The following is a 63,837-nucleotide window of genomic DNA, read 5'->3' as shown; positions in this document are numbered from 1 at the left end:
CCATAAGAATCCTTATTGTCATAGCAGCTTGGTATGACTAAGAGATATGGAAAATGGATGTGAAGACTGCATTTCTGAATGGAAACATTAAGGAAGAGATTTATATGATGCAGCCTGAGGGATTCACATCCATGGGAAGCGAGCATAAGATATGCAAGCTTCAGAGATCAATTTATGGTTTCAAACAGGCATCAAGAAGTTGGAACCAGAAATTTGATGAAACAATAAAGGACTTTGGTTTCATCAAGAACCCGGAGGAACCATGCGTGTACAAGAAAGTAGTTAAGGATGCTGTGACATTCTTAGTGCTTTATGTTGATGACATCTACTCATTGGGAATGATGTAGGGATGTTGCAGTCAACAAAGATATGGTTATCAGGTAGATTTTCAATGAAGGACTTAGGTGAGGCGTCCTATATTCTAGGAATACAGATCTATAGAGATAGATCTAAGAGAATGATAGGACTCACTCAAGCTACCTACATCGACACTATATTGAAGAGGTTCTCTATGGATGACTCCAAGAGAGGACATCTACCTATGTGTCATGGGGTTTCTCTATCCAAATCTATGTCTCCCAAGACTGACAAAGAGATAGAGAAAATGACACACATACCATATGCGTCAGCCATAGGTAGTATCATGTATGGGATGATATCTACCAGATCGGATGTGGCCTATGCTCTGAGTGTCACGAGCAGATACCAAGCTAATCCCCGTCAAATGCATTGGAAAACTGTGAAGGATATTCTTAAGTACTTAAGAAGGACTAAGAATGTATTCATGGTTTATGGAGGAAGAGAATTGAAATTGGAAGGCTATACCGACTCTATCTTCCAAAGCGACGTGGATGACTCAAAATCAACCTCTGGATTTGTATTCATGCTCAATAGCGGTACTGTCTCTTGGAAAAGTTCCAAGCAGGACACCACAGCGGATTCCACCACTGAGGCAGAATACATTGCAGCATCAGCTGCTGCTAAAGATGCCGTTTGGATGAGGAATTTCGTCCAAGAGTTGGGTGTAATTTCTGAAGCTGTTGGTCCAGTCCTGGTGTACTGTGACAACACTGGTGCCGTTGCTCAGGCAAAGGAACCAAGGTCTCATCAAAGATCCAAACACGTACTGAGAAAATACCACATCATCCGGGAGATCGTGGAAAGAGGAGACATCACTGTCGAGAGAGTGGCCTCTACAGACAATATCGCTGATCCACTTACTAAGCCCTTACCAGGACCATTGTTTGACAAACATCGCGAAACAATGAGACTACGTAGTATGACTAGTTGGCTATAGGGCAAGTGGGAGATTGAAAGATTTGATGCCCCGCTAGCCAAGTTGTGGCTAAGGGCTTTGAGAGTCTCTTATTGTAAACAATTTTTGTTTAATATAATTTATATTCATTAATGGCATTTTCTTTATCTTTCTTCATAATTTTATATTGTGATATACTATTGTCGTTTTGATAAAGACCTTGAATATACTATAGTGTAAGTAAGATGAGATAGTAAATAAGAGAGATCACTATCATGAAACACATCTTATAGTCACTGTATATTCTAAACAGTTCCTAGTCAATTGAGTCATCCGCAAATAAGGATAAGGATCGCTCGAGATTGAGACTAGCATTTACGATGCCAAGTACCACGTTTCATTGGTATGGAACATAGAGATGTTCAAAGCATGCAAATGGATATTCATATGATGAATGATCGAACTACCCTATTCGGACTTTCCAAGTGGTTATTATTAATTGAGTGGATAAGTCCGCGGTTTTGGTTGTACACCATTAGTCCTTACTACTTGAAACATCATGGAGACTCTATATGCTAGTACTATACTTTGACTCGTTTACCGACTCTATGAGGGTCATCAGGTGTCGGGATTGGGTATAGTTACGACACATATAGGAGTCGATGCTTTGTTGTCAAGGATTCACCACACGCTTGAGAGTGTGGATATCATATACGATCTGAGGAAATATTAGTGTGACAAATCTCTGACCAGAGTACTCGATGTGATTTAGGTTACTTGGTTTTCTAGTAACACATGCAATGTCACTATTTGATATTCAAGATGCATTGCATAGTTATCGAATCTCGAACGACTCTCGATGTACCAATGGTTGTTGATTCAATCGGGATATATGGATGAAGGGACCGTACTATACGCTAACCAAAACCTACTGGTTCTTGCAGGCACTATCAGTGATACCTAGGAAATCATGGGGCGATGTTGCTAGGCGCTCTTACCATGATTCGATGGGTAAGTCGGAAATTGTTGTTCCGAGTCACAAGGAGTTGTGAGCCCACGGCTAGCTGTATCCCTGAACCATTGAGGGTCACACAAGTAATGGATTACTAATCCCCCGTTGAGATAGTTAAATTTAAAGAGTTAAATTTAGTGAAAGAGAAGTTGGACTTCTTAACTAAAGGGAGTGAAATTTCCTAAAATGACATAGGGATGGGCATTTTTGAAAATCATTGAATTCGAATTCAGAAAAATTATCTTGACTTTAAAGGTGCAGAAATGGTTTCTGTGAACATTGGTGAAATCGGTTTATCAGTCGGAGTCAAGATGAATTGTATATTAATTTCTATAATAACAGGCTTGGCTTGTTGGGCTTAAGTTATGGATAATGGGCCCTAAGGAGTTAGTGTCCTATTAGACATATAACATAATCCAGTACATAAATTATATATAGTAGATGGTGCAGTTTTCGAAAATGACTAATTGATTGTCTTGCAATTTTCGAAAATACTGCAACACACACATCTACAGTTTTCGAAATATCCTAGAACAGTTCTAAGGAGATTTTCGAATTTTGTCTCCTTTTTGAGAGAAAATTCAGTTTGTGATTTTTGGAAAATTACATTCTGAATTGACAGATCAAATCTGTAAATCTCTTCGATAAACATCTGATTGATTTCTAGTGCAATCAATCAGAGGGTTTTAGTTTTCTGTTCATGGACCTAATTCAGGAGATTGATCGAGCGAGTCATCAGTTCCTGGGATTTACAACAAGAGCAGATTAATCTGTTGGTTTTCATAATCAAGACATAGCTTGAAGAGGTAAAATATTAATTGTTATTATTATTTTACATGTTGATTTTAATCGTTACGATTTGATACCCATGATATGGAATCGTTTCATATAAGAAAATAAAAATTTTAAACTTCTGCTGCACCGGGTATCACATCTTTGATCCGAGAACGAGTGTTCCAACAATTAGAGCACACATCCCGACTTGTACTGATAGAATTACTACCTCTCAACTCATTTATCAAAAACATTTCAATATTATACTCAAAACACTCGTAAAAATACGTTCTAACACCTCGTTCATAGGTTAGTCTCATTCTGTGAGTCCAGAATCAACTCGACCTGAAATAATTTACTTAATCAAAATGGTTAAACGTAAAATAAACATAATCATGAAATCATAATCATTAAATCATAACTTAAATAATTAAGGACATAAAATCACTAAAAATTATTTTAAAATCATCGTAAGCGAGTTTAGTGGATTCGGACCTTACAACTCTACCCTCCTTAAAAGAATTTCGTCCTCGAAATTCAACTCACAAAATAATTATGGGTATCGGCTACGCATATCTTGTTCGGTCTCCCAAGTAGCCTCTTCCACTAATTGATTGCGCCATAAGACCTTTACCATCTTGATCTCTTTGTTTCTTAGCTTCCGGACTTGTGTATCCAAAATTTGGATAGGTATTTCTTCATAAGACAAGTCTGGTGTCCATAGAACTGGCTCGTGGCGAATGACGTGGGAAGGATTTGAGATATACTTTCTCAACATCGAGACATGGAATACGTTGTGTACACCTTCCAAGTTTGGAGGCAATGCTACTCGGTAAGCTCTTGTTCCAACCTTGTCTAGGATCTCGAAAGGTCCTATATATCTTGGGCTCAGTTTTCCTTTCTTCCCAAATCTTAAGACTCCCTTCCAAGAGGACACCTTCAAAAACACGTGATCACCTACCTGAAACTCCAAATCTCTACGCCTTTGATCGGCATAGCTTTTCTGTCGACTCTGAGCCGTCAACATTTTGTCCTTGACTTTTGCTATCATGTCGACTGTCTGCTGCACTATTTCTGGCCCTAATACAGCTCTTTCTCCCACTTCATCCCAATGTAATGGAGTCCTACACTTTCTCCCATACAAAGCCTCATAAGGAGTCATTCCAATAGTAGCTTGATAACTATTGTTATATGTGAACTCCACTAAAGGCAACTTCGATTCCCAATTACTTCCGAAGTCAATCGTGTAAGCCCTGAGTAAATCCTCCAATATCTGAATCACCCGCTCAGATTGTCCATCTGTCTGTGGATGAAAAGTTATACTAAAAGCTAGCTTTGTTCCCAATCCATGATGTAAACTCTTCCAAAAATTTGAAGTGAACCTGGGATCCCTATCAGAGACTATCCTTGTTGGAATTCCATGCAATCATACTACCTCTCGAATATACAACTCTGCATATTGATTCATCGAGAAGTTGTTTCTGACTAGTAGGAAGTGAGCTGACTTTGTCAATCTGTCAACTATCACCCATATTGAATTCATTCTTCGTGGTGTAATTGGCAATCCAACCACGAAGTCCATGGTGACATATTCCCATTTCCATGTGGGAATGGGTAATGGTTTCAGAAGTCCTGCTGGCCTTTGATGTTTCACTTTCACCTGTTGACATGTCAAACATTCGTTAACAAACTTAACGATGTCTTTCTTCATACCTGGCCACAAGTATAGCATCTGTAAATCCTTGAACATCTTTGTACTCCCTGGGTGAATAGAATATGGTACAGTGTGGGCCTCAGTCATCACATCTTCTCTCAGTGAATCTACTGCTGGTACCCACATTCACCCTTTGTGATGCACGATCCCATCCTTCACTGTATACAATGCACCCCCTTTGGCTTCATCTTTAAGTTTCCAAGTTAATAATTGCTGGTCTGAAGCCTGACCCGTTCGGATCTTGTCGAGCAAACTTGGAACGATTTTTAAGGCTGATAAGGCAAAAACTTCCATTGGCCCAACTACTTCCAATCCTAGTTGTTCAAAATCTGCAATCAACTCCTGTTGAGTTGTCATTCTATTCAAAGTCGCAGAATTATGACTCAAAGCATCAACTACTACATTAGCTTTACCCGGGTGGTAGCTAATATCACAATCATAATTTTTCACCAATTCGAGCCATCTTCTGTTTCTTGTTCAACTCCTTCTGGGTGAAGAAGTATTTCAAACTCTTATGATCAGTGAAAATCTGACACTTTTCACCATAAAGGTAATGTCTCCACAGTTTGAGCGCGAAGACAACTGCTGCCAATTCGAGGTCATGGGTAGGGTATTTCTTTTCATGAATCTTCAACTGTCGTGAAGAATATGCTATTACCTTTCCATCTTGCATCAATACAGCCCCTAATCCACTCTTGGAAGCATCTGTATAAATTACGAATCGACCTGTGCCTTCTGGTATGGCGAGTATTGGTGCTATCATCAACTTTTCTTTCAACTCCAGAAAGCTTTTCTCACACTGATTAGACCATTCAAACTTCACACTTTTGCGAGTTAATGACGTTAGTGGACGCGCTATTTTGGAGAAATCCTGAATAAATCTCCTATAGTAACCCGCTAATCCCAAGAAACTCCATATCTCTGTAGCATTCTTTGGAGTAGCCCAATTTTTTAATTGCTTCTATCTTTGCTGGATCAACCTCTATTCCCTTTGCCGAAACTATGTGACCCAAAAATGCAATCTGTTCTAGCCAAAATTAACACTTACTGAACTTAGCAAACAATTGTTTTTCTTTCAGAATCTGCAAGACTGTAGTTAGATGCTGACGATGTTCATCCAAACTACGAGAGTAAATCAGTATGTCATCTATGAATACTATGACAAACTGATCTAAGAAAGTCTGGAACACTCTATTCATAAGATCCATAAATACTTCCGGTGCATTTGTAACTCCAAACGGCATGACTAATAACTTGTAGTGGCCATAACGAGTCCTGAAAGCCGTTTTATGAATATCTTCATCTTTCACCTTCAATTGGTGGTAACCTGATCTCAAATCAATCTTGGAGAACACTACTGCCCCTTGTAACTGGTCAAACAAATCATCTATCCTAGGCAGTGGGTATTTGTTTTTCACTGTTACTCGGTTCAGCTTTCTATAATCAATGCACAGTCTCATAGACCCATCTTTCTTTTTGAAAAACAATACCGGTGCACCCCAAGGCGATACACTCGGTCTAATGAAGCCTTTATTGAGTAGCTCTTGTAGCTGCTCCTTCAATTCCTTCATTTCAGTCGGTGCTAACCTGTATGGTGCTTTGGAAACTGGTTGAGTTTTGGGCATTAATTCAATCCCAAATTCTACCTCCTTAACTGGAGGTAATCCTGCAATATCATCAGGAAATACTTTTGAGAAATCTCTCACTACCTCGACGTCTTCAAGTTTCGGTCGAGGTAATTCTTGGTTGCAAGTAACACTTGCAAGGAAACCTGCACATCCTTTATTCAATAGTTGCCATGCCTTACCCACTGAAATTAAAAGAGATGAATTATTTTTTCGGTGTGGCATGGAATAGAAACGATTCTCCATCCTTAGTTTTCAAGGAAACCGTCCTTCGTTTACAGTTTATGGTAGCCTCGTATCGAGACAACCAATCCATCCCAAATATCACGTCGAAGTCAGACATATTTAGGATAATAAGATCAGCGAGCAACTCATGACCCTGCATCCTCTGATAATCAAATCACTACTCAATTCTTCACCTGAAGGCAAGGATATACTAAATCCCGATATTGACTTATCCGGTACCAAACCCGAAAAATTCAACATATATGAATGAATGTGTAGCTCCAGTATCAATTAAGACACGAGCGGGATTACTGGAAACATTAATCATACATGTAACGATGGTTGTATTCGGATCCACTTGATCACGTGCCGTTGCAAAAACTCGTCCTCTTACCGGTTCTTTGGATTGAGGGCAATCTTTTCAATAGTGCCCTGGATTTTTGCAAAGAAAACATACTCCAGTCCCTGCCATGCATTGACTTGAGTGAAGTTTTCCACATTTTTGACAAGATGTTGGTGCAGTTGCCGGTTTTGGTGATGGTAGAGCCAACTGTTTCTGCCTCTGAGGTCGAGGTTGCTGCTGTTGGTACGGTCGGTGTTGGGGTGGGGCTTGGTATGGCCTATTTCTTCTAAAACTTCCTTGCTGGTCTCGACCCTGATAACTAGACCTCTTTGCCTGTGACTCTCTGATAATGTCATTTCTGTTCTTTTCGGACAACATGGCCTGATCCACCGCATCTTTGTAAGTGAGCGCTCCACTTAGTATAACATTTTTTTTAATGGAGGCATTCAACCCCTCCTTAAAGTGTTTCAACTCTTCAGCAGGATCACCAGCAATCATCGGTACAAAGTATCTTCCCCTTTCAAACTTTTTCACATACTCTGCAATCGACATGTTTCCTTGGCGGATTTCCAAAAACTCTCTGGCCAAATGGGTTCGGGTGCTCACTGTGAAATATTTGCCATAGAACACATCCTTGAATCCATTCCAAGTAAGGGTAGTTAGGTTCAACGATACCTTGGCTCAATTCCAACAAATACGAGCATCATCGCGGAACATATAGGTAGCACATCTCAATCTATCTGCATCCGTGATCTGCATGAATTCAAAAGCAGTCTCCATAGCTTGGAACCATTGTTTCGCTATCAAAGGATCAGTCTCTCCTTTGAACTCAGGTGGTCCCAACTCTAAGAACCTCTTGTAGATAGGGTTCTGATTAGGTGCAGTATGGTTATTTCCAACATTAGTCGTCTGGGCTTGAAGCAACTTTTGGATCTGAGCTCCCTGAACACGACTTTGTTCTTGGAGTAAGACAGTTAATCCCACCAAAAACTGGTTGTTCTGATTGTTTTGATTATTCGGTTCACAGTCGTCATTGTTATTGGCGTTGTTTCCCCTACGAGATGCCATAGTCCTAAAGTCCAACATTATCCACACCGCTCAGTCATGATTTACAACATAGATAAACTTAATATACATGTCGTATACATATAACTCATCTCATTATCATTCACATAATCACATAAAACTCATAACTTACAGACATGAAGACGGAGCGTTGGAGTCGTGGCGAGTATGCATGAGCGTTTCAAGAAGACCCAGAGCGAACTGCTCTGATACCAAACTGTAACGCCCTCAACCGATGAAGATGTTACAAAACTAACATGACCTTAGAACTGACGGGGAAAAGAAAATTTTTGAAAGATGTATGCATACATCAAACCTTACTTAAAACATTTCAGAATAGTTTACAAACCAAATCCAAACCTTAAAATTTATAAAACTTGCTTACAACCTTAAAATACATCATAAAGTTGCAAATAACTCAAGACATAGCATAGCACACTTAACACATAACACACTCATCACAGAGCACACTCATGCATCGCCCGCCGGTCCGACTCCTTTCACTTATTCATGCCTGGTCGTCGACATATGCATAAATGTCATCCTCATTACCTGCACCATTAAAGTATAGTGAGTCTAAAGACTTAGCAAGTTTATGCAGTAAAAATCATGAGATTTCAATTATCATTTAAACGTAACATAACATAACATAACATAACATAATATAACATAACATAAACTTATCATTTGGTGACGAATTATGCGAAATTGTGGCAACCATCATAATGGGCACATTCATCTTTTCTTGTTGATCAACAATCATATGGCATTACGCTTCGTAACATTTGTTCATTCATTTTCGTAGGCCCATCCGAAGCTCATCCCGGAGTACCTAACCCGTACATTGAGCCATATTTGGGAGGGCCCCTCCGGAGCCCAAACCGGAGTACCGTTCCCGTATTGCCACCACAAAGACACATAAGACATCAAAATATTTTCATGCATCAACATATCATTCATTTTTCATATCATATCATTATCATTTCATCATAACATTCCATATTTGTATGACTTGTATGCCATAAAACATTCATCAAAACATCATGATTCCTTTCATAAACTTTTATGTCGTGATCTTAAAAAGTTACTCGATAACTTCATGCATTGAAAGTGTGGGTGCCCTGTCAGCCAACTTGTGGCTAAGGGTCTTTATGACTCTATTTGTAAACAATATTTGTTTAATATAATTTATACTTTTTATTGGCATTTACTTTATCTTTTATCATATTATTATGTTGTGATGTACTATACGATATTTAGATAAAAACCTTGAATATACTAGAGTGCACGTAAGATGTGATAGTGAATATGGATGACTATCATGAAACACATCTTATAAGCACTGTATATTCTAAACCAGTTCTTAGTCAATTGAGTCGTCCGCAATAATGATAAGGATCGCTCGAGATTGAGACTGGCATTTGCGATGTCGAGTACCACGTTTTATTGGTATGGAACATAGAGATGTTCGAAGCATGCAAATGGATATTCATTGGATGGATGATCGAACTACCCTACTCGGACTTTCCAAGTGGTTTTCACTAATTGAGTGGATAATTCCGTGGTTTTGGTTGTACACCATTAGTCCTTACTACTTGAAACATCATGGAGACTATATATGCAAGTACTGTACTTTGACTCGTTTATCGACTCCATGAGGGTCATCAGATGTCGAGATTGGGTACAGTTACGACACATATAGGAGTCAATGCTTTGTTGTCAAGGATTCACCACACGCTTGCGAGTATGGATATCCTATGCGATCTGAGGAGATATTAGTGTGACAAATCTCTGGCCAGAGTACATGATTTTCTTTAGGTTACTTGGTTTTCTAGTTGTACATGCGATGTCACTATTTGATCTTCAAGATGCATTGCATAGTTATCAAATCTCGAACGACTCTCGATATACCAATGATTGTTGATTCGATCAGGATATATGGATGAAGGGACCGTACTGTACGCTAACCAAAACCCACTGGTTCTTGCAGGCACTATCAGTGATACCTAGGGAATCATGGGGCGATGTTGCTAGGCGCTCTTACCATGATTCGATGGGCAAGTTAGAAATTGTTGTTTCGAGTCACAAGGAGTTGTGGGCCCACGGCTAGTTGTATCCCTGAACCATTGAGGGTTACACAAGTAATAGATTTCTAATCCCTGTTGAGATAATTTAATTTAATGAGTTAAATTTAGCGAATGAGAAGTAGGACTTCTTATTGATGAGTAGAGGGAGTGAGATTTCCTAAAATGACATAGGGATGCCATTTTTGGAAACCACTGAATTTGAATTCAAAAAATTTATCTTGACTTTAAAATATGCAGAAAAGATTTCTATACACATTGGTAAAATTGATTTATCAATTTGAGTCACGATGAATTTTATATTAATTTCTGAACATGCGGGTTTTGCTTGTCAGGCTTGAACTTATGACTAATGAGCCCTAAGCTGTTAGCAGCCCATGTTATAAATAAGTTATTGCAGTACAAAAATTACACACAAGGAGCTCATAATTTTCGAAACCTAGAGAGCACTCTCCCTAGGTTTGGCCGCCCCTCCCCTCTCCTGTTCGAAAATTCCAGTCTGCAATTTTCAAAAATTGCAGTTTGGTTTAGCAGATCAGATCTGTTAAATCTCTTCACAGAAACTTCTGATAGAATTTCTAGTGCAGTCTGTCTTAGGGTTTAGATTTCTGTTCGTGGACCTGATTCAGGAGTTGATCGATCGAGTCATCAGTTTCTGGGATATACAAGAAGAGCAGATTTATCTGTTGGAGTCCATAACCTCAAGTTGAGACTTGAGAGGTAAAATTTAATCTTGTTTTATTTTACTTATTTATTTTAGTCGTAAGGTTTTGATACTCATGATTTGGAATCGTTCCAGATCCAAAAATAAAAATTTAAAACCTTTCGCTGCTACGGGTATCAAATCTGACAGATCTGAGAATGTGTTCCAACAGTGGTATCAGAGCCAGGTTGCTCTCAGATCTTACGATTAAAATTTTATCAAAAATTGTACCAAGCCTCGGTTTTCAAAGAAAACGAAGAAAAAAAAAATTTTGGGACTGCCCGCTGCTCGAAAGGGCATCGGACAACCGCCGCCTGGCGCGCAGCTAGGGAATCATAAGGCGAGTTTAATTTTCTGAATTACTCTCCCATTATTTTAACGATTTCACCACCCTCTAGTGAAAATGAGAAAACCATTTTCTTTAGTAGGAACATGAAGCCCAATTTACAAATTATAGTTCCAAATAAAATCAGCCAATTATAATTTTAAAAAGGTAGAGTTCAATTGCTGCTAGAGCAACCTCCATGGTTTTTTACCTCATATCCAATAAAGGGCCCAATAATATGACGCCGTTTAAAGTGATATGTCAAGTTGACCCATCAATATTAAGTTGTGATGGACGATCGCCATGTGGACCCCCAATAATATGAGGTGATCCCATGGGAGTTCCCTCAACTTTCAACAATTGTCTACCCAATGTACAGCTTTCCGGCGAACGGGCTTTCCCAATAATATGAGATGGACCACGGTCGCGGTTAGCATCTATCATGCATTGATAGTTGATGGAAGGTAGGAAAATATAAACTATATTTAATTTCTCTTTTATTAAACTTGATATTAATTTTAAATCATATTTAAAATGAGGGATTTTAATTTTGAAAATTTGTCTCATCATTTAATAAATTTGTATGCTTGCGGGATTCATGCAATTTAGTCTAAACATACATACAACAATAATATCAAATATTAAATAAAGGATGATCGATGCCTAGATTTAATCGACCCGTGGTTGCCAATTACGAGTCTAAGTCCAATCCTAGGTGATATGCAAGTATGCATTGCAATCCTATTACATTGTGCTTCCAATTTACATTTTTTCGGTCCTTATCGTCTGCTGGGCCCACCATTGTCTTCAAATGTTTATCTCCCACTAAGTCTAATAAATTTACAATAAATTTCAATGACAAGTAGGGGATACATATTTAAGGGTGGGAACGGGCCATAAACCAGGCCCACTTTTATTATAAATGACAAATCAAATTGGGCCATAATACAAGCCCATTAATAAAACCCAACAACAATAATAAAAACCAAATGTAAACAACTTAACATACACCTAAAAATTGGTCATGACAATCGATCATCCTTTTATCCAATTATTTAATTCAAATAAATGATTGGATAACATGCAATTCTAAATGGCAATATATTTAAACAGATAAAATCATATTTTATCTAATTTATCCATAAATCATATTTTATACATAAAACCTAATTTTATATATAAAATCATATTTTATTATCAATTGTACCAAAATAATTAATTTTCATGAAATTTAATTTATTGGACTAAATATATAAATTTTCCAAAAATTCAAATTTATCCAAAAATTAATTTTCTTAAAAATCCGGGTTCAGGGATACAGCTAGCCGTGGGATTAAATTTAGCGAATGAGAAGTTTTACTTCTCATTCGCTAAATTTAACTCATTAAATTTAATTATCTCAACGGGGATTAGAAATCTATTACTTGTGTAACCCTCAATGGTTGAGGGATACAGCTAGCCGTGGGCCCACAAATCCTTGTGACTCGGAACAACAATTTCCGACTTGCCCATCGAATTATGATAAGAGAGCCTAGCAACATCGCCCCATGATTCCCTAGGTATCACTGATAGTGCCTGCAAGAACCAGTGGGTTTTGGTTAGCGTACAGTACGGTCCCTTGCAACTGCAGCTTTCGGTGCTCGCCACTCTCATCCATCTACATGTTAAAGTTTTTGATAGCTCAATAGGCTCTATGCTCCAATTCTACTGGAAGATGGCATGGTTTTCCAAAAATCAGTCGATATGGGGACATTCCAATCGGCGTCTTGAACGCGGTTCTATAAGCCCACAAGGCATCATCCAAGCGCAAGCTCCAGTCCTTTCTTGTAGGATTCACGGTCTTTTCTAGGATGGACTTGATTTCTCTGTTTGAAACTTTAGCCTGACCATTGGATTGTGGATGGTATGCAGAGGAGATCCTGTGCGTCATATGCTACTTTTTTAGCAAACTGGCCATAGTTTGGTTGCAGAAGTGCGTTCCTCTATCACTGATGATGGCTCGTGGAATCCCAAACCTAGAAAAAAGATTGTGCTGGATAAACTCTACAACAACTTTAGAATCATCAGTACGGGTGGTCTTTTCTTCCACCCATTTTGAGACATAGTCAACAACAAGTAATATATATATATATATATATATATATATATATATATATCCATATGAACTTGGAAAAGGCCCCATGAAGTCGATGCCCCAAACATCAAAGATTTCACAAACTAGAATAGGTTGCTGGGGCATCTCCTGGCGCTGGGATATATTAACTGTCTTCTGGCATTGAGCGCACGACTTACAGAAAATGTAAGCGTCTCGAAATAAGGATGGCCAGAAAAATCCGCAGTTCAACACCTTTCTCGCTGTCCTTTTTTCTCCAAAATGGCCACCACACGCATAGGAATGACAAAACGTGAGAATAGAGATTACCTCACTCGCAGGTACACATCGTCGTATGACATGATCAGCGCAGTGCTTCCACAAGTATGGATCATCCCACACATAATACTTAGCATCGCTTCTCACTTTGTCCCTTTGCGCCTTTGAAAATTCAGAAGGAAACCCTTTAGTAACTAAAGAATTGACAATATTTGGGTACCAGGGTAATTCTGCGCTTGCTGAAAATAGTTGCTCATCAAGGAATTCTTCACGCAAGCTCAGCTCCTCATCTATATGAACTAGACAGCTCAGGTGGTCTGCGCCTCGATTCTCTGTTCCTCTCTTGTCCTTGATCTCCACATCGAATTCTCTCAAAAGCAGTATCCATCTTATTAGCCTTGGTTTTGCCTCCTTCTTCGCCATCAGAAAGCGAAGAGCTACATGGTCAGAATAAACAATAACTTTAGCACCAAGTAAATAAGAGCGAAATTTTTCTAATGTAAAAACAACAGCCAAGAGCTCCTTTTCAGTGGTGGAGTAGTTCCGTTGGGCATCATTCAGAATACGCAAAGCGTAGTAGATAGCATGCGATGTTTTCCCAAATTTTTGGCCCAAAACTGCGCCCACAGCATAGTCGCTGGCATCACACATGATCTCAAATGGTTTGCTCCAGCCCGGTGGTTGGATTATTGGTGCAGATGTCAATGAGTCTTTGAGTTTGTCAAAAGATGTTTTGAAAGGTTCATCAAACTCAAACGGGACATCTTTTTGCAACAGTTTGCAAATGGGAGATGCGATCTTGGCAAAGTCCTGAATATATCTCCTGTAGAAACCTGCATGGCCAAGAAAAAAATGCACTTTCTGCACACATGTGGGATAAGATAGAGATTGAATAATATCAATTTTTGCTTTGTCTACCTCTATTCCCTTAGATGAGAAGACATGTCCCAACACAACACCTTGTCTAACCATAAAATAACACTTTTTAGAATTTAGGACTAGGTTGGTTTCGACACATCTCTTTAGGACAAGAGCAAGGTTAGACAGACAGTTTTTGAATGAATCACCATAGACAGTGAAATCATCCATAAAAATTTCTAAGATATGCCCAATGAAATCTGAAAAGATACTAACCATACATTATTGGAAAGTGGCCGTTGCATTGCAAAGTCCAAAGGGCATCCGTCGATATGCAAAGGTGTCAAACGGGCAAGTAAACGTCGTCTTCTCTTGATCTTCTGGTGCAATAGCAATCTGAAAATAACCAAAATATCCATCAAGAAAACAGTAATAAGGATGACATGCTAGACGTTCAACCATTTGATCAATAAAAGGTAAAGGGAAGTGGTCCTTTCGAGTTCCAGTATTTAATTTTCTATAATCTATACAAACCCTCCACCCGTTTTGGATTCGGGTGGGAACCAATTCATCATCCTTATTCTTCACCACAGTTATCCCGGTTTTCTTTGGTACCACTTGGACTGGACTGACCCACTGACTGTCAGAAATCGGTTAGATGACTCCAACTTCAAGGAGTTTCAGAATTTCAGCCTTCACCACCTCCATCATAGGTGGATTTAACTTCCTTTGCGGCTGACGTGAGGAATTCGCTCCTTCCTTCATCAAAATCCTGTGCATGCATGTAGAAGGGCTAATTCCCTTTGTCTGCTATGGTCCACCTAATAGTAGTCTTGTGCTCCTGTAGTACTTTGACTAATTGTTCCTCTTGGCCGGCTTCCAAACTATTGGAGATTATTACTGGTAATGTTTCTCCTTCTCCAAGGAAAACATACTTGAGATGTTTTGAAAGCGTCTTCAGTTCAACCACTGGCGCCTACAAAACAGATGGAAAGCGCCGAGTATTAGAGATTGGTAAAGATAGATAAGAGACATTACCGGTCTGAGGTAACTCAGGAGCACTATTCAGAATTTTCTCAATCTCGATCACTTCTTCACTGAATCCAATTCCATCATCCTGCTGAATAGGTGCAACAATGGCCACCTCTAGCTCATTTTTTCCTGCATGCTCACAATAATCTTGGGCCAAGTAATCCACAATATCAACAAAATATACACAATCATCACTATCAGGAAATTTCATGGCATCATAAATATTAAATTTCACAACCTCTCCATCAAATTTCATAGTGAGTGTGTCACTGTGAACATCAATTTTAGTCATGGAAGTTTTCAAGAATGGTCTGCCTAATAGAATAGGACTATTGTGATCACCGTTTTCCATGTCGAGCACATAAAATTCTGCAGGAAATACCAAGTTATTTACTTGCACTAGCACATCTTCCACTATCCTCCTAGGGTATGCATTAAACCTATCAGCTAACTGAATAACAATTCCAGTTTTATTCAAGGGACCAAGTTTCAAGGATGCGTAGATAGAATATGGCATAACATTGATTGATGCTCCTAGATCCAACATGGCCTTTTCAAGTCTAACATTCCCTATAGTGCATGAGATAGAAAACATACCTAAATCCTTGCATTTTGCAAGTAATTTTCGTTGGATCACAACAGATACATTCTCACGTAGCTCTACCTTCTGGAAACCTTTCAGTGTCTATTTCCTCTTTGCTGTGCACAATTCCTTTAAAACCTTCGCGTATTGAGGTACCTGCTTAATAGCATTTAGCAACGGAATATTCACCTCACATCTACGAAAAGTCTCATAAAGTTCCTTTATCCCTTCATCTTTTCTAGACTCCTTAAGTGCCAAGGAAAAAGGGGCAACATGCTTATATTTAGAAAGGAGAGGAAACTTACCTCTTGGCGCTTCTTCCTTGGTGGCTTCGCCATCATTCACCTTTGGCTCTTCTTGCAGATTTTCCTTGGGCGAAGCCTCCACTTCTTTCTCCTTAATCTTCAACTCCTTCCCATTCCTTAGAGTAATAGCACTTGCGTTCTCTCTTGGGTTCGGAATTGTTTGGGATGGTAAAATGTTGGAATGGTGTGCTTCCAACTTGTTGATTGCGGTGGCGAGCTGTCCCATTTGAGTATTCAAGTTTTGGATACTTGCTCGTGTTTTCTGTTGGAAAGACAGAGTATTAGTTGCAAGATCCTTAACTATGTTTAAAAGAAACTCACCTGGTGATGGGATCTATGGACGCTGCTGTGGTAGAAGATATGGTGGCCTATACGCTTGATTGTGCGGTGGTGCTTGAGGCCCAGATTGATTTGCTTGAGGGTTCCCATATCTCAAATTTGGATGATCCTTCCAACCAGTATTGTATGTGTTGGAATAAGGATCATATTTCCGCTGTGGTGGTCCAGGGAATCCTCCAGTAGCATTTACCTATTCAAACGATTATTCTTGAAGTGTGGGACACATATCAGTGGAGTGTCCCATTGCAGTGCATATACCGCATGCCTTTGAGGTCTGACCATTCCCTACATCCATCTGACGCACAAGAGACATCAATTCAATTAATTGTTGCTCAAGGGAAGAGACATTTACCTACTGTTCTTCTTTGGTACATGATCATTCCTGATGGTGCCAAATTGTTGAGAATTGGCAGCCATGTTCTCGATTAAATTCCTCGCTTGTACCGGAGTTTTATCCACAAAAACTCCTCCACTGGATGCATCTAGAATACTTCTGTCATGGGGCAACAAACCTTCATAACAAAATTGAATCAATTGATTTTCATTTATCTAGTGTTGCGAACAGCTAGCACACAACTTTTTGAACCGCTTCCAGTATTCATGCAATGATTCCCCTGAGTATTGCTTGATTCCATAGATTTCTTTCCGGATGTTCGCGGCTCTAGAGGCTGGGAAATATTTTTCCAGAAAGATTTTTTTCATCTCCATCCAAGTCGTGATAGAACCAGAGGGTAAGTAATAGAGTCAATCCTTAGCAGCACTCTTCAAAGAGAACGGAAAGGCTCTTAGTTGAATCTGCTCCTCTGTCACTCCATGGGGTTTCATACTCGTGCAAACAACGTGAAATTTCATCAAGTGTTTATTCGGATCCTCACCTGCAAGACCATGAAAGGAAGGCAATAAGTGAATCAATCCAGATTTAAGCTCGAAAGTTGCATTATTTTCTAAAGTAGGAAAAGTAATGCATAAAGGTTGTTGATTGGGATCAGGAGTGCCCAATTGTCTAAGGCTCAGATTCGCATTAGCAGTCATCTCTTCTTCTAGAATTTCAGTACGAATCTCTTCCTCTTCTTGTTGCCTACGAAGTTCTCTCCTTCGCCTGTACAAAGTCCTTTCGATTTTCGGGTCGTAGAGAAAGTTTTCTTCAGCAAAATCACCTGAAAGCATGAACGAGAGAGAAAAACAAAAAAAAGAGAGAAGAGTGAGATTAAACAAAATAAAAGAAAAAGAAAAAGAACACAAAAAATTAACACCGTTCCCCGGCAACGGCGCCAAAATTTGGTAGCGGAAAGTCGCGTCACGCCCAAATTACCCAACTCAATCAGATAAACAAGAATATGTAGTAGTGTGAGTAGGGATCGTTCCCACGAGGAAAAAAAAATTTAATGTGTTCTAAATAAAATAAGGGGGATTTTTGAGTTTTGGAATTAACTACTAAAAATTTAAGCAATTAAAAATAAATATTATCACTATCATGCAAGATTAAGAATTAAACTGAAGAGATCAATAAGAAACAAGTCTTGGTATCGGTCGACTACACCCTTGATATTTATTCATTCAATCATCGATTACCTAAAAATAATTAATCCTATCAAATATTCATTATTGAAAATCAAATTCCTGTTTCACCTTAATTTTAGTTACTTAGAAACCAGCGTTCTAGATTAACTCTTACCAATAAATTAACCCAAATTCCAGCGATCTAGATTTAAATCTAAGGTAGCATTCATATGAGTGAAACTGATGAATCTAGATAATACATGCACCAGCAGATGTATTTAATCTAGTCAAAAGTTGTTCCTACGATTTAACAAATTCAACAGCAGAAAATATTAAACGCAGTCGCTTCGCAAATTAGTTGATTCAAACAATTACGGATTTGAATTCTAATTTAGCTGTAGTTTGCATAGCAAAATCCTAAGATGGCCAATCCAAAATTTTCACATACAAGCATGAAATAAAACAGATCAACTATTGATACTCAATAAGGATTAAAGCATGAAAATCGAATCTCATGAATAAACAAAATCAAGGGTTTGTCTTCCTCAACCAAGTATTAAGATTTAGCTACAACGATTCATGAAAAACTCAAGAGAAATTCAAAAGAAAAGAAGAAATCTTGAGAGAAAATTGTAATACAAAACCTAGCCGCCAAAGAGAGATGCAAAAGTCTGATAATAATCTCCCAAAAACGGAATAATAGCCTAATAAAAAACTAGAGTCCAAAATAAAAGAGTTTCTAAAAATAAGAACTCTTCCCGAACAGACTCGCTCGTTCGATCGGTTAAAGTCTGCCGATCGAGCGAGCGAAAATATGGCATCTTACTATTTTGTAAATTCCGCGCGCCGCTCGATCGGTAACATCTTGCGGATCGATCGGCCAAAAATAGCCAAGCCTACTGTCTTCACATTTACATGCTCCGCTCGATCGGTTAAATATCGCAGATCGATCGAGCGTTTTTCTTCAAAATAATTCCAATCTTTCCATTGCTCCAAAGCTCCATCCATGTATTCGCCAAAACATACAACCTAACCACAAAACCGAAAAACATATCATGCAAACACAGAATATGAAATACGAACAAAATACATAATTAAAACACATAAACGAATGCAAAACAACAACAAAATGACATTAACAAATGCAACAAAAACACAACTATCAGTGCGCCCTGTGCTGCTTTTTTTTTTCTTTCTCTCGGTTCTTGTTCACTTATCGGCGTTCTGATCTTGATGCTTTCTTTGTCATTTTTCATTTTATTTCACCTATTTTCATCAATTAAAAATGGTTTTTACCTAAATTTTTGCAAACGACACAAATAAAAACAAAAACGCATAATATCGTTCGAAAAACAACAAAAATTCAAGTTAAATTCTATAAATATAAGTGCAAAACTTTCACTTATTAATTAATATATATATATATATATATATATATATATATATATATATATATATATATATATATATACTCACTATCCTTACATATATTATCCGTACATAATACAAAAAAAAAGTTCAGACAATAATTATAACGTATAGGGTTTTTATAATTAATTTTAAAATAAAATTTTAAAATAATTTAATTTGTGGCGTTTTACGAAAATGCCGTAAAACACCATCACTGACGGAAGACGCTGCCGAATCCGCCAAGGCCAACAATTTAATTTGCACGGTCCCATATAGGGGTGCAAACGAACCGAATATGTTCGTGAGCTTTATGAGCCCGCTCGATAAATATTTGATTCGTATTCGAGCTTATCGAACTCGAGTCGAATTCGAACATGTTCGAACTTTTTTTCGAGCCGAGCTCGAGCCGAAATTACTCTGTTCGATAGTTCGCGAATAGTTCGTGAACCTTAATATTTAATTAATATAATATAATTATATAATAAATATATATACATTTCGAACTTTTTCGAACTTTTCGAGCTTTTCGAACCATAATATCCGAATAGTTCACGAATAGGTTCGAATATTTCGAACTGAACTCGAACTCGAACTTCATTTCGAGCCGAGCTCGAGCCAAAATATTTGAAATTATCGAACTTCGAATCGAGCTCGAACTCGAATATACTCTTATCGAGCCGAATTCGAGCCTTAAAATTTTGTCATAATTTGTCTCGATTCAGTTCGTTTGCACCCCTAACTCCCACGTGCTCAATTTTTTTAAAAATTAATTATATAATTAGTAAATAATTTTGTAATATCTAGTTTCAAAAAAATTTTGTAATATCTATTTGATATCAACATTTGTAATTTTTCTCTAAAAAACTGAATTTGTATTTTAATTTTCGACTTGATAATCTAATAAAATATTATTAGGTAACAAAAATAAAAAAAATCTAACATAATTATTTTTGAAAAAAATATAATTACAAAAAAATATTAATTTTTATATGTTGAATATATATATTTTAAATAAAATTCATGAATTATCAATTATATTCCAACAGGTTATTACACTCAACGGCGTGAATAAACTTATATAATGATGAAACGATCATTACTAAAATATTTTATAGTTAAAAAATCTTATTCAATTTCAATTAATTTAAATAGTCCTACTCGATTTTTTAATTAGATCGATTTGTGTTTATCCATATATATAACTGAGGGTCTCCACTAGCTCCACATACCCGACGAATTAAAAGTCTCCACTATCTCCACATACCCGACGAATTAAAATAAGTTGGTAACTCACTAACGAAATTTTTAACAAAAAAATCGAATTTGTATTATATAATTTAAATTTAAATTTTAGATATTTAAAATTATTAAAAAATTTACTTAAAAAACATTTTCAAAATAAAATACTTTTGTTCCAAATGCCACTTAACAAGATATATTTGTTGGATAATAATTGATAATGCATGCATTTGATTTAGAATACGTTCAAGTAATAATAATAATTTTTCCTTTTTGTGTCAATTTAGTTATATATATTTTTAAAAAATTATATTAGATTTTTTTTTATCTTCCTAAAATATTTTTTAGCTAATCATCGAGTCAAAAATTAAAATAACAAATTGTAAGTTTGTAGAGAAAAAAATTATAAAAGTTGATAACAAAAAATAATAAATAGTATAATATTATTTGTAAATTATATAATTAACAAAAACAAAAACAAAAAATCCTGGGCACATGGAGACCATGATACATGCATGGCACGGTTTGTCACGCCCCGTTTTCGGGGTCGGATGACATCGGCGTTGCTTACAAATAAAATTTGAAAACAACCAGCCTCTTAGTACATAATTTAACTAAAACAAGTCTATTTCATAAATAAACTTCAGAATAAATCGTTTGTACTACTCAAAATTCTAAAAAAAGAATAAAATTGTGGAAGCTTCTTGCAGCTTAAAAATTGAAATAATAATTATAAATGCTCAAAAACTATCTTCATCATCATCTCTAAAACATATCTTGTTTTCGGTTTCTTCGGCTTGATATATATATATTCATTTGAGAAAACTCATACTTGGATTTTGAGCATGTCATATTTCAAAACATATCATCTCATAGCATATCTCACATAGCATAGCATAAACATCATAAAAATATCGACATGACATAACATGATTTGGTCAGACATTGAAATTCATCTCCTTATTCGTGGCTAACTGATCAGTCCCCTATATGTAATCCCTCTAAGGGGTGAGGTCATGAAATAATTATTATTATCCACCGCATCAGGACCATAAAATAACATGGTTTGAAAATTTTCTTTCCACCTAATTCAAGTCATAACAATGTCAAAACATACTTTTAACAAGATTTCTTCCAGAATAAGAACTATGTAACAAAATTTCAACAATTAACATGAACGATCGAGATTTTGCAAACATACATAAGGTTTTAAAACAAAAGCCCACTTACTCGATTCACACGAAAAGAAGAGGATTCAATTGAATGTTCTTTGGCCGAAACCTTGTTTGAAATCGGGCAGCACTTCCATGCTCGATTCTTGGGCAGACCTTGGCTCTAAAAGTAGACGAAATTCCTATCACCCCAACCCTTATTTGCTCCAATTTCTAGAGGCCATAAAGTATTATGTTTGGTGTGCTCATGTCTTCACATTGGTGTGATATTTAAAAGGGGAAAAAGTAGATGGAAGGTTCCCACTTAATTGGCATTGATGGTCACATTCTATGGTCCTTAAAAAGAGTCATTAATCTTGGTTTATGGTCTTTTAATATCCTCATAATGGCTGATGATAATGATAAATATGGAGATTACAAATGGTTTACATTCCTATTTAAAATCAGCTTTAAATCGAATTGAATTGACTTGATTGGTGCCAATTGTCATCAAAGTCTCTTAATTTTAGGAAGAGTGGTGGTTACAACACTAAAGAATGGAAACAACGTGGCTAATTAATCATGATTGATTTCCTTTCCAAAATTCTGATTTTCTTGGGATGCAAGTTTCGAAAATAAGGCTGCAACAATTAAGTCTATATGGGCCGAATTTGTCCCAATTCTTGGGTTGCATTATTCCAATTTCTATGGGCTTTTCTTAAAAATCATGTTCTCACATGGTTCCCCATGTACAAATTATTTTGTTGGCAAGCAGTGATTTTCGTAAAACTCAATCACTTAAATTAAATTATTTTTAAAATTATATTTATTTTTAAATTGATTTTAACGAAAATCCCTAATATATATTATCCATACATATATCTATTTTATATGAGCGATTAAAATTTGAGTATTCTAGCTAGCTAGATAAAAATTTCATTGATAGCAGAATATATATCCTTAGCCCAAAACTACGTACAAAAATCTCTATTGGCCATTGCTACACATGTTTGTGTGCGGTATTTTCCAAAAGTTCTGAAATATTTTTAAAATTTATTTCATGAAGGGATAAAAAATTAAATACCAACTTTACTAAAAATGACTAAGGCCTAAGGAATTATGAATAAAATTTAGATACAATCGTGTAATTTAAGTGAAAGTTTATATTGATCATGAGTCATAAATCTGCTATTTTTTTTCCTAGTTTCTATTAAAAAACGAAAGGTCAAAGTGTTAATTACAATTAAAAATAGTGTAGGAGGTTCTCGCGAAATATATATTTTTAAAGGAAACACCGCCTGTTATGATGAGGGGTTGGCGGACCCCTACCTGTTTATTCGAATAAGTGATATTGTAAGCAGAGGTGGATCTAGGATTTCAGTCATGAGGACCGCCTACAAGCTAGATAAAAGATTAAAAGAGAAAGAACAAATTACAATACTAGTTATATTCAACTAATTAAGCATCAACTGTATGTTTCGAACAAAATATTTATAAATTATAACATCAATACAAAGATTTTTAGCAATTTTTCTATACATATAATCAATGCATTCAAAAGAAAATTAAAACATCCTCCATTTTTGTAACGCCCAGAAATTCGTCACGTAAATCCGCATGCATAACTAGGGGATTTTATAATTTTATAATAATGTGAAAATGTGTTAAATTGTTTTTATGAGTGATTATTTAAATTAAATGATTTATTTGCATGTTTTAAATATTATTTCGGCATTTAAATCTGTATGATGTGATTTATGAATTTATTTGAGAAAGTTTATTTTATGATCGCGTAGGCGGGACCGTGGACGGACGAGATGTTAGTTTTCACCCAAAATATTTTATGAGATTTTTAGGAGCCTTAAAATATTATTTTAAGGTAAGATTTTAAGAAAATTATGGTATTTATATATATGTATATTTATATGTCCGTTTTTACCCAAAATAAGTCATTTTAATGACTTTTATTAAGCTTTAAAAATCCAATTATTTATAATTTCGGGATTTACTTAGTTTTAGCAAATTAGAATGTATTTTTTTAAAAGTTTAAAATTTGAGTATTTAATTATCCTAATTATCTATTTATTTATTAAACCTAGATTATCTTAAAAATCTACCCTAATCCTCCTACCTCCATTCACGTTTTCTTGCTAGCCGCCTCCTCAATCTTCTCCCACTCCCTTCATTGTTCCTTCAACAGAAAACCCACCCCATAGCCCATCGTTAAAAGTTTTTGGAGTTTTTGGAAGATCCGTTCGTCCCGGCGAGCCCGATACGTGTCGTTTACGTCGTTTCGTCTAAATAATTCTCAAGGCACGTTTGATTCCATTCTTGAACACCATTTAGATCACATTACAATGTTTTTAAGTATGAATGATCTGGGTTTAGCATGTGTTTTCGGTTTTGTTTGTTATTCATCATGATTCTCACGTTTTCATTCACATGGCATGGTTGATGATGAGTTTCTGGTCTAGGCTGGGTTCGAGCTTGCTACCCACTGGTTTGGGGTCCTAACTAGGGTCCATAGGGTCGGTTTTGGCTCGGTGGTTCAGGGCAGGAACCATGCGGGAATGAGCCATGACAGCAGCTAGGCGTGCAGAATTTTCTGTCGGGTTTGGGGCCTTTGGCCGAGCCATGCAGGGCTTGGCTCGGGCCAGGCCTGTGTCGAGGGATGCATCTGGACCTTGGGGTGGTCCAGGTGTCGGAGCTCCGGCCGGTAGTGGCCGGAGCTGGTCAGAAAGTCCGTGGCTTGGGGACTACGCAGACTGCGCAGCAAGGGAGAAAGGAGAGGGGGTCGGCTGCACCATGCAAGGCTGGGGCTGGGCCAGGGCTGGTCTGTTGGAACCGGCAGGACCCTGGGGTGTTCCTGCCGGCGGAGCTCCGGCCAGGGTGGCCGGAGCTGGGCTGTAGCAAGGGGAAAAAGGGGTGCTGCCGTGAGGGTTAAGAAAAGAGGGGCTAGAAGCTTGTCTTGAGTTTAAGCGGGCCGGGCTCGGGTTTTTTGGTCCGGGTCGGGTCTAAAATTTAATGAGTCAAATTATTTTGGTCCGGGTCTAGATAATATTAATTGGACTCGGGTTTATTTTTATTGTTAATTACTTAAGAGTTTAAGTTATTAATTATTGGATTTGGGCTTGATTAATTAATTTAATTGGACTAGTTTAATGGGCTTAAATAATTAATGAAGTGAGCCCACTAATTTGTCATGGTCTGTGTGATCCATGAGAATTATTGGGCCAAGTTGTGTCGGGTTAGTAATTTAACGGGCAAATTTTTAGGTTAATGGACTAGTTAATAATTTATTTGATTAATTTTGAGTTAATTAATTTAAATGGAATTAATTAATGTTTTAGTGAGCCCATTAGTTTTACATGGGCCTGGGGGCCCATGAAACTTAATGGGCCAGGTCAGGTTGGGCTTTTGGGTTTTTGAGCCAGTCTAGGAATTTTTGAGTTTAAGTCTAGTGGTCAGCAGCTCGAACAAGTCCTTGGAAAATAAAAGGTTCGTAAATATATATTTAATTCATGCATGTATTTTATTAGTTATATAAGTAAGATTTTTAATAAAATAAATTAAATATATATTTACGGGCAAATTTTCATGAAGTAAAGGAATAATGAGAATTTTAAGTTCATGCATCATTAAGAATTTTTATGATAAGTTTAATTGCATATTAGGAAAAAAATAATATTTTTATGGAAGTTGAAGTGAAGGTGGAAAGTGATGTGGTTGAAGGCCGGGATACCTGGGCCCGGTGACCTTCCTAATAATGTTTATGTTATGATGAGCTTATGGATCTGGCTGAGAGGGCTGGTGAAGTGGCATAAGAGGTGGAGATCCCACCGCCACGTACGTTGGTTTATAGATTGATCAATCGCTCAGTATGATGCCACCGACATGGATACGACCTGTTGAGAACTAAGAGATTATGATAAGACATTTTATGAGATTTATTAAATGTGATGTTTATGTTTAGCATGATGATGAAGCATTATAATTATTTATTCATGTCTATATGCATATATTTTTAAGATCATGCACGTATATTTATATTCACGTATTTTATATGATGTGTGCTTGTGTGTGGTTTCATTTTGTTATATAAGGATAGAACGTGCTGAGCCTCTAGGCTCACTAAATTTAAATGGTGCAGGTGAGCAGAATATTAATGAAGTTAATGTGTTCCCGACTGGCGGCGAGGGCGTATGAGTATCCAGCGGCTAGAACCCGTGACCATTGCTCTAAGATGAATTTTATGTTGAGACTAGAACATTTATTTCCGCATATGTTTTATTATTATAGATTTTCCGTACATGCATGGATTTTAGATTTAAGTATTTATTTTCTAAGTTTTCATTAATCTTGGTGAAAGAAATATTATTTAGGAATTTTATTATGGCAATCTTATGAATGATTATTTAGTAATTAATTTTAAGTATTTAATTGCATGCGAGTACTTTTATTGTAATTATTGTGTATTTGTATTTTAAATTAAGTAAGGTATTTTTTTAAAGTACAATATATATATGTATGGGCATATATATATATATATTTATTATTTTATAGTTAGAGAGTTATTTAAAAAAAAAAAAAATTCACTAGAAGTTCTAGGATATTTCAATTTTGCTCTGACGTCTAGTTTTGTTAATATTCATGGTTGAGAATGACTTTTTTCTATAGTAGTTGTAGAAACTGAAAGAGCAACCACATCTCTATTGTTTCATATCCCCTAATACTTATTTTAAATATATTTTTATTTACTGTTAAAATATATATTTCTATCTTCAAATATATATATATATAAATATATATGTCATTTTATTTTATAGTCAATTCGTGCAACATATTTATACAGTTATACTTACTTTTTTTTTCACACATATTAATAATTTTGAAAATGTCGATTGAAAAATAATTTTTTAAGTTTACTTTTATTTAATGAGTACTTATATGGTGTAAAAAATTATTAAAATAATCAATATATTTAATGACAAGTCTAATTAAATATGAGCATATTTGTAATGAAGTAGAAAAAATATTACTTATTATCGTACAAATCTATATATTTTGGACCAAAAATAAAAATAAAAAATGATTTATATATGAGACAGAGAGAGTATAATTTTAGAGAATAAATTTTAAAAATCTCAATAAACATATAAATATTTTAAATATTTGGAGTTGTTTCTTCGATTAATATTTTATCTTCTTCTATTTTATTTGTTATTATAATTTTATTTAATTTTATATAGTTTTAGAGAATAATTTTAAAAATTTCAGTAAATAAATAATTTATCGTTAATCTTTACTATTTTATAAAGAATCTGGCCCATATAAAAACTGATTTCGTCCGCCTAAATGACACCATCATCAAATTACATGTGTAACCCATGAAATTATCATTTTCTTTTAATTGTTCATGAGCAAAATGGTCCAAAAAAAACCATGCACACAATGAGGTTTTTCTTTCCTTTAACTTCCCTTGAATCCTCTCTTCATGTTCCACGTGCAGTTTATAATTTCAAAACTAGAGAAAACGAAAGCTTCAAATTCAAAATCAGAGAAACCGACACCATTTTTCACTCTATTCTTTTTTTTTATCTCTTCGCATTTCGATTCTAGAATGAATACAGAAATTAGCACTCTTTCGTGTTTCGATTCTGGAATGAATAAAAGAAAATTAGCACTCTTTCGTGTAATCTATATATGTTTATTCATGTCAATAATGCTAGTATTATTTTACACACACATCGTGTGTGCAAATTTCGCTAGTTAAAATAAAACGAGAGAGAGAATAAGAGGGGAAATTAAAATAAAATTCTAAAGAGAGAAACGAACCTATGAATTAAAGAATCTTTTACCACCAAGCAACACACTCTTTACGCTACTTTCTAAAACAATTTATGTATATATTTAATTTAATTTTATAAAAATATTACTTACATACTACTATTTTTTTGGGGTGGAGGGAGGGCTATGGTGGGTCCGCCCCTGAATTTGTAAGTAATAATGATCGATATTGGTGCATGGCCTATGACACTGTTCTGTTCATGGTATTATTAATATATGTATAACTCATCTCATCTCATCCTACGTTTTTCTCATTATATTATTTATCTATATATTAACTATTTATTTACATCAATCAAATCATTAATTATTTATCTCACATCAATCAAATGATTGAATTCAAATTACTATATTACCTCTTATAAATAATATAATTTTTATTTTATTTATTGTTAAAAAGACAAAATAGTCATTTAACATTTTTATATAAAATTTAATCAATCAAATCAAATAAACCATAATCTATCAATCAAATCCAATACAATTTTAACTATCATTTCTTATTTATTTTTTATTACATTATACTACTTATTTATATATTACTTATATCATACCTCAAACCAAACGATGCCTATAACTCTTAAATAACAAATTATGAGCATTAATCCCAATCGACACAGGTAATTTATGCTGCACGTACATGAAATATCTTATTCTTTTGGATTAATGCAATATGAAACATGCATGCATCAATATCAGAAGAATTCTAAGGGATATATATGATCGTCGGTGCCATTCAAGCCATTAATAATTAATGACGGTCCAACCACGCCACACGTGACACGACCCCATGTTAGGTTTACACGAGTTCATTAATTTTTATTTTTTTTTAAAATAAAAGTTGCGTATTCAATTGCTAGACATTTAGTGGAAACACAACATATGAAAGTGACAGTCAACTAAATAAAGTTCTTATTCAATCAATTTTTGAAGAAAAAGATGGCAGCTTTTGTCTTAGGAATATTCCGTCATCGGCATCAAAATATCTAAACTTAATTGATATTCTAATTTCGACTATAAGAAATTGATATTGACATAATCACCTACTTTACTACTTTGTCACATTTCGGATAGGACACATCAATTTTCCGATCCACCTTAATAACAACATTTGTCGATTCTATCTCATTCGAAGACTATTCGAATAAATATCCAACGATTCAATTTTTACGAAAAATCGTCAAATTTAGCATAACTTTAATAATGATATATTGACATAGAAGCTTGGCACGTGGTTCCACATTTGGTCATACAACTCACACCTGGCGTTAAAGAAATGTTGTATTGACCTAAAGCTAAATATCTCGATTGAGAAAATTAGGAGAAACGATTCAAAATATATATTAAAACAAAAACCCTTTATCGTTATATAAACGAAAACGAAAAAAACAAAACAAAAGAAATAAATCACATATGACATGAGTAAATCCAAGTAACTTTACTTGTGCTTCGGTTAAAGGCTTTTTCTTGTTACATGATCAAAGTTGATCAGGACTGAACAACACAACACAACACAACACAACACAACACATTATTACTCATAGAGTGAGACCAACCCCAAATATGCATACATGTAATATATATATATATATATATATATATGCTAGCGTGTCTATGCACATTTGCGTTCATATACACACATACAAGATTTTGCGTGATTTTTTAAAAATAAAAATAAAAATTATGAATACATATGAGCATGTTGATTATTTTGATCTTTAGAGGTTAAAAAAAAAGGAATTCAAAAGAGGTACAGGTTATCATGAGAGATGATATCAGATAATGTAAACGAAAATTTGAGTTAATTAATATTAATATAGTGTAAATGATGGAGGGCAGACTCTCAAAAATTATATATTTGGACTTTAGAATAATCTATTCGTGCTTTTCATATTTTTTTTCATATTATACATGGATATCACAGAGGTAACAGACTCTCTCTCTCAAATATCATAGGAATTTTTCCAACAATGTTATCTAACGTGTAAGATGTAAATGTTATCAAGTTATTCTTGGATATATGAGAATCGCACAAAAAAAAAAAAAAAGCAAGTCAAAATGGTAAATACATTGCCTTTTTGGTTCACAAATTAATTAATTGCCTTAATTCCCAGATAAATTTTCCTATAAAAAAGAATATTACTAATGATTCTTGTAACTGATAATCAAATTATATTTTGAATGAAGAACAAAAGTACACAGAGTCCACCATATGGTCCACAAGCAATTAAACAAAGTTTCAAAGTAGAATTTGAGCTGAAAAGGAAAGAAATTTAAAATTTAAATTTAAATTTTTTTAAAAAAAGAATGCAGAATCCTAAAGCTGATTCCGCATTGGTTGCACAGAGAGAATGAAGGGTCATTCTGTTAAAGCTAATTGATCCTTATCTTCTCCAAATTTGAAACCTTAAGAATCTTATCCACTATTATAAATGTTATGTTGTAGAGCATAAAATTCACACCCCCAAATTCTTGTTGTGATACTTTTCTTTTACGCGTAGTTTAATAATATAATAATAATAGTAATAATATACGAATGGAGGCATCATTTCTTGCAGTGTCAACAATTTGGTTGTTGATGATCATTGCTGCTACCACTGCCACTTATGATGCAGAAATCAACAACAGAAGGAACCTTCTTGCAAATGGGCTTGGATCAAAGCCTCCAATGGGGTAAACTGCTGTCTTTTTGGCAGACTTTTTTTCTTGATTCTTGCTTTTTCTTGGTGGGAAGCTCTAAAAATTAGAGCTTTTCTTTTTTTTTTTTTTTTCTTTTTATTGATGAATCACTATGTTTTTTTATATAGTACTGGTGAATGAAGGTATGATTTGTGTGGAGAATTTTGTGTATAATTAGTTCTCTTTGCTACTTCTTTTTGAGTTTTCTTTTTCTATATACGGAGTGAAACGCTATGCCAAGTGTTAAATGTTGATGCTTTGCTTTATTATTATGTGACTTTTAGTTTGCCATATTTTTTGGGAACAACAAAAACAGTAGTAGTTTTTAGTGATTGAATGATTTGTAATGATTAATGTAATTCTACTAATTTTTTTGCCAGGTGGAATAGTTGGAATCATTTCAGCTGCATGATTGATGAAAAGATGATTAGAGAAACTGGTTATGAACTATTTCTTAATTAGTCCCATTACAATTTCAGTTTCTCTCTGTTTTGTTCAAAAATATTTAAATTTGAGCTCTTTCTTTTCCAGCTGATGCTCTAGTCTCGACTGGTCTTGCAAAGCTGGGATACGAATATGTCAATATTGGTACATTTCAATTCTCTAATAAAGTTTCTTGATTTCTTTTTTTAATGAACCATACAATATAAATGTTGCAATTGGTTTATCTAACTCAAGAAACTTGGTGACTTCTGTTAGATGACTGCTGGGCCGAAATTTCCCGCGACGAAAAGGTTCACATTTCACAGCATTTCATGCTAAGATTGGTTCTATATCATGCATTTTTATTAATTTTCTTGGAAATCATATTTCAGGGTTATCTGGTGCCTAAGAAATCCACATTTCCTTCTGGGATGAAGGCTTTGGCTGACTATGTTCATAGAAAGGGACTTAAGTTGGGAATATACTCGGATGCTGGGTAACTTTGGCTGCTTACATACATGCATTGTTTTGATGCACTGAATTATAAATAATGTTGTGATTGTGGTGTACACTGGTTTGCAGCTATTTCACTTGCAGCAAACAAATGCCCGGTTCACTCGGCCACGAGGAGCAAGATGCCAAAACTTTTGCTTCATGGGTAATGCTACTTTTCTCAGTTGGGAATCACTTGTTAGAATTGCATTGACAAACTCCCACCAAGCATGCTCCTAGGCTCGAGCTTAGCAAGAAACGAAGCCTGCGCCTTAGCCGTGAATCCCAATTTATAGGCTAGACGTCTCTTTAATTGTGTCTATAATGTGGAGATGATAAATATAAGATGAGATTTATATTTAGTCTATCTTGCTTCTAAATTTTAATTGCTGCGATTCATATGGTAATATTTGACTGAGATTTCTCCATTCAGATTCAAAAAGTAATCGAAAATACGATGAATCTTGAGTAGCCTTGTTGATTAATCATCTCTGGTTCTTGTTTTTCACTACATAAAAGTCTTGGTTTATTATATTCTGCAGGGCATTGATTATTTGAAGTATGACAATTGCAACAATGGTGGATCAAAGCCATTAGTTCGGTAATAAGAGTTAATATTTCAATTCGACGTCGTCTTTCACATTCTTTTGCATCTTCCCAATTCAGGACTTTGTTTCTTTTCTACTCTTATACAGATATCCAGTGATGACCCAAGCTCTGATGAATGCAGGACGCCCTATCTTCTTTTCCCTCTGCGAATGGTGACATAAAAACATTACTTATATCACACAAGTTGTCATTTTTGTCGATTTTTGACGAATTTAGTACTTAAATTGACCAGGGGAGATATGCACCCGGCCACATGGGGTTACAAGATAGGAAACAGCTGGAGAACTACAAATGATATATCTGATAACTGGGATAGGTACATCTTTTGTCTAGTTTTCAAGTGTTCAAGATTGTGTTTGTATCTAAAAATCCTGACTTCGAATCTTTTCGATTATCATACAGCATGGTTTCGAGAGCAGATCAGAATGAGGTTTATGCAGAGTATGCTAGGCCTGGTGGCTGGAATGGTTAGTATAATACTTACATGGGTGAAACTAAATTAAAGCTCACAACTTTGTTTCCGAATTTAGGCCCTGACCCGTGTTGTGGATCATCGTTTGTGTCAAATGCGTGCAGATCCTGACATGCTTGAGATTGGGAATGGAGGAATGACCAAAGATGAATACATAGTTCATTTCAGTTTGTGGGCAATCTCCAAGGTCTCCCCTCCCATTACTTGCAAAGTATAATATATACTGATGTTTAATAGAAATGCTTCAGAAAAGTGAAGGGCCATTTTGTTTCTCTTTTTTCTTGATTTGTTATTGTTTTCAGGCACCTCTTCTTATCGGTTGTGATGTGAGAAATACAACCAAAGACATAATGGACATTATAGCCAATAAAGAGGCCATTGCCATTAACCAAGGTGTGTATATAACCAAATCATCGAAACTTGCGAAAAATACGCAAATCATCAGAGAACGAGGGGATTTCAGCAGCATACTTAGACTTTTATTATCTTCTTCCGAATGTCACATGGATGATAGATGCATTTTATTCATACTATATCAAATATTTACGTTTTTTGAACATAACATAAAGTTCTTGTAACAGATAAACTAGGAATTCAAGCTAAGAAGGTTCGAATGGAAGGAGATTGGGAGGTACTACTACTCAATCCTCCTTCCTCTGTTCACCTATATCAGACAGTCACTTGCGATTTCATGCGATGTGTGTGTACATGTATGTATAGGTTTGGGCTGGACCGCTTTCGAAGTACAGAGTGGCAGTGGTGATATTGAACCGAGGGGCGTGGCGAACGGCCATAACCGCGCACTGGGATGACGTTGGGATTCCTGTTGGTAGCACTGTGGTTGCAAGAGATGTGTGGGAGCACAAGACCTTAAAGACAAGATTTGTAGGGAATTTAACAGCAACAATTGATCCACATGCATGCAAACTGTATGTATTGAAGCCAGTTTCTTGAATGAAATCATTGTAATATTTGAGGGTGAGAAATTGAATATAGTAATCACCCTTGCAATCCAATAATTGTGTTGGTTCCATTAATTTCTAAATAAAATGAAATATATAACCAACTCTGATATCTTGGTGTATTTTTTTTAGCTAGTTTTAAATATACATAAAAACTTATGTGAAACTGTATCACAGATCAATTTTATGAAATAAATATTCGATCCAATCTAATCATAAAAATATTACTTTTATGTCAAAACATGTTACGAATCCAATCGATTCCTTGCAACAATGATATGGATTCCTTGAATCTTTATTATTTAGTGCTTTAATGGCATAAGTTAGTTTTTTAATTTCTTAGAAGTACGTTTTCATTTAATATTAATGCATATAATATATTAAATCTTTCTTGATATTAAAACATACTCACATATTCAAATAATTTCCGAAATTAGACATCATTAATTAGAATAATTTAGCTAGACAATTTATAATGCCGTGGAGAAGTTTTTAGACCCACAGAAGTTGATGATGCTCAACTGTCTCGTAACTTTATAAGTTATCTATAAACTATTTTTTTTTTTAGAAGTTATCTATAAACTTAAAAAGTTAAAATTATTATAATTTTTATATAATCAAATTCCTTAGTAAACGTTTGTCAAAGTATAAAATCAAAAGAATGTATAAAAAATAATAATTAAAATTTAAAATCGATTTAGATCAAAATAATAATAATAATAAAATTATTCGAGAAAAGCATACACTTCCAATATAATATTAGGATAAACTTTGATATACTTCTCCCCTACCCCTCGTACGTTTCTTTCTTTTAACATAAAAAGGAAAAAATAAAATGTCTTGAAATTCAGTACAATATTTTAATAGAAAGAATTGACACTAGGCCTATGGATCAATTTTTTTGTAACATAATTACAAAAATTACTCAAGATAGAAAATTAAAATAAAATAAAAATTAATTAATTAAATTCATATTTTTCATATTTTAGATAAAAGCAATGAAATTCACAGTATATGCATGTTTACCTTAAAATTTAAAGAAACATTTGAGGATATAGTATGAATTTTGTAAAAGAAAAGAAATTAAAATGGAATATGTTTGATGAAAAAATAATATTATCCATTTCAAAAATATATAATTAGGTAGAACAAAAACTCTTATGACACATTCTCACGAGTCAATTTTGTGAGAATGATCTTTTATTTGACCCGACTCATGAAAAATATTAATACTAATTGTAAATATGATCGAGTCGACATGTTTCACAACCGTCTCATAGGAGACATAATAATAGGTATGTAATCGAATCGAGCTAAACTCTTCAATGTTTGACTTGTTTATAACCGAGTCAAGCTATAGTTTTATTTAACGAATATATTCATGGTTCACAAGCTTTTATCGAGCCTAAACGAGCTTAATAAATATAAATTATAAATTAAATATTTATTAAATTCATTAAAAACTTAATTTTTATATTTAGAGAAAAATATATTATTATTATTATACTAGATAAATTGGAAAAATTATTTTTTTTAGTCATGTATGTTTGTCACTTTACGATTTTGATCATCTATATTTTCAGATTTCAGTTTTAGTCCGCTATCTTTATTTTTTGGCAATTTTAGTCCTTTTTCTGATGTGGCGCTGATGTGGCACCAATACAGTGCTGATGTGGAGGTGACGTGTATAGTGTCACGTAATCATTTTTGAATAAAAAGGACTGAAATTGCCAAAAATCGAAACATGCAGGACTAAAACTTAAATATGAAAATATAGAGGACCGAAATCGTAAAATAACAAACATAAAAGACCAAAATTGCAGTTTTCTCAGATAAATTTAATCGATTCTTACACATTTGTCATAGTAAAAGTGTAAAATACATAAATCAAAATTTAGAACTATTATTTTTTCATCTTAAAGCTGACTCCCGAGTCTATTAGCGATTCTGTTCACGAGCTAACAAACCGAATATTGTAAAGTTTTAGCTTGGTTCGTTTATCTTATTGAGCCGAACGAATTCAAACGAGCTTTTATCATATCAAGGTTCGAATTGCTCCCGAGTAGCTTGGTTCATTTGCATCCTTACAACTACTCAGTATGTAGATAATTACATAGATATAGATTACGTTCACATAAACCAATGGCAATACAAATTTTTTGGGTCGCCTCTTATTTCTCATGAAGAGAATGAATTAACTTTGAAATGCCACTTATAAAAGAACAGGTCCAAAAATATTGTCCAACGTAAATGTAAATAAGTTAATCTTTGAAAGATTTTTTGTAATTTGAAAAACCCAAATTCTTGTAGTAGTTTTTTTTGTTTTTGTGCATAAAATAATATAACAATATATAAATGGAGGCATCATTGTTTTCATTGTTGATGATTTGGTTGTTATTAGCAATTAGTGGTACTAATGCCAAAAATGATTCTGAAATCAAGAACAGAAGGGATCTTCTTGCAAATGGCCTTGGCTTTAAGTCCTCCAATGGGGTAAATTGTTGTTTTTATACAAATCTTTGGCAGATTTCATTGGGTTTTTCTTAATTCTTAGTTTTTTTGGTGTGAAGCTAAAAAAATTGTCTTCCCTTGTTTTTTTTTTTTAAAAAATAATTTCTTTTGGAGTATCTTTTCTTGGATTTTGTTATTGATCAATCACTAAGGTTTTTTCCCCGGTTTGTGTGGACACCGGAATTAAACATTGTATGGAGAATTCATTGAACAATTCTTTTTTTTATTATTTCTTTATGTAACTTCTAATTTGTCCTTTGTTTTTTTTTTTTAAAGAAAAATAGTTTTAGTGATTTGTCTTAAGTTTAATGATACAAACACATTATGATTAATATACTTGTAGTAATTTTTTCCAGATGGAATAGTTGGAAACATTTCAAGTGCAACATTGATGAAAAACTTATCAGAGAAACCGGTTATAAACTATTTCTTAGTTCACAAAATAATTTGTCTCTCTGTTTTATATGGAAATATTTAAATTTGATCTTTTTTTTTATTTGCCAGCTGATGCTCTAGTCTCAAGTGGTCTTGCAAAGCTGGGATACCAATATTTCATTATTGGTACTACTAAATCCTCTACAAATCTTCTTTATAAAATTATTTTTTTTAGTTCAATACATTTGTCTATTTGTGATTTTGATAATCTATGATGTCAAATTTCAGTTTTAGTCTGCTACTTCTTTTTTTTTTTAGTCATTTTTTTTGACTTAACAGCAAATGGAACAATTCCTTCTTTCCGACCAACCGTAATAGAAAACAAGCCTACAAAGAGTTCGCGATCCGCATGTCTAAAGCTCATGCATGCAATATAGCAAGAAACGGGGTGCGAAATGACGTCGGGGTGAAAAAACGCCCCCGCCCAATAATTGTCTAAAATAAAAAACTATAGGACTAAAACTGATATTGATAACATAGAGGACTAAAATCGTAGAACAACAAAATTACAATACCAAAAAAATATGGTTTTCCTTTTTTTCTTGATTAATAAATTGATATAACTCAAAAAAACTTGGTGATTCTTTTGTTAGATGATTGCTGGGGCGAAATTTCTTGCGATGCGGAGGTTCACATTTCACAGTATCTCAAGAAAACTATGGATTCTATTTTCTTATGCATTTCTTGCTTGCTTTCTTTATTAATGTTCTTGAAAATCAAATATCAGGATTATCTGGTGCCTCATCCATTCAAATTTCCTTCTGGAATGAAGGCTTTGGCTGACTATGTTCATGGAAAGGGGCTTAAGTTGGGAATATATGCAAATGCTGGGTAATTATATACATATATACATACATACATGAAAGTGGAAACATAAAAATTCCGTCCTCTAAATTGGCATGTTTTGGTACTGCAACTCTTCAAAGTGTAGTCTTATCCAACAAGCTGGTTTTTTTCTCACTTTTATTTTTTTCCCCTGAAATCGTGACGTTCAGCATTTTCATATGTCACATCATTGATGACCGATGCCACTGAGCGTATAGGTAAAAAAAATGACTAGAAGTGGGGAAAGAAAAAACACCAATTCATTAAACTAAGACGAACTTTTACGGACAAACAAGATCAAAAATCAAAACATGTCTACTTAGGAAGGATTTTGCAGTTTTTCCTACATGCATGCATTATTCTAGTGTGCTGAATTATAAACAGTGCTGACATTTGTTTGCAGGTATTTCTCCTGCAGTACAGAAATGCCTGGTTCACTTTTCTACGAAGAACAAGATGCCAAAACTTTTGCTTCATGGGTAATGCTAGCTTTTTGGTTGGGAATCACTTGTTAGAATTGCATTGATAAAAACCAACAAGGCGTGCTCCTACGCTCGCGCTCAGCAAGACTAGGGCTCTTCAATGACATGTGATCTTTAATGTAGAGATAATGTATCCCAGGTACAACAAGATAGTAGTCATTCGTTTTCACCAACAAACTAACCAATATTTTGTTTACTGTTTCAATAATTTTGCAAGGTTTTTATGTGGTTGTATGAATGAATTTGCTTCAAATATTTAGCCTTGCTTCTGATTATTATGATTCATGTGGTAATACTTGACTGAGATTTCTCTGCTTGGATCAGAAAATAATCGAAAAATATGCACGAATCTTGAGTACCCTTGAAGTTTTTATCTCTGGTTCTTGTGTTTCACCATAGAAAAGTCTTGGTTTAATATCCTGCAGGGCATTGATTACTTGAAGTATGACAAATGTGACAATGATCTTACACAGCAAACAGTTCGGTAATAAGAGTTAATTATGTCAACTCAATGTCGTTTTTTCGCCTTCTTTTGCGTCCTCTCTGCTCAGTTCTCTGTTTCTTTCGACCTTGTGCAGATATTCGAAAATGAGCGAAGCTCTGATGAAGCCGGAACGCCCTATCTTCTTTTCCCTTTCCGGATGGTGATATCTTTTGCCACAAAATGGCTTTTTACCACACAAGCTCTACTTTTCGTGACAATTTTGGTACTTAAATCAACCAGGGAAGATATGTACCCAGCCACATGGGATCATAAAGTAGGAAACAGCTGGAGAACTACAACTGATTTATGTGATAACCGGGAAAGGTATCAAAAAAAACTCCTTGTGCAGTTTTTTTACAGTTCAAGATCGTCTTGGTATCTAAAAACCGCTACTTCGAATCTTGTTGAATATTGTACAGCATGCTTGCTGTAGCAGATCAGAATGACGCTTATGCTGAGTTTGCTAGGCCTGGTGGCTGGAATGGTTAGTGTAGTGTATATATGGGATGAAATTGAAGATTACAATGTTTTTCACAATTTAGGCCTCGACCCGTGTCGTGGATCGGATATCAGAAAAGTTCCAAGATTTGTGTCTAAAATGCATGCAGATCCTGACGTGCTTCAGGTTGGAAATGGAGGAATGACCAAAAAAGAATACGTAGTTCATTTCAGTTTGTGGGCAATCTCCAAGGTCTTCCCCAACTTGCAAATAATATAATATACACTGATACTTATAAATAATGCTTTAAATACAGAGTAAAGGGCCTATTTTTCTTCTTGATTTGCTATTATTCTCAGGCACCTCTTCTTCTTGGTTGTGATGTGAGAAATATGACTAAAGATACAATGGACATAATAGCCAATAAAGAGGTCATCGCCATTAACAAAGGTGTGTGTGTGTGTAACCAAATTAATTCTCACTCATTGGAAAGCAAGTGGATTTGCCTAACTTGTCATTTGACAGACACACTAGGCGTTCAAGGTACAAAGGTTCGAGTTCCGGAACGCGATCAGGAGGTGATAATCCCTGCTGCTCATCTATATCATAGACAATCACTTGCGGTTTCACACAATGTGTATATATGAACGAATGTATAGATTTGGGCCGTACCACTTTTGAAGTACAGAGTGGCGGTGGTGTTGTTGAATCGGGGGCGTCGGCTAACGACGATAACCGCCCATTGGGATGATCTCGGGATTCCTGCCGGCGAAGCTGTGTTTGCAAGAGATGTGTGGCGGCACAAGAACTTGAATGGAACGTTTGTGGGGCGATTTTCAGCAACAGTAGATGAACATTCATGCAAAATGTTTGCATTGACTCCTCTTAAAATAAACGATAACCGATAAATAAAAAAAAACTATATATTAGTTCTGTTACCTGTGCAGGGCATTCTTGGACACCAGCTGAATTGGTATAAAATTTGGTGCTATGTTTTAGTACTCCCTATAATAAAAATACGAACAACTAGGTTTTGTTATATATATATATAGGAACTAGTAAGGCACACCGTCGGGTTTTAGGCCATATCACATATTAAAATATACATAAACAAAATTAAACAAAACAACAAGTTTTTCCCTCGATTTATGAACATTGGGCGTCGTTTTCTTTATTTTCCATCGATTTATGAACATTGGGCGTCATTTTCTTTATTTTTTCCCTTTATTTTTGCATAATAAATTTTAATTTGTGGAACATATGGATAATTCTTTTCAAATGAGTCATATATGAGAGTATCGGTGCTAAACAAGTGATTTTAGTAACTTTCGATGAAAAAAAGACAACCACCAAAAAAGTTACTGTACTAACACTAAACTTTAAAAAGTTATAGGACTAAAACAAAAAACAAACCAACTTCCAAAACTAAAATTGCAATTTTCTCATTCTATTAATTTCTAAACAAAAATAGAATGCGTGGACAACTTTGTGTTGGTATACTTCTTTTTTTTTTCATCCTTGTAACAGCGGTATGAAATTTTAAATTTATATTATATTATATTAGTGTGTCTTAATGAAAAAACGTATGTTTTAATTTGATATTAATATATAAAATACATTGAATTTTGATAGTAAAAAAATACTTGCAAATTAAACGTACAATAGATCATACAGACAACAATGCGCACCAATGGTACTCGGTAAAGATCACATTGTATTTGACATTTTTATTTATCAAAACTAGGCTACTAGCCTCCTTTACACCAATAAAAGATATAAAACTTTTTTATGTTAATTAATTTTCATGTTATGTTTGATGTGATAAATTAAATATTTGAAATTTTATATTAAAATGAAAGAGAATTATTTATGAATTGTTTGCAATAAATTGTGCTTTTGTAGAAGTGATTAATTTATAAATTATAAAAAAGTTAAGAAAAATAAAAAATTGGTAGTGTTTGAAAACAAATGTGAAAATCTAAAAATCAAAGCTGGGTAGTATTTGATAAATAAGTGATTAGAGTGATTTTAACAATGACCTTATTAGAATCACTTTTGAAGAATTATAATCATCACGTAACTAGCTTTTGGATTTTAATTAAGTTAAACATAAGCTAACACATAATCTAAGTTTAAGAAACACACAAAAATGATTTTTTAAGCCAAATACTAACAATCACTTTTTTTTTAGTGATTGCAAACACTCCCTTAGTAATTTAAATTTAAAAATTCTAAAAATCAGATAAAAAAAGATCAATGATTGAATATTTTGGGATAATAAGTTTAAGGAGAGATTAACATAAAACGAAGATTTAGAATATTTCTGTAAAATTAATTAAAATTTCACGAAACTGATCGAAATTAATATAAAAGTGATAGATTTTTAATTAGATGGTAAGATATTGTTAAAAATCATCATACGAGAGGCATGACTAATTCATAAATTTTCAGATTATACATCATTAATTAGAAAGTAAACATTTTATTCATAATTTTCAAATTATACATTAATACATTATTTAGCTAGATATGTGGTTATTTGAATGTGGCTGACAGATCACTGCTATAAAATATGATGTTTAAGCAAGCAAAATCTGTTCTAAAAATAAACAACTTTAATTTAACCCTGCATGTTTAGCTATCCAAAACACACTATAAATTTCATGAGCAAAACACCAAAAAATAAGTTCAGATTTTTTTTTTCTTTTTTTTGGTGTATGAGTTTGGGAAGTGAATGGTTCCAATTGGATCTCGAACCCAAGATTCCGGCTCAAATTTGGGATCTCCATGCGTGTCATCAACCATTCTAAAGTTTTATGCTTAAATGGTCTTGCTAGAGAGTGTGTCTGTGTGTATACACATCTAATAATACAAACCAACAGCATCTTCTAGTAAATAGGACCGCAGTTGGATTATCACAAGCTGCAACTGAGATGAACTTACCACCATTAAAACAAGTTACAAATATTAACCATGATAGGCAAGATCCAACTTTCGTTTGTGGATATGTCAAAAGAGGGCGCGAGTTATGCTCCATCTGATGTAATACGCCTTTACAGGACAACGATATAACGTGTAAAAACATGTACGAATTCTGAGAAAATTCACTTAGAACTCAGACATCCTATAATGTGACGAGTTGAAACAAAAATTAATAACGTGACAAGTTGTAAATTCTCAGAAACCATGCTAGTATTATAGCTAAGCTAGTAGTAATACAATGGAATTAGGACTAAAAGGTGAATAAACTCACATTACATATGCTCTCAAGTACAATAGCACAACTGAGCAACCTTCTGATTCCAATACATGAAGCCCCACAAATTTCAACCAAATGTCAGAAAGCTTTGTAAAATTTCCAAACAGAAATAAATCAAGTTTGTACAAATTTCACTAAACTATGATCCTCTCATCTTCTCTTAGTACATAAATATTCATATCATCGAGCTTCTCTCAACTACATATAGAGATGCAAGTCGAGAGACGTTTTCGGTTAGACAAACAATGCAATTAGACGGACAGGTAATACAAATTCACGGGTCAGGCCTAACTGTAGAGTAAGAAGGTTGTGAATCGGATGAAGTTCAAGTTAAAAGAATAATCGGTCAGTGGTGGCATGAATCTACACAGGCTGCCGGAAGTTTGAAAGAAGCATAACACCAATTCGCAGTACCGTAAAAAAAATCATAGTTACTGACCAGTGTATAGTGTAATGAATGTTAATGATTTACTCATGAAACTTCCTGAAGAGCCAGATTTAGTTCTTGGGCAGACTTGGCCATAGAACCCCCTCTCCTGCAAAATTGGAAAAATAGAATTGAAACCAGATAGAATGGCCAAGGTATTTGCATAACCTTCATGTGAAACATGAAATCCATACCTCATAAGGGCAGGCAGGCAGAGCTTTACTTTCTCAAGTTCAATATAGCAGAGATTGCAACGCTCCAGCCTTACCACAATATAAAGCAAGGGACATATCTTCCGATCAGATACATTAAATAATTATCAATGCTTCAAATAATATTAGTGAATGAAATATTAGTGAATGAAACAAGCATGTAATCAAGGAACGAACCAACCGAACCTTTGCTCTGCCTCAATATCTACACCAACAGGTGATTGGGATGATAATGAAGAGTAGATCACTGATCCAAATACTCTGACCAGTTTTAGAAGCATGTCTAATGAAATTTCTTGATGCCTAGAGAAAAATAGTTTTTTTCAGATTCTATATAAAAATCACAGGTTCACAAGAGATCTAATGTTTTTGGGTCATCACAAACAACAGCCAACTGCGTGAATAAAATGATACATGCATCTTATCAATCGAATATGAGACCGATCAGAGCAAAACAATGTTACCCAAAAGATAAAGTCAAAAGTGGTCACTTTTTCATTCATTAAAAAGTGGTGTCCCTGATGAGAATCATCACACTAACGAGTTTATGAATACAAAAGAGAAAAACCCTAAGCAAACATAAGATGCAGCATCTAGCATTAAGTATGAATAACATCCAGCAAAAGGTCCCTGAAATCATCTTTCGTCTTTCAGGTCCCACGTGCTCTGCAGCACAAAGAAATATGACTAAAGCATTTCGGGACTTCAAATGGCTTAATTTGATTCTAGAAGTCAGTAACAAATCCTCAATAGTAAATTCTCAAAATTATTTCCCTTCTGCTAATCGATTCCAAACTCAGAAAAATGCAGAATACAAAATCTACAAAAGGTTGGATGTTATATAAAACCTCTTATTTATATTTTCAACAAACAAACGCCCTGCTTTGCTAAAAAGAAACTACACTCCGAAATGGAAACATTCTTACAGATTTTTAGAAGAGTTATATTTACCTATCCATATTACTTTCAAGAAGTCCGGAGACGAGTGGCAGAACACAAGCACAAATGTCTAATGTAACAATATCGATCTTTTCTGCCAAAAGGCTCATTACATCAGCAAGCACCTGCATTATGAGGAAATATAAATACTCCACTGCTTGCACTGGCAATATGAAGATGGCATCGTACATTGTTCTGCTATTGGTAAAGCAATAATCAAGTGATGTTTCTATCTACAATATTGGAAGAATAACACTTACACTAGGATCACTCATTCTGCTGATAGCACTAAGAACACCTTTGATATCATGCCTTTGCCAGTAGCTGTAGACTACCTGCAGATTAGTGCCATGCAAAATAAGAGTTATTTCACTTTCTAGAATCACACACTCCCAAAGCATGCTATACTTATTCCAAAAAATATATAATCCCTCCGTCCCACTTATTTAGGTTGCACTTCCTTTTTTATGTCCCAATTATATAGTCCAATTTTCATATTTAGTGTTATCTTTCCAAATCTTTTACCAGTTTACCCCTATTAAATTAATCATTAACTACATGTACAATTTTTTTGTCTATTAAAATCTTCATTAAATAAAGGCAAAATTGGAAACTGCCTTATAAAATTTATCTTTCCAAACACTTTCTTAATATGTGTGAAAACACACACAAGCCTGAATGAATAGGACGGAAGGAGTATCACATTTGAATATTTGATTATTCGTCGTGTGGTAGTGTAACAAAAGCATCAAAGTAGTCAAAATGCATGTGAGTTCAACACAACATGATAAAAGTTTCCAAAGAGGCTTCAACAAACCTTCTCTACACAGATTTATCATCACCAAAAAATAAAGAAAAAAGACTCCCATGGGCAAAGAAAATCAGGCAGATAACTATGTAACAAGGCAGCATAAGCTACTTGTTATGTGGCCCATGAATTAGAGTTTCCAATCACATAATTCAAACTTTCTAAAGAAAGGAGCTCCAGAAATTTCAAGGGCCAGTCACTGTACTTTGGTCAGTACAAGATTCCGGACCCAAGACATCGCCAAGGATTGACTTTTTATTTCCATGGGACATCAAAGTATATTACTTCATCTAACAACTTTTCTGAAGCAGATTGAGGTTATACTTAGGTAGTATTTTGGATTGCTTCTAGGAAGCACTTTTGAGTTTTCATTCACAAAATTTAAACTTTTCTGAAGCAGATTGAAGTTATACTTAGATAGTGTTTTTAAATTTTGTGAAGGAAAAGCCCAAAAGTGTTTCCTAGAAACAATAACAAACACTACTTTAAATCAACCAGAAAGCAAAAGCCTTCTTGTTTTCCCATGTATATACGAGAAAAGGTTGAACAAGATTTTATGCGTCTCAACCTCCAACTTCTCTTTTTTCCTGTCTCTCTCTCTTCTATGGTATGTATGTATGTTATGTAAACATTTTAGTGTGTATCTACATCCATAATTATGTAGCATTAGATATGATGGAATCAAGTTAATAATCCACTGAAAAAAGCACACTACACAGAAGCATATGTGGGTTGAATTTCCAGAACAAAACTCCACAAAGTAGTCACCACACAAGATATACCTGTAGTTTGGCCAGACGAGATTGCATGGAACCAACAAATTGATTGTGGGGTTCGATCAAGTCAGCAATAGTATCCTCCTCACTAGCAGAAACTGACTCGTCTCCACCAGGTAAAGGATAGCCTCTCTGTTGCTGTGGGTGGGAATAAAAAAAGCATGTCAGTTATTTCCAGAGTGGAGATAAGGTGAAGCATTCAGATCTAACCATATATCATACTACTAGCCATGACCATGAGTGATGTAGCAGATGCAACTAAGAGACGGAAAAAAATAGGAAATCTCCATATGAAATTTACATGTTCTCATCAAGCTATTTCAAAAATAACGCTTTTGTATGAACCAGAAATAATTGGCATATGGAACTGAAGTGCCCTGATTTTAAACTGGTGGTATGATATAGGAGATGTGAAGGCCAGAATGCTTTTTAGGCAAGTGCGAACTTTATTCCATGCACAAATTTCAAGCAGCTGTCTTTTCAAGGGAAAAGCACAAAAACGCATGTCCACATACAATGAAAGCTCGAAAACCCAATTGTTTGAAGTGATTAATAAACTAATAGCTGCATATACCACCAAGCTCCTCAAATGAAAAAGAAAAAGAAACTGTGACAGCAAAAATATGTCAGTTTTTCCCGCAAGAAACAGCTTCATTGAAGTCCACCTGGAGCAGAGCTCAAGCACAAAAACAATCATTTTGAATTTTTAACAGTTGTAAGCTTCTTTTTTTTTTACTTTGGTTCTAAATTTGGCATGTATCATACATAGAAATGAATTAAATATTAATGATTGATATGCAAATTTAAATATTTCTTAACTCATATTCTATATTTTATTTTCATTCAAAAATGTAATCATTATATGTCGTATTGGAGTATAAGTTTGTGAACTTTGTTCCATTTTGAACATCATGACAAAACTCATGCTCAAACCTCAAAGAACAAGTTGAAGTTCAACTCCCTTTTGACATGCCTAAAAAAACAAGAATAAGATAAAATTGAGTTCAATGTCCACTTACCGTTCTAACAAAAAAATTTAGCATCAAATGATCAGAAAGCAAAATATATTAGCCTATTAGATCAAATGAACCATAAAGTATAGCGGTTTGAATTAGAATATAATTGAAAAGTAGAATTATTTTTGGGAGTTGTGAATATTTCAATTATAATAAATTAAAAACAATTGTATTGAGTAAGGTGAAAGTTGAATGAAAAATATTTTTTAATAAAGACCTTGAAAATAATATGGTATGTTTATGTTTCCTGGAAGGGAAATCATTCCCGAAAAAATATTAACAAACATAGCCTCTGTATTTTGGCAAAAGTAGAGTGAAAGAAATATTGTTTCCTAACTTCAACGGAACGTATATATATGGAAAGTTGGAAACACAGAGAGAGATTTCTAGTCCATTGTTTCGGAGAAGAGTTGCATGAAGTTAATCATTGCAAACAAGTTGAAGTATGCTTACTAATCTCCTTGAGACGTTGGATGAAGCTAGACCTCGATAACGAGAACTTCTATCCATCTGCTCCAAATTTGAGGCCAACGAATTTGTTCTACCTATGATTGAAATAAAAATGAGTCAATCTTCAAACTGCATATTGCGTGTTGTAAATACCCAAAAAAAAAAACAAGAAGAAAGAAATAACCAATCTATCATACGAAGCAAACCAAAAAAAGCTGTACCTCCTTTTTGACTATCCAGAAGAGGTCTATCTACGATCACGTCACTATTAGCCCCACGGAAATCATCTGTGAACATTAATTGAAATAAAATAAGGCAAATCAGTTTTGTAGCACATCTGACTAATCTGAAGAATATAAATGATAGTTGATGCCATAAACTCAACGGTGAAAAAGGCCTCAGGAAGCAATGAGATGTGATATAAAAATAAAAAAAAATAAAAAAAACTAGCTGAACATGTTTGGCAATAGGGTTAGAAGTCAATAAAATCAAATTCATCAGTCTTACCCAACATGGTTAGACACTATGAATTAAAATGAAGCAGCTTAGAATTCATATTTTGACTTCTCTTTGGTCTGAGAAACTTAGATTTCTCACCGGTTATCGGATCAAGACACGTACACTTTTTCTAATTTGATTAACCTAAAAATATTTTGCAACTCCTTTTTCTGCATTACACTACCTCAGTTGACATAATTTAGTCAAGACTAGATATTTTACCAGGAAAAAAAATACTTTTTTTGCTAAAAAACACACATCATGAAAACTAAAACAGTTTTAACCAATAGAAAATGGACTTCACTTATTGAGGGAACTCATTCTTTCAACCATTATTATCAGATAAATTAGATAATTAGAGTTGAACCAGAGAAGCATTAGTGGAGGTGATGTCGACTGATCTGGGGAGGCTTTAATGAGCAACAAGCACTAGGTTTTTTTGGGGGGTAAAAACAAAAACGTTTTACCTTGTGATTTACTCAAAAATTAACCAATGCATCCTTTCAAGTTTCTTCCTGTACAGCGGAGCTGCAAGGATTGTTGCAACCTTTAAAATTATAAATTAGTTTTGGGCTGGCAACTGTTCAGTATTCTAAGTATTAGCATCTGGAAACCAAGATATGTGATCCTTTAGCTCTCTGTTGTAGCAGTAAAGAATAAGATGCCTTGTAGCCTAACCCAGGTTACAGAAGACACCTGTTTCCAATCATGGGTTAGGGTATGAGTGGGAAATTACACACAGAATCCAGAGGAAGTCTTAGAAGTCATAGGAAATCCCTATGCAGTATAAATGCAACTGCCCCTGTGCACTTCCCACATGACGCATCATTATCTTGTTTCATAAATGAAGCAATTCACCGGTGCTAAGTTTGTGGAACTGCTTCAATACACTCAGATACTCTATTTTTCCATAATCTTAACAAAACAAACTAGCAATAAGACATTCATGTAGGAGACTTTTAAAAAAATAAACAACAAAAGGCAACAAAATTGTAGATTAGAGATAATGCATACAACTTTCATGCTGGTATCTGGATTGGGCATCAGTGTTTGTATTTGTTCCAACTATTCCAGAAATAATATGCTTATCGTCTTTTCCTTTCCTCTCAGCTGCTGCAACTACAGTGATTGAGCTCTTAACTCCAGTAATAATATTCCTATCTGGAGCACTAAAATCCATGGCCTTTGGGAGCTCACTATTAGGCTGAGATGACTGCAGCATCTCCAAGTTATCTCTGCCATTTGAAAACTTTCGAAGATCTGATGTTTTTGACTGCACTGGTAAAGGTAGGGTCTTCACTGAACCTCCTTCCTTTCTAGATTCAGTAACTTGTTCTATCCTTGGATTATTTCTAGGCACAAGCACTGGTATCACATCGGATCTGTTTAACATTGGAATATTAGATATGGACTGGACCTTTGTAGTTTGCCGTTTTGTAGCTGGTGCATTGACCACCTCTGATGAATTGATTTGAGTTGGTCTGGAAACAACATTTAAACTTGTCCTTTGAGGGGTGCAAGGAGCACTGACAGTAGCTTCAATAAACATATACAAGAATAATATTTAAACCACAGAAATGCGTACTGATAGATGACAATATGAAAGAATTGCGAGAGAGAAGAAAAAAAGTAAATATTCCCAAATATTGAAAAAGGAAACATGTCAAAGATTTACATACAGGAAAGTGATTTGGAATCCTTGCTAACTTCTGAATTTTGCTGGACAGAAAACTTTGTGATAGGTTTAGTCTCTTTCACAGAATTGGCATTGTGTGAAATTGAAAGCCTTCCCAAGCCATCCTTTACATGATCATCCTTCAATATTGTTGAACCACCAGAATGAGGTTTCGGCTCAAGGTGAATATTTAATTCAGCAGTACTGCCCTTCGCATATGGTTCAATACGCTAGAAGCATCACAAAGTTGCAGCACATCATCAGTAGAAGTTCAAATAAAAAGTTAAATATGCATAGTTCAGAAATAGAAATAAATTTGATTGTTACCGAAATATCAACAACCCATACTCCAACACAACTTTGATTGAAGGAACATCCAAGAAGTTTCCCTTCATGAACATTCATGTCTGATAATTTAGACCACCCCACATCTACAGTATCATAATTTTTTATGGGTTCCCATGAAAAAACCTACGCCATTAAAATCAAGTCAAAATGAGAAGCACCGGGTAAATTTGGTGCATTATCTCAAAATACAAATAAATAAACCTACTTTTAGATTCTCATGCAATCCACATAGCAGGGTCTTGCCATCAGTATTGAAGGTCATAGAACGCATTCCAGTGGACTAAATTCAAACACATGAACAATAGTTATTTGATGCTCATAGAATAGCATTGAATACAACACTCACAAAACCTGAAGAAAAACATGTCAACAGTACAATACATGGCATGAGATTAGACGAAACGAAGAGCTAACCTCAGGTCCAGCTGAACCCATTAGCTCAAAAGTTTCAAGATCCCAGAATTTAACGGTTCTATCAGCTGAACCTGTCATAGCATTTCAAAAAGGGACAGGAAATTAAAATAACTAGCAACACGTAAGCCAATACAAATTTGAATGATTGTTTGAACTTCATCTTTCGATTCATACTTCATACACACTGATAACATAATGATGCCAATAACAAATGGAACACAAGCTGCATAAGGAACCCAAAACCATAAAATCGCCAGTCACTGCCTATTTCTTCGCATGATCAACTTAAAATCAAAAATTAATATTCTATTAAGAAAAGGACCCCCTATCCTAAAGGAAAGTGGAGATCTTGCATTCAAAGTTGCATTCTCTTAACAAGTTCTGAAGAAATGACACTAAAATTTTAAGAAACGGAAAGGAATTGGACAGTATATCCTGCAAACAGAGGTATTATTGATGTCTTCAGTAAATATGTTTTATTAAAACTCCTGTAGCATGTCCTTGCTAGCAATAATCTCAGGACTATCAGTAGCACTTTTGACACATCACACATCCACCGTTTTAGAAAATATTAAGGCAATTAGTTCACTCGTGATCATATCTGTAATGTAGCGGGACATGTTAGCAATCAAAGAGATTGACATATAGAACACTCGAAACTACATAAACTTGCAGATCTAGCAATTCAAAGATTGATTTAACCACCTGTGGCCAGCAAATATTCCTGAGGATGGAAATCAATGCATTGAATTTGCCCCTCATGACTTTTAAAATCATGCAAAAGCTTGCCGGCAGTTAAGTCCCATAGCTGCCACATCAGAAAATCAGGTTGATAAATGGAACGACGAGAAGAAAATGCAACCAATATACAGGTAGCACATCTTGAGATTTCACACAGTAAAGACATGCTAGAAAAAAAAAATATGGCAAAAAACGAAAAAAGAGAACAAATAATGTCAATGACTAAGATACGCACAACGACCCCTTGATATATGCTAATGGAGTTAGCACACAACAACGACCCCTTGATATATGCTAATGGATATTATCCAATATGATACAGCATACAGAAAAGACAGAAACTCAAATTAGGCGGCAGAAAGAAAAATCTAACATCTCGTCAAATGAAGGAAATTAAATGCTTTCTTGTTCGGTTAATTAGCAAAAAAAGGTAAATTTAAATGGAAAAGCACAAACAAGAAAATTGGGAGATAATAGTCTTAAGTCTTAACCTTCACAGAATTGTCCTCTCCACCTGATACAACCCATCTACCGTCGGGTGAAAACCTGATTACATTTACACCTCGAGTATGACCCTTGTAAGTGTGTATACACCCTTTTCTACGGATATCCCATATTTTTAAGTTTGTGTCCAGAGATCCAGATGCAAAGAACTCTCCAAAAGGGTGAAAGTCCAATGATATGCAATTGGACCGATGACCGGTGAGAGTGCGAATGACTAACAGAAACATGAGGAAACAATCAACAGCAATGGTTTGTTTTCAAAAGGAGGGATAAAAACGCAACTTCGTCAAATAAACTGGATTGCAGAAAGCTTACTCTTCGCCTCCTCCAAATCCCAAAGCTTGATTGTACCACTCGCGGCACCTGCAGCTACCAACACCTCCGTGGTATCAAAGCTAACTGAATCGATTCCACTCGTATGGCCCGACAAACTCTATGCAATTTAACATGAATATAACTCCACGTGAGATAAAATCAGGGAGTTCAACAATAATCAGTTATACAGCTGTTTTACTCGTCAGAACGTAAACAGTAATAATAATCCTGTGAAATAGTGGAGTATCGGCTAAAGCTATGCTGTGTTTTGTAAAAATAGTTCATGAACTACCCACCCATAGCCATGTATACACTGAACTTAAGTATGATCAAGTGGTTTTGAATTGGGAGAGGAGATGCGACAAAATGATGCAACTCATGGAAACACAAAAAAGTAGAATAGAAGAAATAGGAAGCCTCTGAGAAGACAAAATGAAAGTGAGAACTGAACTGACCAGTATGGCATTGGGCTTGCCAATAGCCCAAAGATTGACCTTATGATCTTCTCCTCCAGTCACAAGAACTCTTGATGATTTCTTCCCAATCTTTAGGCAGTTCACACTTAAAGTATGGGCTACAAATTCCTCTATCAGATGATACACAGTCAAGGGGCCAAACAAACATTTCACTTTTTACTTTCCCTTAACTCCACTTCTCATTCATAAGGTATACAGCTGAAACATACAAAACAGAGGCCACAAACAGTTTCAAAAATCTTGGAAATTCAAAGATGGGCCCGGCTATTGATAGTGTCGTTTGTACCATCATCAAAAATCAACTCTCTACTGGACTGTTACCAGTGAGATTATTTGTTAATTCAGTTTGGAAGGCAGCAATCTCTATACTTATTATCTTTTCAGCAAACATTAATTCATAGTGATTTTTATTAGATGTTCTTAGATTGTCATTAAATCAGCTGAACCATATGTACGGTGTTAACTACTAATCTCAACATACTCGTTAAAACTCTGCTTGAGGGCTTGGGGCCCCCCGCTGAACTCACAAGCTCAAATAAAACAAAAGAAAAAATTACCGACCAACACTTAGATATACCATTGTCTAAAGTTAACATAGTGTGTGAACCATAACTTATTAGGTCACGATTGCCAGTTTCATTTTCATATACATAATTTCTGCACTCAAAATATCAACAAGAACTTCTGCTATCGTGTGTTGTGCACATCTTCTCTAGAACAAAGTAGGCAACAGTAGCGTGATATAACTGGAAGTCGGATTTTAACTCAATTACACTTTCAACTTATAACTATCAAATTTTTTGCAGTTCACAAAATCCCACATAACCAGAGCTCTTAATCACAAAAGCTTTAAGCTTACTTGTTAATTACGCGCCAAAGATCATGCTAGACTGATGAACAAATAACAGTGTTAACGAACAAAAGCAAAATGCATATAGATGGAATAAGCAGCCACGGCAGCTAAAAATATCCATTACCAAAAAAAAAAAAAGGAAAAATAAAAAAGGGTACCAGATCCAACCATATCACCACATCATGCTACATTTCCCTTCCAAATCAAATCCCATTAAAGAACAAAGACAATCAACTGGAGTAAAAAAGGATACGTAGCTTGTAAGCTCGTTTGGCTGTGGTCGTCATTGCGGAACCCCCGATATGCCAACCCCCACAAAAAATTATGAAATAGAAAACAGAAAAGAACAGAAAAACCTAGCCCAGAAATACCACTTGATCAACTGGAGACTTATGCTGTAGATGGGACCCTGGACTCATCTGCTCCAGATCCAAAATGCACTAGCCCCCATTCACATTCCTTCGACTCCTTCACTTCACGTCGGAAGACTTTGCACAGAGTCTTGGATTCCGATTTCCAAAACAGCGAGCAGATTGGAAGAATTTGGAGGGGTTTTGGTGAGGAGGAAGATTGAAATGTAGACAGATATTTGAATTTAGGTGCGTTTGGTTGAAGTATTTTGGGCATATATATAATGTATGTAAGTAATACATTCACACACACGGGGGATAGCGAGAGTATTTGAATTGGTGCATTCAACCCATTTTGTAGAAAGTGGAAACTTAGAATAACAAGTTTAAAAAGTGTGACATTTGTAAACTTTGATTTTGATTCGATTTTTATTTGAGTTTAACACAATTGTGACTTTCATATATTAAAGACTACTCCATTTTTCTTATTGTTATTTGCGGAAAAAAAAGAAAAAAAAGTTGGAGTTCGGATCTTCGAATATGAGGTGTTCGATATCGAAACATTGAAATTTTAAACTTTTTTCATGTTTTTAAAATTTATAATTATAGTAAAATTCCTATAATGCAAAGAAAAAAAGTTTCTAATTAGGATGGAGCAATCAATTTTTTTATGACTGCTCACTATTTTTTTATGAAATAATAAGTGGCATTCTTTGTGACATTTTAATTAAGTTATAAATAAAATCGTTTTAATGCATTATTCATTTCACTTGTATTTAGAGTCGTCAAAACGAGTCGGGTACGTCGGATCAGCCCATCCCGCCATGAAAAAATGGAGGTCGGATTAGGGTTTTACTGACCCGTTAAAAAGCGGGCCTAAACAGGTCGCGGTTTGAGGCTGGCCAGGCTATTTTTCAAAATATGAATTTTTAATTTTCTTTTTTTCCTTTTGAATTATGGACATAAAAACATTTAGTTTTAAAATAATGTGATTTACAATTAGTATTTGATAGATTTTTAATATCATACATTATTATTTTTATGGTTACATGTTTATTTATATTATTCATATTATTTTGGAGTATGATTTTTATCCAAATATAATAGTTAATATTAAATTTTTATATGATTTGTTTGATTATGATATTTATTATTTGTTATCGTATAACATTGTTGATATATTTTTTTCAATTTCAATTTCAAATACTAATTTTGTTTTTTAAATTTTTTTTATATTTTTTAAATTTTGGTTGGTTGGCCCGCCTAGCCCGCAACCTTCGTCGGAGCAGGGCGAGGCGAGGCGGGGTTTTTATGGTCCGTCAAATCTAAACGGACCAACCCAAACAGACCGCGGGTCGTGGCGTGTGAAGCGGCCTGTCTAAAAGCTCAATTTGTATTGAACTAAAAATAAAACTATAAATTATATATAAGACATCATTTGAATATATAATGATATATTCCCGAAAATATGTAATGATCTAATCAAGAGAGTATTTTATAAAAAAATTCTTTTTTTAAAATGATTTTTTTATGACATGAATGCATGAAATTTATATAATATTAATTAAAAAAACAAACCAAAAAATTTATTTAAATGCACAAAAAATAAAAAAATCTAAAAACACAAATTATATATATATAAGCAAATATTTTTGAAAAAAATTAAATGCTTCTAATAAAACATTGTTAGAATTTTATGAATTTCATTTGACATTGTTAAAAACTCATATATATATATATATATATATATATATAAATTTAAAAAATCTTCAAAAAATTATACAAATTGAGAGCAATTGTGAAATATGACAAATTTTTTAGAATATAAATATCAAATTATAATTTAAAACATTAACAAAAAAGTAAAAGCAGAAAAAACAATCTCAAACTTGCTTCAAGCTTAGAATACTTTTTATTAGTCCCTAAGAACAATTCAAATTATATGTATGGCAAGTAAGAAAAATCTATATCAATATTTGACATGAGACATAGAAAAAAATAAAAAAGTAGAAATTGAATTATTGATATTTCTAACTTTATTGATTTAGAAATAAATTTAAGATTTAAGATCTAACATAATATATACTTGACACATGCAAAAAAATCTATATCAATGTTTTGATTTGAGAAATTTTAATTATTGAAAATTTTAAATTTATAGATAAAAAATTTGACCTTATGTTAGGATAGAAATATGTGTAGAAGGGGGGGTTGAATACACAATTAAGGCAGATTGAATGTTTTTTCGCTTAAAATGTAATTTTGTTCGAAAGATCTGATCAGATCAGGCGGAAGAACCTTCCTCACAGAATTGAACTGGAAAACTTAAGGCAGATCAAATGTAAATCCAGTAAGTAAAAGTGTAAGGCAATAGATTTTTTTATGGAAGTTCGGAGTTTAATATCTTACGTCTCCCCTTATTTTGTGTTCCTGAAAGATTCACTATAAAACTTTGATTTATACAACTCCTTGTACAAACTCAATCTGGTTTAATTAGGATTTATTCGAGGCCTAAACAAGAACTCCTAGTACACACTCTCAATACAGATCAAAATTTGTTTGAGTTACAGATTTAATTTGCGAGATATAAGCTTCGACAAGTTGATCTGATATATCAAAGAAGCTTTGGCTTGGTTTGATCTGGTAGTTGTAGGGAGCTTTTCTAACTCTAAGCTTCAAAGCTCTGATACGGTGTTTGTGAGTTAGATATTGAAGGATTTGAAGTTTTTGCTCTTTTTCGATTGATATGTGCAATCGTCTATGTTTGAAATTAAATCTTCAAATTTTTATAACCTTCAAAAGTAGTCGGTTAGCTTCCCTAAATTTGCTCTCAGATTTTGACTTTCAGAAATGTATTTGGCAACGGTCTTCTTCATTTATTTCCTTAGCTATAGCACAACGACTTCTTGCAGACAAAGGCAACTGATCTTGTTATGTTTGTCTAGGAGTCAATCGATTTGGTTTTCTTTGATTGATCGGGTCTTCTAAGAGTTTGATATGTTCTATCTGGCTTGTTCTTTTGAGGATGACTTTTGATCTGTGCTTGAAAATTGATCTGAGAATATATGTAGATAAATTTTGTTTCTGTCACGGTAACTTTGATCTAGCCTTGTGTATTGATCTGTTATCCATAAGATCAAATTTGACGAGTTTCGATAACTTGATCTGGAAGCAAATACCATTTATCTGATCTGATTTTATTTCTTGTCTTCATTTAAGAATATCTTATCAAAGATGTATTCTTGATTTTATTTGATATGTTCTCTTTTAATTAATCATCAAAACTTTTATTTAATCACCAACAATTTCTTCCTTTTTGGTGATGTCAAAACCAAGTTGTTCTTTGCAATATGTAGACGGAATACCAAAGAGTGCATATCAAAATTCCTTTCATAGATAAATTAAAAGTCTTTGTGCAGGATTTGAACTGATATCAAGAAAATTTTGTCTAGTCTTTTTAGTTCTTATATTTCTTCCCTTTGACTTTTGAAGGATCTCCCTTTTCCCCTTTTGGCATCACCAGCTTCATAAAAAATATCTAATATAAAAGTGAGCTGGGTACCAAATGTGTCTGCGAGTTGCTGAAATATTTCTTCATTTGATGCTTGAGCACTATCAATTATATTCTACGGATAATATCATGATCTGCTCACAGTTGAACATGGTGCAAGTGCTTAACAATAGATGATAATTCAGTAATTTTGTCCAGTACAGTGTGCCGGAACTCCGCAATATTATCTGAATTTTGGTTATTGATAGTTGTGTTTTTGTTGCATATTTTAATGTCATTTAGTTGTTGTTTTGCATCCGTTTATGTGTTTTAATTTCGTATTTTGTTCGTATTTCATATTTTGTGTCTGCATAATCTGTTTCCCGATTTGTTGTGTAGGTCTTGCATTTTGGCGGACGCATGGACGGAACTATGGAGCAAGAGAAAGGCTGAAAAGATTTTGAAGAAAAGAGGACCGCTCGATCTGCCAACTTCTACCGATCAAGCGGGTCATGTGAAGTTGAAAATAGTAGGCGATGAAATTTTCTACCGCTCGATCCGCAACATCTTACCGATCGAGTGGCCGCAATATATTTGCAAAACAGTAGGATCGCATTTTTTTTCTCGCTCTCGATCGGCCAATGTTTACCGATCGAGCGCGAGATGCTGTTCGGGAAGGAATTTTTAATTATGGAAACTATTTTATTTTGGACTCTATACTTTTAATAGGTTTTTTATTCCATTTTTTAGAGATTATTATCAGACTTTGAATCTCTCTTTGGAGGCTAGGTTTTGTGTTCTATATTTTTATTACAATTTCTTCTTTTCTTTTGATTTTTCTTTGGTTTTTCATGAATCGTTGTAGCTAAACTTTAGAACTTGGTTGAGGAAGACAAGTCCTTGATTAGTTTATTCATAAGATTCGAATTTTTCAATGTTTAATCCTTATTGAGTATCAAAAGTTGTTCTGGTTTATTCTATGCTTGTATGTGAGATTTTTAGATTGACCATCTTAAGATTTTTCTTTACAATCTAATGCTAAATTAGAATTCAAATCCATAATTGTTTGAACCATCTAATTTGCGAAGCAACTACGTTTAATATTTTCTGCTGGTGAATTTGTTAAATCGTAGGAACAACAATTGACTATGTTAAATATAATCGTTGGTATTTGTGTTGTCTAGATTAATTATTTTTACTCATTTGAATGCTACCTTAAATTTAAATCTAGATCGCTGGTATCCGGGTTGATTTATTGGTAAAGATTATCTAGAACGCTGGTGTCTAATTAACTAGAATTAAGGTGAAACATGAATTTAATTTTCAATGATGAATATTTGATAGGATTAATTATTTCTAGAAAATCGATGATTGAATGAATGATATCAAGGGTATAGTCGACCTATACCAAGGCTTGTTTCTCAGTGAATTCTTCAGTTATAATTTAATCTTGCATGATAGTTGTTAATAATTTCATTAAATATTATTTTTAAATTTTAGTAGTTAATCTCAAACTCAAAACCACCTTTATTTTATTTTAGAACACATTAAATTTCACTTTTCTCGTGGGAACGATCCCTACTAACACTACTACATATATTTGGTTGTCTGATTGAGTTGGATAGTTGGGCGTGACACGAATTAGCTCTACCAAATTTTGGTGCCGCTGCCGGAGAACGGTGTTTAATTTATTGTGTTCTTTTTCTTTTTCTTTTTCTTTTTATTTTTTTCTCACTCTTGTCTTCTTTTCTTTGTTTCTAGTTTTCTCTGTTGTTCATGCTTTCAGGTGACTCTTCCGACGAAGAATTCCCCTACGACCCAGAGATCGAAAGGACTTTGCACAGGAAAAGGAGAGAACTTCGTAGGAAACAGGAAGAGGACATGACTCGAACAGAAATTCCTGAAGAAGAAATGGCTGCTAACGCGAATCTGAGTCTTAGACAATTGGACACTCCTGATCACAATCAACAACCTTTATGCATTACTTTTCCTACTTTAGAAAATAATGCTACTTTTGAACTTAAATCTTGATTGATTTACTTATTGCCTTCTTTTCATGGTCTTGCAGGTGAGGACCCTAACAAGCACTTGATGGAATTTCATGTGGTTTGCACAAGTATGAAACCCCATGGAGTGACAGAGGAGCAGATTCAACTGAGAGTCTTTCCTTTCTCTTTGAAGAGTGCTGCTAAGGACTGGCTGTATTATTTACCCTATGTATCCATCACGACTTGGACTGAGATGAAAATAATTTTTCTAGAGAAGTAATTCCCAGCTTCTAGAGCCGCAAATATTAGGAAGGAAATCTATGGGATAAAGAAATACACAGGGGAATCACTTCATGAATACTGGGAGCGGTTCAAAAAGCTTTGTGCTAGCTGTCCACAACATCAGATAAGTGAAAATCAATTAATTCAATTTTTCTATGAAGGTTTGCTGCCTCATGACAGGAATATGATAAATGCGGCCAGTGGAGAAGTTTTTTTGGATAAAACTTCGGTACAAGCGAGGAATTTAATTGAGAACATGGCTGTCAATTCTAAAAAATTTGGCACCAACAGGAATGATCATGTACCAAGGAAAAACAATGAGATAAATGTCTCTTCCCTTGAGCAACAATTGATTGAATTGACGTCTCTTGTGCGTCAAATGGCTGTAGGGAATGAAAAAACTGCAAAGGCATGTGGTATCTGCACTGCAATGGGACACGCCACTGATATGTGTCCCACTCTTCAAGAGGAATCGGTCGAACAGGTTAATGCTACTGGCGGATTTCCTGGACCACCATAGCGGAAGTATGATCCATATTCCAACACATACAATCCTTGTTGGACGGATCATCCAAATCTAAGATATGGAAACCCTTAGGAAAATCAACCTGGACCTCAGGCACCACAACACAATCAAGCTTATAGGCCACCGTATCCTCCACCACAGCAGCGTCCTCAGATCCCAGCGCCATGTGAGTTTCTTGAAAATATTGTTAAGAAATTGCTAATAATACTGTAACTTTTCAATAGGAAACAAGAGCAAGCATCTAGAACTTCAATACCCAGATGGGACAGCTCGCCACCGCAATCAATAAGTTGGAAGCACATCATTCCAACGCTTTGCCATCCCAAACAATTCCAAACCCAAGAGAGAACGCAAGTGCCATTATACTCTAAGGAATGGGAAGGAGTTGAAGGTCAAGGAGAAAGAAGTTGATGCTTCGCCCAAGGAGAAGCTACAAGAAGAATCAAAGGCGAATGATGGAGAAACATCCAAGGAAGAAGTGCCAAGAGGTAAGTTTCCTCCCCTTTCTGAATATAAGCTTGTTGCCCCTTTTCCCTTAGCACTTAAGGAGTCTAGAAAAGATGAAGGGATAAATGAACTTTATGAGACTTTTTGTAGATGTGAGGAGAACATTCCATTGCTAGATACTATTAAGAAGGTATTCGATACGTGAAGTTTTTGAAAGAATTGGGCACAACAAAAAGGAAACAGACACTGAAGGGTTGTCAAAAAGTGGAGTTAGGTGAGAATGTATCTACTGTGATCCAACGAAAATTACCTTCAAAGTGCAAGGATCCATGTATGTTTTTTATTCCATGCACTATAGGGAATGTTAGACTTGAGAAGACCATGTTAGATCTAGGAGCATCGATCAATGTTATGTCATACTCTATTTACGCGTCCTTGAAACTTGGTCCTTTGAATAAAACTGGAATTATTATACAGTTAGCTGATAGGTCTAATGCATACCCTAGGGGAATAGTAGAAGATGTGTTAGTGCAAGTGAATAACTTAGTATTTTCTGCGTATTTTTATGTGCTCGACATGGAAAACGGTGATCACAATATTCCTATTCTGTTAGGCAAACCATTCTTGAAAACTTCTATGACAAAAATTGATGTTCACAGTGGCACACTCACCATGGAATTTGATGGAGAGGTTGTGAAATTCAATATTTATGATGCCATAAAATTTCCTGACAGTGATGATTGTGTATATTCTGTTGATATTGTGGATTACTTGGCACAAGATTATTGTGAGAATGCAGAAAAAGATGAGCTAGAGGTGGCTATTATTGCATCCCTTCATCAGGATGAGGATGTAATTGGACGAAGTGACGAAGTACAAAAAATTGAGAACATTCTGAACAATGCTCCTGAGCTACTTCAGCCAGGTAATGTTTCTTATTTATCTTTACCTATTTCTAATACTCGGCGCCTCCCATCTATTTTGCAGGCACCAGTTGTTGAACTGAAGACGCTTCCCAAACATCTTAAGTATGTTTTCCTTGGAGAAGGAGAAACATTACCAGTCATTATCTCCAACAGTTTGGAAGCCGAACAAGAGGAACAATTAGTCAAATTTCTAAGGGAGCACAAAACTGCTATTGGGTGGACCATAGCATATATCAAGGTAATCAGCCCTTCTACGTGCATGCATAGGATTTTAATGGAGAAAGGAGCGAATCCCTCGCGTCAGCCACAGAGAAAGTTAAACCCACCTATGATGGATGTGGTGAAGGCTGAAATTCTGAAACTTCTTGAAGTTGGAGTCATCTACCCGATTTCTGACAGTCAGTGAGTTAGTACGGTCCAAGTGGTACCCAAGAAAACCGGGATTACTGTGGTAAAGAACAAGGATGACGAGTTGGTTCCCACCCGAATTCAAAATGGGTGGAGGGTTTGTATAGATTACAGGAAGTTGAATGCTGGAATCCGAAAGGACCACTTCCCTTTACCCTTTATTGATCAAATGATTGAAAGGTTATCATGTCATTCTTACTATTATTTTCTTGACGGTTATTCTGGTTATTTTCAAATTTTGATTGCGCCAGAAGATCAGGAGAAGACGACGTTCACTTACCTATTCGAAACCTTTGCATATCGGCGCATGCCCTTTGGACTCTATAATGCACCAGCCACATTCCAACGGTGTATGGTTAGCATTTTTTCTGACTACATTGAGCATATCTTAGAGGTTTTTATGGATGATTTTACTGTCTATGGTGATTCATTCGAAAAATGCTTGTCTCATCTTGCTCTAGTCCTAAAGCGGTGTGTCGAAACCAACCTAGTTCTAAATTCTGAAAAATGTCATCTTATGGTTGGGCAAGGTATTGTTTTGGGTCATGTCGTCTCATCTAAGGGGATAGAGGTAGATAAAGCTAAAATCAATATTATTCAGTCTCTACCTTACCCCGCAAGTGTGCGGGAAGTGCGATTTTTCTCGGCCATGCAGGTTTTTACAGGAGATACATTCAGAACTTTGCCAAGATCGCAGCCCCTATGTGCAAACTGTTGCAGAAAGATGTCCCGTTTGAGTTTGATGAACCATGCAAAAAATCTTTTGACAAACTTAAGGACTCATTGACATCTGCACCAATCATCCAAACACCGGACTGGAGCAAACCATTTGAAATCATGTGTGATGCCAGCGACTATGCTGTAGGAGCGGTTTTGGGCCAGAAAGTTGGAAAAACATCGCATGCTATCTACTACGCTTTGTGTATTTTGAACGATGACCAACAAACTGAGAAAGAGCTCTTAGCTATAGTTTTTGCGTTAGAAAAATTTCGTTCTTATTTACTTGGTGCTAAAGTCATTGTTTATTCTGATCATGCAGCCCTTCGTTTTTTGATGGCAAAGAAGGAGGCGAAACCAATGCTAATAATATGGATACTACTCTTGAACAAATTCGATGTGGAAATCAAGGACAAAAGAGGAACGGAGAATCGAGTCGCTGGCCACTTAAGCCGTCTAAGTCATATTGATGAGGAGCTGAGCTTGCGAGAAGAATTTCCTGATGAGCAACTGTTTTCAGCAAGCACAGAATTACCCTGGTATGCGAATATTGTGAATTATTTCGTTACTAATGGGTTTTCCTCTGAATTTTCTCAGGCACAAAAGGACAAAGTGGGAAGCGATGCTAAGTATTTTGTGTGGGATGATCCATACTTATGGAAACACTGCGCTGATCAAGTCATACAACGATGTGTACCGGCAAATAAGTTAATTCTTATTCTCACATTTTGTCACTCATATACTTGTGGTGGTCACTTTGGAGCGAAAAGAACAGCGAGAAAGGTGTTGAATATCGGATTTTTCTGGTCTTCCCTATTTCAAGATGCTTATGTTTTCTGTAAGTCGTGTACTTAATGCCAGAAGACAGGTAATATATCCCAGCGAAAGGAGATGCCTCAGCAACCTATTTTAGTTTGTGAAATCTTTGATGTTTGGGGCATGGACTTCATGGGGCCTTTTCCTAGTTCGTATGGATACATATATATATATTGCTTGCTGTAGATTATGTCTCGAAATGGGTGGAAGCAAAGGCCACCCGTACTGATGATTCTAAAGTGGTTGCAGAATTCATCAAACACAATATTTTCTCTAGGTTTGGGATTCCACGAGCCATCATCAGTGATAGAGGAACACAATTCTGCAACCGAACTGTGGCCAGTTTGCTGAAAAATTACCATGTAACGCACAAGATCTCCACTGCATATCATCCACAATCCAATGGTCAAGCTGAGGTTTCGAACAGAGAGATCAAGTCCATCTTAGAAAAGACTATGAATCCTACAAGAAAGGACTGAAGTTTGCGCTTGGATGACGCTTTGTGGGCTTACAAAACCGCGTTCAAGATGCCAATTGGAATGTCCCCATATCGGCTCATGATATTTTGGAAACCTTGCCATCTGCCCGTCGAATTGGAGCATAGAGCCTATCGGGCTATCAAAAACTTTAACATGCAGATGGATGAGAGTGGCGAGCATCAAAAGTTGCAGTTGCAGGAATTAGAGGAGATACGCAATGATGCATATGCCAGCTCAAAAATTTACAAGGAAAGAACGAAGGCATTCCACAACAAGATAATTTCTAGAAGGGAATTCGAAGTCGGTCAGAAAGTCCTTCTCTATCACTCCAGACTTCGGCTATTTCCAGGTAAGTTGCGTTCACGTTGGAATGGATCATTTGTTATCACTAATGTCTTTCCCCATGGTGAAGTAAAAATTCAGAGCTTGGACACATCCAAAATATTCAAGGTGAATGACCACAGACTTAAACACTACTATGAAGGAGTCCAAGCGAATGTAGGAGAGGACGAGCATGATCTCACTCTAGATGCTCCGCCAGATGTCGAATAAATTGCAGCATGCAGTCGAGCTATAGACTGACTGTAAATTTAGCGCTGGCTGATAGGCAACCCAGTGTTCTTCATTTTCTTTCCCTTGTTTTTATTTTAGCATTGTTGTTTCTTCCCTTGTTTTATTTTGTTTTTCAGAAATTAGAAAATCCAAAAATATTTTGTTTTTTTTGTCTACTCTTTACCGATCGAGCGAGAGCACTCCTTTGCGGAGGCAGTAAGTTTCATATTTTTTGCGCGCTCGATCAGTTAATCTTTACCGATCGAGCGGGCGTGTTTTTAAAGTAAGGCAGAAAGTTGGCATTTTTTGTCTCGCTGGATCGGTCACATCTTACCGATCGAGCGAGAACTCTTTTGGTGAAAATAGAAAGTTGGTAATTTTTATCTCTCTCGATCGGTTAAAGTCTACCGATCAAGCGAGACCTCTTTTAACGCGATTAATATCGCGATTCCCTTCTCCCCTCCCTCACTCTCTCCTCTCTTTTATCTCTAAATCCCTAACCCCAAATCCTCACACTCTTAATTTCTCATCATCATCATCATCTTCCATCATAGGTCGGCAAAACCACTCCA

At 35.1% G+C, this 63,837-nt stretch overlaps 3 protein-coding genes and 1 pseudogene across 4 annotated transcripts; 2 read left to right on the top strand and 2 right to left on the bottom strand.

Annotated features, from left to right (window-relative positions):
* Positions 1–4,881: 4,881 nt before the first annotated feature.
* LOC140872049 (uncharacterized) lies at positions 4,882–8,016 on the bottom strand. The gene is made up of 7 exons (XM_073274783.1): positions 7,647–8,016; positions 7,063–7,553; positions 6,660–6,768; positions 6,343–6,565; positions 5,804–6,192; positions 5,414–5,676; positions 4,882–5,097 (listed from the first exon to the last, which is right to left on the bottom strand). The coding sequence occupies exons 1-7, from the start codon at positions 8,014–8,016 to the stop codon at positions 4,882–4,884; spliced, it is 2,061 nt and encodes a 686-aa protein (XP_073130884.1).
* A 22,026-nt stretch (positions 8,017–30,042) lies between these two features.
* On the top strand, positions 30,043–33,509 carry LOC140872352 (alpha-galactosidase 1-like). The gene is made up of 14 exons (XM_073275172.1): positions 30,043–30,433; positions 30,820–30,878; positions 30,971–31,027; positions 31,139–31,173; positions 31,255–31,358; positions 31,445–31,520; positions 31,897–31,955; positions 32,050–32,115; positions 32,196–32,279; positions 32,366–32,430; positions 32,540–32,622; positions 32,738–32,828; positions 33,017–33,066; positions 33,156–33,509. The coding sequence occupies exons 1-14, from the start codon at positions 30,297–30,299 to the stop codon at positions 33,387–33,389; spliced, it is 1,200 nt and encodes a 399-aa protein (XP_073131273.1). The 5' UTR covers positions 30,043–30,296; the 3' UTR covers positions 33,390–33,509.
* A 2,243-nt stretch (positions 33,510–35,752) lies between these two features.
* LOC140872048 (alpha-galactosidase 1-like) lies at positions 35,753–39,481 on the top strand (annotated as a pseudogene).
* Positions 39,482–41,133: 1,652 nt separating this feature from the next.
* LOC140871355 (katanin p80 WD40 repeat-containing subunit B1 homolog KTN80.4-like) lies at positions 41,134–52,944 on the bottom strand. 2 transcript variants are annotated; one of them, XM_073273826.1, is made up of 19 exons: positions 52,538–52,944; positions 51,411–51,541; positions 50,956–51,073; positions 50,628–50,854; positions 50,101–50,203; positions 49,396–49,466; positions 49,187–49,261; positions 48,961–49,104; positions 48,638–48,863; positions 47,973–48,494; positions 46,682–46,747; positions 46,464–46,555; positions 45,001–45,132; positions 43,671–43,745; positions 43,423–43,535; positions 42,658–42,774; positions 42,454–42,522; positions 42,272–42,368; positions 41,134–41,501 (listed from the first exon to the last, which is right to left on the bottom strand). In XM_073273826.1, the coding sequence occupies exons 1-18, from the start codon at positions 52,569–52,571 to the stop codon at positions 42,305–42,307; spliced, it is 2,379 nt and encodes a 792-aa protein (XP_073129927.1). In that variant the 5' UTR covers positions 52,572–52,944; the 3' UTR covers positions 41,134–41,501; positions 42,272–42,304. The 2 variants fall into 2 exon arrangements, with proteins under 2 accessions (XP_073129927.1, XP_073129926.1); XM_073273825.1 differs by lacking the exon at positions 41,134–41,501 and having other exon boundaries at positions 41,532–42,368.
* Positions 52,945–63,837: the final 10,893 nt, after the last annotated feature.

The sequence above is a fragment of the Henckelia pumila genome, unplaced genomic scaffold (assembly GCF_033568475.1).
Source record: "Henckelia pumila isolate YLH828 unplaced genomic scaffold, ASM3356847v2 CTG_461:::fragment_3, whole genome shotgun sequence".
In the NCBI taxonomy this organism is placed as follows: Eukaryota; Viridiplantae; Streptophyta; class Magnoliopsida; order Lamiales; family Gesneriaceae; genus Henckelia; species Henckelia pumila.
Note: the sequence above shows the minus strand (reverse complement) of the source record. Positions and strands in the feature narration are given on the sequence as shown.

What these genes read in the sequence shown, in the direction of transcription:
- LOC140872049 (XM_073274783.1), bottom strand. Translation starts at nt 8,016, where the DNA reads ATGGCATCTCGTAGGGGAAACAACGCCAATAACAATGACGACTGTGAA. An exon ending in AATGCATGGCAGGGACTGGA is followed by an intron (nt 6,769 to 7,062) that starts GTATGTTTTCTT and finishes TTTGATTATCAG; the next exon opens with AGGATGCAGGGTCATGAGTT. An exon ending in ATACGAGGCTACCATAAACT is followed by an intron (nt 6,566 to 6,659) that starts GTAAACGAAGGA and finishes TTTTAATTTCAG; the next exon opens with TGGGTAAGGCATGGCAACTA.
- LOC140872352 (XM_073275172.1), top strand. Translation starts at nt 30,297, where the DNA reads ATGGAGGCATCATTTCTTGCAGTGTCAACAATTTGGTTGTTGATGATC. An exon ending in ATACGAATATGTCAATATTG is followed by an intron (nt 31,028 to 31,138) that starts GTACATTTCAAT and finishes GACTTCTGTTAG; the next exon opens with ATGACTGCTGGGCCGAAATT. An exon ending in GGCCATTGCCATTAACCAAG is followed by an intron (nt 32,829 to 33,016) that starts GTGTGTATATAA and finishes TTCTTGTAACAG; the next exon opens with ATAAACTAGGAATTCAAGCT.
- LOC140871355 (XM_073273826.1), bottom strand. Translation starts at nt 52,571, where the DNA reads ATGACGACCACAGCCAAACGAGCTTACAAGCTAC. An exon ending in CAAACGAGCTTACAAGCTAC is followed by an intron (nt 51,542 to 52,537) that starts GTATCCTTTTTT and finishes ATCATCTGATAG; the next exon opens with AGGAATTTGTAGCCCATACT. An exon ending in CAGATACCAGCATGAAAGTT is followed by an intron (nt 46,748 to 47,972) that starts GTATGCATTATC and finishes TAATGTTCACAG; the next exon opens with ATGATTTCCGTGGGGCTAAT.